General features: G+C 47.2%; 3 protein-coding genes across 11 annotated transcripts; 2 read left to right on the forward strand and 1 right to left on the reverse strand.

The window, feature by feature from the left end:
* Positions 1 to 454: 454 nt before the first annotated feature.
* ZNF789 (zinc finger protein 789) lies at positions 455 to 10,347 on the forward strand. 3 transcript variants are annotated; one of them, XM_057695338.1, is made up of 5 exons: positions 455 to 498; positions 3,065 to 3,142; positions 5,662 to 5,788; positions 7,992 to 8,105; positions 9,200 to 10,347. In XM_057695338.1, exons 2-5 carry the CDS (start codon positions 3,074 to 3,076, stop codon positions 10,210 to 10,212), a joined length of 1,323 nt encoding a protein of 440 aa, XP_057551321.1. In that variant the 5' UTR covers positions 455 to 498; positions 3,065 to 3,073; the 3' UTR covers positions 10,213 to 10,347. The 3 variants fall into 3 exon arrangements, with proteins under 3 accessions (XP_057551321.1, XP_057551320.1, XP_057551322.1); XM_057695337.1 differs by having other exon boundaries at positions 465 to 576; XM_057695339.1 differs by lacking the exon at positions 7,992 to 8,105 and having other exon boundaries at positions 465 to 576.
* A 7,833-nt stretch (positions 10,348 to 18,180) lies between these two features.
* Positions 18,181 to 38,086, reverse strand: ZKSCAN5 (zinc finger with KRAB and SCAN domains 5). Of its 6 annotated transcripts, none has more exons than XM_057695321.1 (7): positions 37,985 to 38,086; positions 36,313 to 36,832; positions 32,696 to 32,834; positions 28,576 to 28,658; positions 28,167 to 28,302; positions 23,533 to 24,141; positions 18,181 to 20,513 (listed from the first exon to the last, which is right to left on the reverse strand). In XM_057695321.1, the coding sequence occupies exons 2-7, from the start codon at positions 36,724 to 36,726 to the stop codon at positions 19,387 to 19,389; spliced, it is 2,508 nt and encodes an 835-aa protein (XP_057551304.1). In that variant the 5' UTR covers positions 36,727 to 36,832; positions 37,985 to 38,086; the 3' UTR covers positions 18,181 to 19,386. The 6 variants fall into 6 exon arrangements, with proteins under 6 accessions (XP_057551304.1, XP_057551303.1, XP_057551301.1 ...); XM_057695320.1 differs by lacking the exon at positions 37,985 to 38,086 and adding an exon at positions 37,276 to 37,567; XM_057695318.1 differs by lacking the exon at positions 37,985 to 38,086 and adding an exon at positions 37,095 to 37,567.
* Positions 38,087 to 40,993: 2,907 nt separating this feature from the next.
* Positions 40,994 to 47,298, forward strand: ZNF394 (zinc finger protein 394). 2 transcript variants are annotated; one of them, XM_057695325.1, is made up of 3 exons: positions 40,994 to 41,541; positions 42,276 to 42,402; positions 44,965 to 47,298. In XM_057695325.1, the coding sequence occupies exons 1-3, from the start codon at positions 41,131 to 41,133 to the stop codon at positions 46,359 to 46,361; spliced, it is 1,935 nt and encodes a 644-aa protein (XP_057551308.1). In that variant the 5' UTR covers positions 40,994 to 41,130; the 3' UTR covers positions 46,362 to 47,298. The 2 variants fall into 2 exon arrangements, with proteins under 2 accessions (XP_057551308.1, XP_057551309.1); XM_057695326.1 differs by having other exon boundaries at positions 40,994 to 41,454.
* The last annotated feature ends 4,605 nt before the right edge of the window (positions 47,299 to 51,903 follow it).

Here is a 51,903-nt window from a genome sequence, read left to right on the forward strand (position 1 = left end):
ATGTAACAGAAATTAAACAATTTCGAATAACATAATTTCAGATAAATATCTATTTCTGTTTTTATGTTAGTAAGATAAGTTGTGTTATAATTCATTAGTCAACATATTTTTTTTGCCTGGTAGCGCTGTGTCCAGGGTCGACTCTCTAAAAAGTCATTCTACTTTACACTACAAAGAGGAGCTTTTAAAAATACCAAACTGCACGAGGACTCACACCTAGAGATTCTGCGACATCTCTATGCGAAGGGGAAGTGCGAAGGGGAAGGACTTCGTATTAGCATTCTTAACGCCCCTAGCCTATCCCTAGGAGACATTCCGGACCTCCAGGATAGGCGGGAACGGGCCGGGGCGTGGCCTGGAAGTCACATGGCCTAGTCAACGCCCTCTGCGGCAGTTGATTGGTCCCGGCCAGGAGCGGCGGGTGCGAGAGACAAGAGCGCCCCGCCCCACCCCTCACCCCAGATCAGAGAGTTGCGAAGCCTCCGCGGTTCCTAGAAGGTACTCGAGGACCGTCGGCTCGGCGCGCGCCAGTGATCCGGGCGACAGGCACAGGGACGTTCCGCGTCGCGCCCTCAGGTGGGGGTTAGCTCAGGGGTTCCGACCTGATTCCGGGTCCGGCCGGGTACCTCGAAGGGGAGCCCAGCTCCGTGGCAGCCGCAGGTGCATCCTGAGGACTTACTGGAGGAGGCGGCGCGGCGGGGGTCGGAGGCGCCGAGGTTTGGGGAGCAAGGAGCTAGTGTGATGGGAGGAGTGAGTGCAGTGGGGAAGCCACGGTGGCCCCGCCTCAGACTGTGTGAGGGCGGGAGAGACACCCCCCTCTCCTCCGTACTCCCCAGCCCTCTAGCCCACCCCGAGCTTCAGGGCATTTACCGACGAGCGTCTTCCTGAAGACGCCGGTCTCTGAGTATTGAGTGTATCAGGGCTTCGGCATTAGGGAAGAATACCGTCGACGAATGAAAGAAGGGCTGATTGATACTATTATTCGCTTTGGGTTTGTTTTGGATTAACAGATTGGATTATGGATTCTGACTTCCAAATGCACAGTGCTCATAGCAGATAATCTAGTTTAGATAATGAAAGGGTCCCTTCCCCAACCTTGGAACCCTTGATCAGGACCGTCTGGGGAGTGCCTCCCTGCTTAAGAGGCTCGAGGGCTTAGGAACTGTGTTTTTAGGCAGCGTAAACGGTGTGTGAGGGACTTTCTTAAAGATGTACTTACATAAAGCAGGGTTCGCCGGTGGCCGGAGAAGCACAAGAAAAAAATGAAAATCCTCTGTATCCCGTCATGTGTGTACTCCCTGAGAGAAACAACATTGACTTTATTATGTTAAAGAAGAATCAAAGTGGAGGCCACAGTTTTGGGTATGCCCCTAGGCCGACCAGCCATCGCTGTGGAAACACAACTTTAAAACTGTCCTAATTTCCCCCAAATGCTGGCTCTGTCCTTAAAGAAAACAAGCTTTCGTCATGTCAGGCTGACCTTGCAGCTTCCTAGCCAGTCGACTACAAACAAGTAAACTTGTATGGTGCTACTCTTCTAAAAGGAAAGTCAATTTCTAGTAACCAGTCCCAATAGAAAACAATGTACTTTCTCATTCATATGCATGGGAGGAAAGTAATTTTCTCTCCTTCTGAGTACGTAGCTGAGACCCCTGCAATAAAAGATGAAAACAAGTTTCTTCATGTGTATACCTCATGTGAACATGGAAGATACCCAAGGAAAAATGATTAACTCCTGAGATGGCTGAGAATTCAGACCTAAATAAGATCTTCGTAGGGAAAGGGGAAGGAGGTTCTATTCCTGGAAGAGGCTGAAACAGCAGTTAGGTTAGGAATTAAGTGTTGGTTTGCTGACATGGGGCTTAGCATCAGTGGGTCCACGTAGCTTGTGGGATCTTAGTTCCCTGACCAGGGATGGAACCCCGGCCCTGGCAGTGAAAGCCGGGGGCCCTAACCACTGGATTGCCACGGATTTCCTCCCTTGCCTATTTTTTAAACAGCTGTTTTTTAAGTGCCCGCAGCTTGAAATAATGGAGTATTCCAAAGAGGTATATTTTGGGGTAGTTTATTCTGCCACCCCTTATGCTTTATAAACAGCGGTAACTGCTGAGAGACCGGCTCCTTAAGACTTTGTTTTCAAGTCTCCCTCGTCACAGTTTGGGTTTTGCTCCAAAAAATGTTCAGATCAAGTAAAGTCCTCTGAATTTTCTTTTGACAACAATTAGCTCTTTGTATATCATATGTCGCCTAAAATCTCTGATAACTGCCTTAAAATCATTGTTACGTTCTCTGAGCTGATTCCTGTGATACAGAAATAAATGAAGGCCACCCAAATGAGGACAAGCAAAGGCTCTTCATTCAGAGGCTGCTGTATAAGGGAACTGGCCACTATCACGTGTGTTTGGCAGAGACTCAAAGGCAAGCAAGGGAAGCTTTATGGTGGAAAAGAGGGAAAACTCAAATATGCTGAGCTTGGAGGTGATTAGCTTGGAAAAGCTGGAGGCAGGTTAAATAAAAGAAGCAGGACATCCCAGGTGACTGGGTACGGGAGCATATTTGGCCTTGCCTGTTGGTCCCAGATGGAGGAGGGGGTACATATTAGGCATAAGCTGGCACTTGTCGACCAAGTCCTGATCGGGGCCTGTTGCTGTGTTGCTTGTGGTTTGGGTCTGGTCCCTCGGTGTATTGAGCCTCTCAGTGAGGTGCTGCAGAATATACGAGGGTGCGTCAAAAATTATCCGCCCTCTGGCTAGAGAATTTATAGAAGTTTTAGTATTACCAGAGGGCTGGTAATTTTTGACGTACCCTCGTATTCTAGGGAGGAGGGGAGGGCAGGGCCACAGGTTTCTTTGGATAAAGACTGGAAATTGATTTAGCTTCAGAAATACCTAACAAGAGTATTCTCGCAGTTGCTTTCATTTTATCACATATTCCAACACCAAACACAGTGCGTTGTACTAGCTGAGGTTTGTTGGCCCTGCTGGAATTCCCTGTCCCAGGGCTGCCTGCTGAGAGAGCTTCCAGTTGGGGCTGGCCTTACTTGTTCTCTTTTTCTCTCCTTCAGCTTAGCCTGATGGCCGGGAGCCTGCCCCATCTCAGAGACCAGGCCATGGAAGTCGTGTTCCTGCCAGTCCCGTGGGAGGTAAGCTGGGTTCCTCCTCCCCTTCCTTGGTGTAGTCTCAGCGCCAGGCGATGGCTTTCACTCCTGTTCAGGTCGAGCCGTCTTTATCAGCTGGGGGATGGTTCCCCCTTGGAAGGTATGATGTAAAGAATTTGAACTCGGGGGTCAAACAGGCTCGCATCCAGGCTCTGTTTTAGATGCATTACCTAATCTCTCTGGGCCACGGTTTCCTTATCTGGAAAATGGGATAATGACAGTAGCTGTCACAGTTGTGAGGATGCAATGAAGTGAGGCGTGTGGAGTACTTGCCAGAGTATCTAGTGCTGTTTTGAGCCCTCTGTAAGTTTTAGCTGTTGTCGCCACAATTGCTCCTTGTTTTGTCAGTGAGCATGATTGTGTACCTGCTGTATACCAGAAAGTACTGCCTTTTTATGCTGGGAGAGAAACTCTTACCTGAGGCGCTTACAAGCCATTTGGGGAGGGAGCTATGGAAACATAGCTCATCCCTGCGACATGGGATCAGCTCTGATCTGCTGGCATTAAAGGTACAATGGATGCTTAGTTACTGAATTTGCAACACGATGGAGGGTGATTGTGAGAAGCCGAGTTGAAGAGTGAGGAGACACGGGAGGAAGCCATCGCGACCTTTGGAAAGAACAGTCTTGGATGGGAGGGAGGGAGGAAGAGCGTTCGAGGGGCAGCGGTTTGACCCATTGGCCCAGTGAGTCTGCATTTGCTGAGGGATCTCAGAGCTCTGCCTGCCTTTCTGGCGGCCTCTCCCGCCTTCCCTGACGCCCCTGACTGCCAGAGGACGTGCCCACAGGTGAGGGGTGCGGCCAGTTTGGGAAATGTCTCAGGAGCCAGTGGGGAGGTGGGAGGAGGTGAGGGCCATGTGCCCCAGGGGCTGTCTTCTGGGACATGACTGGCAGTGTCCCCTGAGAGGAGGGGGTGGGCGAGCCCCTGTGGGATGTAGACTCCTGGACTGTCACCATGTAAACTTCTCCCGCTTCCCCACTGGACCCTTCCCTCCCTGAAGCGGGACCAGGGCTCTGTGGGTCACACAGGTGGTGCACATAGCAGCTCTGGGGGCTGTTGTCACAGCTGCCATGTGAGTGGTGTCCCCTAGAGTTGAGCAGTGCGCAGCCTGAGGAGCTGGTCCTGTGGGCCCGGCAGCAGCTGTCCCCTCTGTGCACTCCTATCCCTGGTGTGTAGCCTGGGGGCTGGTGACTTCTTGGTGCGCAGTAAACGTCTCCTGGAGGAACAGGAGTGATAAAGGGGAAGGCGACCACTGGTGAGGACCGTGAGGGCGAGACCTGCCGAGCCACATTGAGGGCCCAGCTAGAAAACCCCGAGACAGAGAGAACTCTGGGGGTTTGAACTGTTTTATCCCAGCACCTGGGAGCCTCCACGCAGGTGCAGAGACGGCAGCGGCCGGGTTGGGGGTGGGGGGTGTCTGCAGGCAGCGCTGGGGAAGGAGGACAGTCGGGATCGGGGGGAGAGGAGACTTGAGACCCAAACCCTGGAGCCAGGTGTGGGTGGGAGGATAGGCCTGTCATTTGGGAGACTCAGGGGTCCATCTGCAGAGGGGAGTGGCGTGAAGCGTCTCGGGTGGGGGTGGTATTCCTATTGCTGAAGCCCTTCCTGCACAAACGCCCCTGAACCACAGAGAGTGTGGGGGGCAGACACCAGGCCTCTGCTTCGCGGGCCGCAGCAGCCTCTTGGCCCCAGAGCTGGACACGCAGATGCAGATGGAAGCTTCTGCCCTGGGCGCTGTGCTCAGCGGTCTCTGTTCGACCCGCGGAGACACTCTTCACTGTTCCGCACTTTGTCTGCGCCCTGGGAGGCTGGCCTTTATGTTCTCCATCCATGGGCTCCCCTACTCTTGCTTCTGGCAGGGCGACAGGAGATGGGAGTGGGGACCAGAGGCCCGGAGGGGATCGATGCTGGGGGTTCTCCCTCAGTCCCTCCCTGCTGGGCTGCCTCCTCTGAGCCCCAGGAGCTCCCCCGCCTGGTTGGTTCCCAGAAGCCTGTGTGTCGCTATGTGAATGGCCTGCACGCTGCCCCGTCCTCAGTGACCTCATGGGAGAGCAGCATCTCTTTCCTAAGAGAACCGGGCAGAAGAAACGCAGGATGTGGAAGGCAGGACCGAACAGAGCAGGGGCGGCCAACTCACCTGGACCCAAATTCCCCTGGACCCGGGAGTAGTTTTATTGGATCACAGCCACACCCGTTCTCTCTCCTGCTGTCTGTGCTGCGTCTGTGCTGCCACAGCAGAGCTGAGTGACTGCAGCAGAGGCCAAATGGCCAGAGAAGCCTCAAATACTGACCATCTGTCCCTCTAGAGAAAACGACTCTAGTGCAGAAGAAAGAACGTGCCTGGCCCGAGGGTGGGAAGACTCGAGTTGAGCCCTGAGTCTGCTAATTAACTGAATGAGCTCCGCCAGTCACTTCCCCTCTTCAGCCCTCGCCTGTAGGATAGTAATAATAGCTCACAAAGTTGTTGTAAGAATTGCAGCTGTGATTAGTCGCTGTGTTTCCAGGGGTTGCTGTCCTTTGAGGACGTGGCTCTGTACTTCACCAGGGAAGAGTGGGACACACTGGCCTGGGCTCAGAAGGACCTCTACAGAGACGTGATGCTGGACAACTACAGAAACGTGCTCTCCTTGGGTAAGGAGTCGGCTTAAGATTTGACTTGGAGTATCTACACGGGTCCTCAGTTTCTTATCTGCAATTCCAAAAGCAGAAAAAGCTCTGAAAGCCAGAAGTTTTTTCATAACTGGTTTGGCTATAAGACCCAACCTGAAGTCATCAGGTAGTTAAACCTGATCTTTATCCTACAGGAAGCTACTCATCATCTGCTGTTTATCATCCTTGTTCTCATTTGGTCTTTGTATCTATATATATCTATACAGCATCAGAAATATCAGTGTGTTTAAGGTTTGAGCTCCCACCCATGTTGGGGTTGGTACATAATAGAAAATACACCTACCAAGGCACTTTTCTGAAATCTGGAAAAATTCTGAGTCCTGAAAGAAATCTGGCCTCAAAGTTTTCCAGTAAGGGATTGTGGACAATGAATATTTTCCTCTGTTTTAGAGTTCAGAGCCGCTTAGCCCGTTCCCCACTCTGACCCGAAGCCTCTACACCTGTAAGACCCCTAGGAGTTGAAAAGACTATGGCCGATGTGGATTCCAAGCCTAGCATCTTACTCTCTTGAAAAGTCTTTTTCTCTCTTCTGTCTGAAAATGGTTTCCTTCCTTCCTTGTTTACAATGTGCCTGGGTGCCCAGGAAGTGATTCCACACCAACTTCACTTCTGAATCTTCACAGCTTCCATCTCCCCAGGAGCCTACCTTTGTCTTACTCCCATGCAGGGTCTCCTACCGTGAGAGGTTCCTGGATGAATTCCTCTTTCTGGGGCATCTTGGACCCCACGCTGACACTCTTGGCACAGAGTCTTGACCACCTCTCATGGGACTGTTCACCCACCACTGGATGTTTTACTGTTTATTTTAAAAACATTACAAGAGCATACTTGAATATAGGAAAGCATGAAGGGAAGGGGAAAACTTTCAGGGGTAACACACTATTTTGGAATATTTCCTTCCTGGTTTTTTTCCTGTGCTTTTTAAAAGAGCTAGCTGAGCATAGTCTATATATAATTCTGTAATCCCTTTAAAACAACATTATAGTATCAGCGTTTTCCCTGTGTTATCAAAATGCTCATGAATGGAGGAGAAAATTACAATCACCTGCACGCCCACTGGCCAGCATTAACCCTGTTAACATTTTGGTTTACTTTTTCCAAGTCTTTTCACCTTCGTATACAGAAGGTCCTGTTTATGATGGTTCAGCTTAAGATTTTTCGACTTTACAATGATGTGAAAGCAATACACATTAAGTGGAAAGTGCACTTTGAAGTTTTTCTTTTCCCCGGGTTGAGACACATGGGACCATCCTCTCCTGTGATGCTGGGCTCAGAGCTGCAGCTCCCAGGCAGCCCTGTGATCACGCTGTCATGAGGGCAGCCACCCGGTACATTTAGAGCCATTCTGTTGTTCACTTTCAGTACAGTATTCAGTAAGTTACAAGAGATTTTCACGACTTTATTATGAAGTAGGCTTTGTGTTAGATGATCTTGCCCAGCTGTGGCCTAATGTCAGTGTTCTTAGTATACTTAAGGTAGGCGAGGCTAAGCTATGACGTTCAGGAGGTTAGGTGTAACAAATACATTTCTGACTTAACGATATTTTCAACTTAGATTGCATTTATCGGGAAGTTACCCTGTCGTAAGTAGAAGATCTGTATATACACACACACAGTTTATAAAAACAAAATTTGGATCATAATTTACATGAGTTTTGAATTATGCTACACATGAGTTTTGTATTCTACTTTAAAGTATCTAGGGAGCATTTTCCTGTTTTAAGAAACATTCTTTGAAAAATGTATCAGATGCACTGGGGGAAAAGAAGTATTCTTTGAACACACAGCTTTTCAGTATCTGCCTAAGACTCTGCCTTGGCTGTATTCAGGTGCTCCATGTGAATCATTCCCCTGCTGACCCTGAGTTTACTTCCGGTTTGCGTTGTTTGTTAGAACTCGGCTGAACATCCCTGGTACACGGACCTTTGTCCAAATTTTCCTGAGGCTACATTTCTAAGTGTGAAATGACCGCATCCAAGAGTGTGAGGACTGTGCAGGCTTTCAATAAAGGTTGTGCCGGTTCCTGTCCTCACCAGCCCTTCCGATTACTGTCTCTCTGCTTGTCACTGTGGCTCCACCACTTAGACCCCAAGGGGTAAACTGAGCTCTGGGACATCTCCTGCCACTCACTAACCACCACATCCCATTTCCTTCCCCACGGGTAGGATTTCAGTTTCCCACACCTGAGGTGATCTGTCAGCTGGAGCAGTGGGAAGAGCCGTGGATCCTGGATCTACCAAGAGCTGGGACTAGGAAGGCTTCCGGTAGTGCCTGCCCAGGTGGGTGAGGAGAAGACCTGGCCCTGTGGGGGCCACACAGAGGAAGGGGCCCCTGCTCACCAGGCCCCTCCCACACCAAGATACTGAGCCGGGGTCTGGCGCCCGTCCTCCTGCTCCTTCATCCCTACTGCCCCCCTGCAGATGGTGGGTGTTCCCAGGTGAAGAAACCTAGGGACTGGGATGTCTGTCATGTGGCTAGTAGGTTGACAGCTGGGATTTGACGTCCAGGTCTGTAAAGCTCATCCTCCTTTCACTGCAGTTGAAGTGCTTCTCTAAAAACCAGCTGGGCTGGTGTTCCGGATGGCTCCTGTGCCATCCTAGATACTCCTTTTTTTCTACCCTCATCGCGTACACTTTCTCTATACTTTTCTCTTGTTCTCTTGCTCTCACTTTGTTTTCCACGTTCCCTCGGTCTTTCTTGACGTTCCTGCTTTTTCCCACTCACCATGTCCTGACTGCTGCTTCTGGCCTGTCTCACATCCCTCTGCCCTTGGTTTCGCAGCCTCGGCACTGTTGACGTTTTGGGCGGTTTCACCCTGGGCTGCGGGGGCCTGTCCTGAGCCGTGTAGGCTCTGTAGCAGCATCCGTGGCCTCCACCCACTGTGTTCCCGCAGCACCATCCCTGGTTGAGAATCACTGCTCTGTTTCATTGGTTTTGTGCCTATTTCTCTCTGGTTCCTCTTCTATTCTATCTTATACACTTTCTCCATTTTTAAGAAGTTTTCTCCCAGAATTATTAAAAACATGCTTATCTAGAAAAATACAAGATGCTGCCTCTCTCTTGCAGTTACGTGACACTGCCGGGTACCTAGAGGAAGCTGTTATCCCACTAATGGTGATGGATTTACTCAATTCTCACGTTCTCTGACACACTCTTGAGCACATTCTAGTTGGTCAGGTGGTGTCAAGAGCTCTCTCTGATATGAAAGCCGAGGGTCCTAAGGAAATCAGAGTATTGGCCTCTGTAGTATGACGATGTAACTAGGTGAGCACTTCTTAGCCTCGTTTGAGTTTCATTTCACAAACCACCTGGATTCTTTTCTTCCTTCTGTGGCTGTCAGGTCATTTATATACTTTCTCTTTTTTTTGGCTAGGTTCTGAAGCCAGATTCAAGATGGAAGAGCTAACTCCAAAGCAGAACATTTCTGAAGATTTAGAGTCATGTAAGATGTTGGTGGTAAAGCAGAAAACAGCCAGGAAACCTTTAGAAAAGTTACTTGAATGTAACAAATTTGTGGACCTTTACGGACTTTCACGCCCTACTATTGGTGATGAATGCTGTAAGGACTTCCTTCAGAACCTTAACCTTATTCAAGATCGGAAAGCTCAGACAAGGACGAAGCAGGGCAAATATGATGAGTATGGAAAACCCTCCCACCGGACATCTCTGCTTTTGAAGCATAAGCGAATTCTTACAAATGCAAAATCTTACGAATGTAGTGAATGTGGACGCGTCTTCCGGCGTCAGGCAAATTTTGTTCGACATCAGAGAATTCACAGTTCAGAGGATCCCTTTGAGTGCGACATATGTGGGCAAGCCTTCAAACACAAGTCCGCCCTGACTGTCCACAAACAGTGTCACTCACAAAAAAAGCCATATAAGTGTCATGAGTGTGGAAAGTGTTTCCGTCAGATGGCGTATCTGGTTGAACATAAGAGGATCCATACCAAAGAAAAGCCCTATAAATGCAGCGCGTGTGAAAGGACGTTTCGTCAGAATTCGACCCTCATTCGACATCAGTTAATCCACAGTGGAGAGAAACCCCATAAATGCACTGAATGTGGAAGAGCCTTTGGCCGGCATTCAACCCTCATGAGCCATCAACAGATTCACAGTAAACAGAACACTCACAAGTGCAGCGAATGTGGAGAATCCTTTGGGCGGAATGTAGATCTCCTTCAGCATCAAAGAATCCACACCAAGGAGGAATTCTTTGAATGTAGAGAATGTGGGAAAACGTTCAGTTTTAAGGCAAATCTGCATCGACATGAGGTCATTCATACCGGAGAGAGACCCTACAGGTGTGACAAGTGTGGGAAGTCTTTCAGTTGGCGCACAAGCTTTATTAAGCATCAGGGTACTCACAGAGAGCAGGTACCTACGTGACAGAAACCGGAAAAGCTACCATTTAAAGACCAGGACTTAACCACTCTTGCAAGTACGTGTTTTTAACTCAACTGTTTTACGAAAATTAATAAACAGGAACTGAAATGATTTTCGTGGGGACCCTCTCTTCATAGCTAACTTTCTTGCTGCAGTCAAGAATTACTTAATAGAGGACTTCCCTGGTGGTCCAGTGGTTAAGACCATGCACTTCCAATGCAGGAGGCATGGGTTCCATCCCTGGTCCGGGAACTGAGATCCCACATGCCGTGCAGCACAACCAAAAACAAACAAACAAAAAACCCAAAAAAACAATAAAACTAGATTTTTTTTTTTAATTACTTAATAGAAGTGCCATGGGCTGTCGTGTCCAGTCTCCCTGGGTCCCCTTTACCTTCATTTCCCCAAGTCAAGTCAAGGCAGATGGAAGGCACAGAAGTTTTACTCTTTGGTCCCCCAGGCTGGAGACCGTTTTCTGGATCATGAATGATTTAAGAATGCCTTTCTTGGTTTCATATAGAAAAATTACCTGAGATTGTATAGACTTTTTAAAAATAAAGTAAGGGCTGGGACTTCCCTGGTCATTCAGTGGTTAAAAATCTGCCTGCCAATGCAGGGGACACAGTTCAGTCCCTGGGCCAGGAAGATCCCACATGCGGTGGAGCAACTAAGCCCGTGTGCCACAACTACTGAGCCTGCGCTCTAGAGCCTGTGAGCCACAACTACTGAAGCCTACATGCCTACAGCCTGTGCTCCGCAACAAGAGAAGTCACGGCACTGAGAAGCCCGTGCTCGGCAACAAAGATACCACCCCCCCCCCCCCCCGCCAAAAAAAAAGTAAGGGCTACTACTAGTACTATTAAGTATTAAGAATTAACAAAACTTATCCAGAAACTAAAGTTAGTGTGCTACCAGGTTCTCCTGAGAGTTTGAAGTCATTGTTCAGAGCAGATGCTGCTGGTGCCCTGCCCCAGGTTACCCTGCCCCAGGTTGCCCCGCCCCAGGTTACCCCGCCGTGTGCTTCTGCCAGCTTGCACTATCTGTATCTCCTGGCCGGAGAGCTTCTAAAACCACAAAAGGCCACTGCTCCGGGGGCAGCCCTCAGCCATGCTTGATGGGATTTTGACAAATACCAGATCTCCCTCTCCCCTAGGGCGGACAATCTGTGAAGTGTGTGTTTCACACTGTTTTCAGAGTTTTTCCGTGGGGTGACGCACATTCACTCTCCATGGTAGCAGCTCTGTTAGCTGTCTGCCCTTCTCTCTGTCCCTTCTAACCCCCCTACCAGTATTTCAACACCTCTTCTCCCCACAAGTAAACTGCTGCTGTTTAGACCCTCTCACATGAATCACATCCCTTGGTTTGATTATTTTCTTGTTCTTACCAGTTCCATGATTTCTTACCAGCATGTAAACACAACCAAGTTCTGTTGGGAATGAGAAGAAAACACGTGGCACCTCCATAAAATAAAGGCACCTTCAGCTTTCCAGGAGGAAAATAGTAAGTGTTAGATTATATATTGGGTTCAACATCAGTATTTTTGTACCGAAAGGCAGGAACTGGCTGGAAGGAAAGGCTGCCAAATTGTATTTCCCTGAGCAATATGAAGACGTCGAGGCCTCTGACAGGAGGAAGTAAGCCAATGATAGATTAAGTCTCACTCACAACCACCTTGGGAGCTGGGGGCCTCTGAAAGCAGATTCAGGCTTGAGTACACAGTCTGGCTCAGGCTATTAAATCCATCTTGTATAGATAACATACATGCTTCTAGCTCTCCAGAGAGAGAGAGGGTACAGCTAAGGATCCAGAGGTGACGTGAGTGCCTACCTTCAGCCACATCTGTCCCAAGAAGAAAACAGCTGCACTCTTCAATATGGCAGCCACTAGCCTCCTGAGCCTGTTTAAACTAAAATTTTAAAAGGTTAAGAAATTATGTTCCTCAATCAAAAGCCATGTCTCCAGATCAGCACTGCTGGAGAGACCCTAAGGACTTCCTATGGAGGAACAAGGGAGCTTGAATTTGGTGCCACTTCCTTCCCTACAGCTGAGTTAAATGGACTTTCTTTCCCTTTATAAATGGCCCCTATGAAATGTTTCATTTGCTGAAAATTTTTTTTCCAGTAGAATTCCTGGGACACAAAGGAGGGGAGGGGTGGGGCTGTTCTGGAAGCCTTGCTGCACTAATTTGCTTTGGGAGAAAGGGGTCCCCAGCTCAAGAGTGCCTGGAGTGCAGGACAGGCTTCCTGCCTTCCCCAGAGGCTGGACGGTCACCAGGCCAGGAGCACAGGTCAGCAATGTCACTGTCAGTATATGGTCATGTTTGTCAATAGTTAGCAGTAGGGCAGGAGCTCCAAACTAGCCCTCCAAGGAAGGTAAAGGAGAAGAAATGCTCAAGTTTTGGCTTTTCTATTTGGCTAATGGGCTGGAGCCACTGCCCTCCATGCCTGGCTGCACTGAGCAACCATCAGCTCAAACAGCAAAGGTCAGGAGAGTCTAGAATACTCCACTGGACTTGAAAAGTTGCACCTTTTTTTGAAAAGGATTTATGACAGTAAATGATAATAAAAAGAATACCCCTGCATCCTCATACTAGGTAAGAAACAGATCATTTTCAGAATCACGAAAGCCTCTTATATGCTGTCCAATCTCTTCTCCCTCCCTCTTCACCAAAGGTTAACAAATACTCGAGTTTTATGTTAATCATTCCCTTATATTATGTAGACGTACCACCTATCTATTTATGTCTGGACGATGTATTACTTAGTTCTCCTTTTTCAGAACTTTACATACATGGAGTCATACTCTTGTTCTTTCACTGCACATGTGTTTTGAGAATCACGCATCTTTCTGTTTAGCTGTGGTTCAATCACATTCACTGATACTGTCTCCCACTGCAGGAATACAGCACAACTTATGAATCTATTCTTTTGTTGATGGGTTTTCATGATGTTTCCAGTTTGGAGCTTTTATAAAACAGCATGTCAACACGCCTCTTGGTTCCCTGTGAAAAGACCTAGAAATGAGATATATACATGTTCAACTTTAAGAAGTTTGGCCAGGGACTTCCCTGGCAGTCCAGGGGTTAAGACTCCACTTCCAATGCAGAGAGTAGGTTCAATCCCTGGTCAGGGAACTACGATCCCACATGCCACATGGCACGGCCAAACTGTTTTCCCTAATAAATGTAATGACTTACCCAACAGCAGGTGAGAGTTCCCACCATTCTATATCTTTGTCAGTACTTGGTACTGACAGATTTTGAAAGATTTGATAATCTTTTGTGAAATTGCATCTAATTGTGGTTTAATCTGCATTTCTCTTATTACTAATGCAGTTGAGTATCTTTTCATCTTCCTGGGCTGTGCTTCCTATTTTTATTTATTTATTTATTTATTTATTGGCTGCGTTGGCTCTTTGTTGCTGCATATGGGCTTTCTTTAGTTGCGGCAAGCAGGGGCTACTCTTACTTGCGGTGCGTGGGCTTCTCATTGTGGTGGCTTCTCTTGTTGCACAGCACAGGCTCTAGGCGCATGGGCTTCAGTAGTTGTGGCATGAGGGCTCAATAGCTGTGGCTCAAGGGCTCTAGAGCTCAGGCTCAGTAGTTTTGGCACACGGGCTTAGGTGCTCCGCAGCATGTGGGATCTTCCCGGACCAAGGATCGAACCACTGTCCCTTGCATTGGCAGGCAGACTGTTAACCACTGCACCACCAGGGAAGTCCCTGTGCTTCCTATTTTGTGTGTCTTTTCCTAATGTAAGGTAGTTGAATTCATCAATCTTCTATAGTTAGTGCTTTATGAGTCCTGTTGCAGATCACTGCCAGCTTATCAAAAATTTGTTTTCCTCCTTCCTGGACACACAGCTAGATCACAAGTTCTAACCAATGGACTGCAGTAGAGATGATGTGTGCCACTTCTTAGCTTGGCCCATAAAGCCGTCTCACACGTCCGTGTTCTCTTCTCCCAGCCGACAAGCTTAGAAAACCCCCAAGGAGGTCTTGGAAGCCACGTTTGAAGATGGCAGGGCTGCCATCAGATTGACTGCTTGGAGGAGAGCCTCCCTGTCAGTCATGTATGTCTGCCTTACACCGTTACAGGAGTGAAGACTCAACTTCTACTGTGTTTGAGCAACTAGACCTTTGTAGGTCTATTTGTTAGAGCCGTTATGATTAAACTAACTTAACACGTGTTTAAGATATTCTTCATTAATCCGAGATTAGAACAATACCTCCTGCATTTTTTTCCCAAAAGAACTGAAGAATTTCAACAAAGAACCGGATGAATTATTGGGCTGTAACCAAAAGCTAAGCCATATAGTCTGACAAGTGGGCCTCAGACAATTAAAAATTATTAAAATGGGGGGGTGGCAATTATGATAAGCCTTTTGCTCACCAGAAAGAATCCAGGGTGGGTTCTGAAGGGGACAGGATGCCAAGACAGATGCTCTAGTCCAATCATTCAAAGTGGCAATGTGATCTCTGCTCAGCAAGATGAATGGCCACGGAGGCCCCCAAGCCATGCCATGCTCATCCAGTGATCCCACATCCACTGTGACACCTGCTGGGGTAATAACGGTTATCACCGCGTGTTCAGAATCCTGCCAGACGGTAAGCTTGTGAGAAGCAAGGGCTCACCCGACCCCGCTCAGCGACTCTACTGCACGTGCGCGGTAGACAGCCCCACCCCAATCCCCTCTAGGAACCCGGGATGCTTGTTACAATGCTGGGGGTAGTGGGAGGGCACAGACCCTGCCCCTGCAGTTTCCACCCGGGAGGCCCCAGGAGCTTCCCTTTTACCTCTGTGCCATTGCCCTGGAGACCTTGAAGTCCCAAGCAGGGCTTAGGATCTTTCAGAACAGAGCTCAGAAATTTTAAAAACAAAGATAAGCTAAAACGATAGATTTAAATGTATAGCTCCGCTCCCAGCTCCCATCAGGCCTTCTATCACTTTGTTAACAAAAATCTAGATTTGCCATTTCGCAGGGCGCTGTGCTAGGTGCTATGGGAAAATACAAAGAGTAACAAGATAGTTCCCAGCTGTCCCGGACTGAACTGTGTGCCCCTCGCAAAATCCATGCATTGAAGCCCTAACCTGCTGTGTGACTGTATTTGGAGACAGAGCCATTAAGGAAGTGATTAAGGTTAAATGAGGTCATGAGGGTGGGATCCCTCGAGGATAGGACTGGTATTCTTAAAACAAGAGGAAAGAGACACCAGGAGTGCACAGGCCCAGAGGAAAGGCCACAGCGACGATTCAGCCGTAGCCAGGCCCAGGTAGAGAGGGTTCAGAGAAACCGACCATGTGGACACCTCAGAAAATGCTAGTGTCTTTTCTCCAATGCCTTTCCTAATCGATCTCATAATTGAGGTTAAGTCAAAGCACAAAGCTGGGCTGTGAGTGGGGGAGGGAAACGTGGGAGAGGGGCTTCTCCCCACATCCTGCCGGGGGTAACGCATCTCGTGTCCCCTAGTCACCCGCGGCCGGGAACTCCAAGTCGCGGGCATGCTGCAGGAACCGAGAAGCTGCGGACGCAACACACCTGAAGGACAAATAGAACGAGTTCCGGAAAGCTTACCGGAAGCGCGTCACGGTTCCGCCCCCCCTCCCGGGAGCTCCACCCCCATCGGTGTGCTCTAGGAATCCAGGAGATATCGTGGTCTCGGTGGTTCCTCTCTAAAGCTATGCAATTTAACCTCCTCCTCAGTTGCGGGAAAAGACCAAGATTTAGAAGGATGTCCTCACTAATGAGAAAGAAGAAAGGAATTGATGGGGAATCTAGCCTCCTGGGTGGAAGATGCAGGTCACAAGTTTTGAGAACTAGCACATGGGTGTCTGTTTCTAATTGTTGCTTCTGCAGGGACGGGACCCCAAGCTGATAACCCGGACCTGTTCGCACTCAGATGGCTGTGATACTCTTGTGAAAGCAACAACAGCAACAACAAATTGATAGAATCAGTCACAGGCTTCCTTCCAGCCCCAATACCGTAGCAAACACTTCTGTAGAATTCAAGCAACATGCTCCGTGCACGCATTTACTGGTGTCATTGGAATGCAGATTCTACTGTCCTGTTACTTTTCTGCTTTTAGTCCTTTACACTTTAGTGTTAAAAAACAATAGCGAGTGGGATGAATTGGGAGATTGGGATTGCCATATATACATTACTAATAAGAAAAAATATCAAATTGTACACTTTAAATATATGTAGTTTGTTAATTGTATCTCAATAAAAGTTCTTAAAGAAAAAAAAGATTACGACACAGCATCTTGAACAAACAGATTTTGCTCTAACTTGTCCCAAAATTGAGGAAACAAAATATATGACCCTAATGTTTTGTTTCCCTTTGCTTTCGGAGGTTTGGAAGGTAAGGTGATGATGGATGTGATGACTGAATGGCAGACAAAAAAACAGTCGAATGTTCAAATCATAAAACTCTTTTTTCTGCAGCTAGACCACAGATCAGCATAGTTTTCAGCTCACTCAGAAGTTTCTAGCAATCAGAGCCGGTTTTAAATGAAAGAGGCTGCCCTGGGAGGCAACGAACTCCCCATCAGTGAAAGGATTTCATGCAGAAACTGGATAATCAGATGCCAGGAAATGTTTTCTCCAGCTCAAGACAGTTACTATGCACTTGTTGCCTGCATGTGCCTACAGTTACATGGGGACCCCTCCATTGGGTGGGAGGAATAATGGCACCATTGAACCCTTCACAATTCTAAGATTCTATTACTGTATGATTTTATATCTTGGATCAAAACTGTCTTTCATACAAACCGACAAGAACAGCGTTTCATCACTTTGTAATCTTTGAGGTTTAATCACCTAAGACATAGTATAATTTGGCGCTTAAGAGCTTAGCTTTTGGAGGCAAAGTGATCTTCGTTCAAATACTCGTTCAGCCATTTATTGGCTGTGTGACTTTGGGCACGTGAATTAACTATTCTGAACTTCAAGTTTTTCCCAACTGTAAAACAAGGGCGCTAGTAAGTGAAACCACCTCATAATGTGAGGATTGAGTGAGGTGATCCACTTAAAGCACTTAGCGTGATGTTTAGAACACTCAATAGATATTAACACCAGCTTTACTGAAGTTGTCAATCTCAATTAAGTCCTATATCACCTTTAAGTCTCAGTCACCTTTAGCTCTGTAATTGTTTGCAGGTGACAAGAGTCTCCTTAAATGCCACGGAGGAGGTCCTCTGACACTCACATGTTGCATTAAGTTGGTGGATATTTGTCCTGAGTGTGTCATTTTCTCTCTTCAAGCAACCAGGAGCTTTCAGCAAGAGCCACTCAATTCCATAATCCTTACATTATTTTCATTTTGTTCCCCAAACCTTACCCAAGTCGGTACATCGCCTTCTACTTGAATTCCATCCCAGTTCACCACAGTGAATGTCTCCCAACTGAACAGCCACCATATGCCAGGGACGACCAGTGCTCCACCTACCATCAGTGACAAGGTCCTTATTGCCACATGGCAAATAGCCAACCCCACAGCCCATTCTTACAGGACACTCATGGTGCCACACATCTTAGATCAGGCTCCCAAAAGCAGAGCCTGAGACAAGGATTCAGAGCCACGTGATTTGTTGAGGGTGTGAAGGGGATGACACACGACAGAGGACAGGAGCGTGGATGGAGCCTGATAAAATCTAGTCCAGTCTCAGCTGGACCCACGATGGGTGGGTCTGGAGCATAAACTGCACCACAGTTTCCCACCCTGAGGCAAGTGAGTCAGCCCCTTGTGACCACATATCAATCAGTCATCAGCTGCGGGGTGGGGAGGGCAGCCACCTCCTGGGTGGGACAACTCCCATCACCTGAGGGCAATTCTCCCCGAGTCTCCAGAGAATGGGGTGAACTGTGAGCATGTGGCAGACAAAACTCAGAGCAGCTGGGGGACGGGTATGGCAGCCTGGTAAAGGGGATCTGGACCAGGTACCAGTGTACAACTCACACAGTCAACAGGTATTGGTATTTATTGGGTGTTTATTGTTACGCCAGGCAGTCAGCAGAAGCAGGACTTCAGTGGCGCCCAGAAGCCTCTCCCCGTCTCTCTAGCAAACAGACTCAAGTTAACCTTCTCTTCCATGTCATCGTCTTTCCCCCACAACCCTTACCCAGACCTTCCTGCAAGGCAGGGTTCACCAGACCAGGACCTCCCTGCTTGTTAGTGTTTACTTTCAAATTCAGCTGCAACTCAAGTTGAAACTCATTCTCCACGCCATTAACCTATGGGGGAGATCCATCGCCAGGGCAACAGGGAGTTGGTACATCTACTCCTTGGACCACAATTCTTAATTCAACTGGATCCAACTCCTATGGATGTAGCTGCCCTCATTCTTGTAGATATTAGAATAAAAACCAGTCCACAGTTTGGCCTGTCTTCTCTATCCCCCTAAGGTCCCACTCCCCTCTCCCCAAGATGTGACTGACCAATGCAGTTTCTCCTGCATTTACAAACTTAGCTTCTCTTTCTACTAGCTACTCTTGATGCCAGGAGAATCAAAACAAAACAAAGAGGTAGAGTGTGTCTCATGGAGAAGTTGTAGGTTGAATAAGGCAGTGAGAACACACACCATCCAGCCTCTGAACCTCAATTTTGCCAAAACAGAAATACCTTAAGTCAATTTCTTTTCAAAGGGTTTGATTCCCAAGATGGGAACGACACCTGGAGCATTCCAGTGGCTGGTATCACCATTTCTAGACAGGGTTCATTGCTGAGGTACCAAAACCAAGATCACACTGAAGGGTTCTCTCTTTCACTGTGCTCTTCCCTGAATAGATAAGCTGTTGAACTAGGCAGAAACTACAAATGAAGCTTCTTTCTACTGCATTCATAAGGCTTTTCCCAGTGTCAATGCTCTGAGACTCACATGAAGAATGAGAGCCAGCTGAAGGCTTCCCTTCGTCCACCGCATTCCTACGTGCTCCCCGTCTAGACCCTCAAGCATGAAGATGCAAACAAAAGCATTTCTCGGCAGGAAAGCAGGTATCTATTTGCTGTGGGTGCTCCAGTGTCCCTAGTTCTAACGGAAGGATCTCAACATATCTGTAGGTTTGATGGCTAAATTGGAAGAGATGTTGAAGCTGTTATTACATTCGTTATAGGAGGAGGGTTTCTCTTCAGGAAGGCTTCTCTAAATTTGTGTAGGAGCTGTTCTACGATAGAAACCTCTAGACACCTAAGGTATTTATGGGATTTGTCCTCTCGTGACTTCTCAGATGTTTAAAGAGGCTACAACTCCAACTGAAACTCATTCCGCATACTTTACACTGAAAGGGTTTCTCACCCGTGTGGATCCTCTGATGTTGATTAAGATGTGATTTCAGAGCAAAGCCTCTGCCACATTCGTTACATTGATGGGCTTTCAGGTTGGAATAGCTTTTTGCATGTTGTTTTGTGTGGGAACACGTGCCAACACTTTCTCTACACATATCACACTGATAGGTTTTCTCTGCGGTATGAGTCCTGTAGTGCTGGATGAGGTCTGAACTGTAACGAAAGGCTGTGCCACACACATCACACTTATAAGGCTGCTCCTGCAAGTCAACCTTCTTATCTTCAATCACCGTTAAGTTCCAGCTGTATGCTTCCTCACAGATGCCGTTTTGTTCGTTTTTCTGGCCCACGTGGAGCACCTGATGCTCAATGAGGCTGACGTACTGAAAAAAGATTTCTCCACATTCATGACACTGATGGGATTTCTCTCTCGAGTGGAGCCTCAGGTGCCCAGCAAGGTGTGAACGTCTCCCAAAGCCTTTCCCGCACTCGTTACACTTAAAGGGCCTCTCCCCGCTGTGCACGCTCTGATGCTGGACAAGGTGGGACCTCACTCTAAACGCTTTCCCACACAAGGGACAGGTGTACGGCTTCTCCCCAGTGTGGACCCGCTGATGCTGAGTTAGGTGCACACGTTGATTGTAGCTTTTCCCGCACTCGTCACACCTAAATGGTTTCTCCCCGGTGTGTATTCGCTGATGCTGGATAAGATGTGCGCTCTGAATAAAGCTTTTCCCACATTCGTTACATTTATGTGGTCTCTCTCCGGTGGAGGGCTTTCTGTGGACATAGGTGGCTTCGTTGAAATTCATCCTCTTTGAAGAGGGTTGGCCTAGTATCTCTTTCATGGGAATTCCCTGCTTTCTGTCCAACTTGCCCTGTTGTTCATGGCCTTCTCCAAAATCTTGAACTTGAGAAACAGTTCTTTGGATTCTTCCTGTTGGTTCCATGCCTGCTTCTGAGAATTCTGAAATTTTCTTCTTAATATTCAATTTTGCATTTTTACTTCTTTTTTCACTGCCTGGAAAGATAAAGAGGAAACGCAAATGTTATCAGCTCTTTTACAGGAGAAAAATAAACTATCAGGAAAAAGAGGATAATTAAATGAAACTATGATGTAATAGGAGTAACGAGGGGGAGGGGTGCACGTGTGCTGGATGCCAACAGAAACGAAAAGAACCTTTCGGTATCTGTCCAGTGAAAAGAATAAGACAAGGAAGAGAGGCTCACTTGGGAGGGTGGTGAGAATGACTGCAGCTAGGCGATCACAGGGAAAAGCCAAACACTCTCATTACACAGCAAGCAGAGACAGGAATTCTGAAATGGGAGAGGAGGTAGGAAACGTGGAAGGGACCGTGACCCCAACGTGAGTCAGGGAGACATAATGAGATAGAACAAATATACACAAGTGGGGAGCTCCCTGGAAGCCAAGCGGTTAGGACTCCGCACTTTCACTGCTGTGGGCCCAGGTTCAATCCCTGGTTGGGGAACTAAGATCCTGCAAGCTGCTGGGCAGTGGCCAAAAAAGAATTTTTTTAATAAAAAAATAAAAAATAAAAAAAATAAAAATACACAAGTGGACAGTGAGACCTGATGAAAACTAGAAGAAAGGAGAATGAAGGGGATATGGCGTTGGAAGAATACCCAACTAGGAGCCAGGAAAAAAGAAAGAAGAGAAATGAGCCAGCAGAACATACCGTCAAGCAGGTGGGGGATACGGCAACCTCTGCTCTCTGCCCTAAGCCTACACCCCGGCTCCGCTGCCCTCCCAGGGCCCCCGACACTTCTCCTTTGGGAATGCTCATCTCCTTGAGTGCTCCTCCCATCAGACCATCAGCTCCGCAAGGGCCCGAACTGTGTCTGCTCTGCTTACTGCTGAATCCCAAGGACGCAGCACGGGAGCTGCCCAGTAAATATCGCTGGATGAGCACACAAAGTATCCCTCCTTCCATCAAAACAACACAGGGAGGCAGGTGAGTGTTAACTAGGAAACTAGGCTGAAGAACAATTACAGGGAAGATGTAAAAGATACTATTTTAAAGCCACTGCTGTCCAGGTCTGGAGTGCTACTGGATGGACTTCCTCCTGAGGCAGTCACCAAGGAGAACGGGACGGAACTGGCTGAGGACACGGCTCAGCTCAGCCCACACCATAAAGACACCATGAGCTTCTATTCCAGGTTGGAAGAGGTGGCAGCAGCTGTTAAGGTGAATGACAAGTAGCTGGGCTTGGGGACATCAAAGGCATAATTTAAAAACAAATACTTTGGCCAGTCTTCAAGTTTTCTGAAGAATAGTAATAAGAGCCTTTAAGTTCACAGCACAGTTTACAGTGATCTAATCCTTACAGAAGTCATGTGAGCAGATAAAAAAATAAGTAAACAAACAGGAAAATTACTCAATCTGATTCATAAACAAATTAATGAAAATGAATACAGCAAGAATTCTCTTCTGTTTACTCAACTGCTAAAAAAAATTTTTTTGATAGCCCTGGAAGAAATTTAGTGCAACTGATACTCTCATATGTGGTATAATCATTTAAAAAAGTAATTTGGCAATATGTACCAAGAGCCATAAAAATGTTTTCAGCCTTTCATCCACTAGTCCCACTTCCAGGCATCTAGTATAAGAAAATATTCCCAAATACAGAACAAGGCATAAGCACAGTTATCAGGACAAAAGAGAAAAAAAAAATTAGAATTTCAACTGGGTTGAGTGGATCATGATGTCTCCATGCAATGCCAGGTTGTCAACAAACAACAAACAGGAGGGTCAAGCACCACTGGAAAATGTGCACATCTAACATTTGATCGTATGCTCTGAGCAGCCCTGTATAAAAACAGGCTTATGAAAAAGATGGAAACACACTAACTATACAATAACAGTTCTACTAGTTAGGATGGTGGGATTATGGGTGACTTTTTTCCCTCCCACTTTCTTTCCCCCAAACTTCTTGTACAGTTGACCCTTGAACAACACGGGTTTGAACTGCAGGGGTCCACTCATATGCACATTTTTCTCAATACATATGTACTACAGTCCTATTCAACCTACAGCTGGTTGAATCCCAGGATGTGGAACTGCGATACGGAGGGCTGACTGTAAGTTACATGTGGATTTTGGACTGTGCGGGACTGGCACCCCTAAGCCCTGCTTTCCTCAAGGGTCAACTGGACTATCATTATTTTATCATGTTAAAGTAAGTGAAATAACTAGGTTGGGAAAAGGGAAGACGGAAAGAAGCATGTAAGAATGCCAAAGTCCTCATTCACTAAACAGAAAGTCAACAGGTAATGTCTAAAATTGGTGAGTCAAGCAACAGCTGTATTATTTTAAAATGTGGGGGACTTCCTAGGTGGCACAGTGGTTGGGAGTCCGCCTGCCAATGCAGGGGACACGGGTTCGAGCCCTGTTCTGGGAGGATCCCACATGCCAAGGAGCAACTAAGCCCCCCCCCCCCAAAAAAAATTGTGGAATCACCAGGAGAAACAGAGGAGATTGCCAAAAGCAGTACCTCTGGGGAAAGAGAAGTTGCGGGGATGGTGGGGAGGGCACAGAATTTTGCTGACTAATCTGACAATTAATTAAAGTGCAAGTGATAGGGACACAGAGAACAGACTGCTGGTTGCCAAGGTCGAGGGGGTTGGGGGATGGATGGTCGGGAGTTTGAGATTAGCAGATGCAAACTATTATACAGAGAATGGATAAACAACAAGGTCTACTGTAGAGCACAGGGAACTATATTCAATATCCTGGGATAAACCATAATGGAAAAGAATATAAAAAAAGAATGTCTATATATGTATAATTGAATCACTCTACTGAACAGCAGTAATTAACACAACACTGTAAATCAACTATACTTCAAAACCATAAAAAAAAAAAAACCCATGAAGTACAAGTGATAATAAAATAGACAATAACTCTTTGTCCCTTCCTGCCACTGCTGCCGCCATCACCTCCCATCTGTCCGATGGGTTCTAAGCTGATAAAGCAATTTCTCCCTCGTTTATGCTCCGAAGACGAACTGCTCACACCTACATCTTTGGGATTTCTCTCTGAAGTGGCGCTTGAGGTGCTCAATCAGGTGGGAGTGGCGCCCGAAGCTCTTCCCGCACTCGGGGCAGCTGTAGGGCCTCTCCCCGCTGTGCACGCTGTGATGCTGGACCAGGTGCGAGCTGACGCGGAAGGCCTTGCCGCACACCTGGCACTTGTAGGGCTTCTCGCCGGTGTGGACGCGCTGGTGCTGGGTGAGGTGCACGCGCTGGTTGTAGCTTTTGCCGCACTCGCCACACTTAAAAGGCTTCTCTCCTGTGTGGATTCGCCGGTGCTGGATGAAGTTGGAGGCCTGAAGGAAAAATTTCCCACAGTCGTTGCATCTGTGCCCTCTCTCGCCGTGGGTGTTTGACTTCCGGTTCACGTCCCTGGTGGCCCCGAGATCTCTTTTCTGGGAAGGGGTCTGCCTTGATTTCCCCACGGGGGGACCGACCGGCCACCTTTCTACCACGCTGTGAAGGTCGCTAACTTCTCCAAACTCTTGACTCGGGGGGACAGTCCTTTCAGGGCTTCCTGAGGTCATCCAGGGTGATTCAGCTTCCTCAGAAATCTGCTTTACTATGAGTTCCACGTTGTCATTCCTGGACTCGTAATCTGATAGAGGGAAAACGGAAACATGAGCTTATTCCCCGAATTCAGAAATAGAGGATAATTACATGAAACCAACATGTGCGAGCAAGGCGTGGCTTTGTAAAGCCATCTGCAGATGACTTCACAATACAGGGATGGGGTGAAGGACACTGAGGCAGGAAACGGAGGCAGGTTAGGGAGGGCAGAGCCGGCAAGAATGGTTCAAGGGGATGAGACGGGGAGAGCAGTCATTCCATTTAATGACGATGACATCCTCTGGGTTCGCACTTCCGTACAGTAGCTGTCTGTGAACACCTGTGCGGTGGCAACTGTTCTCAGTGAAATCTGATACTGGGTGATGCAGTTAAGCAGTCCTCACCATCCTCTTCCTGTTCACTCATAGCCTGGAGAAGAAACAGGATCTTTCTAGCTTTTTCAATCCCCAAAGAATCTCAGTTTGGTGTGAATTAGTCTAAAGGGGAAAAGGCGTTCTTTCTACATTCAGAGAAGCCCTGCGATGGTCGAGAGTTAGCCCACCACTCAGCAGTCTGATGAACAGAGGCGTTTAAGAGACTGCAATCAGTTCCCTGTGTAACGGCCAGCAGCACGTATTTCACTCAAAACACTGACATTTAGTATAGTTTGCAAAGACAAACCTTCAGTAGTTGACAAAAAATAGGGACTACTTTTTAAAGGCTAGGGAGATAGATCATGGCCTACTGAGAACTTTCTAGCAAGGCTGTTTTGTAAAAAGAAAAGCAGTTTTCAAATATTACTTAAAAATGGTATTAAGCACTAATGTTTGCAGAGTGTGGACTGCGGACCAGGCACTACGCCTTCCAGTGCTTTTCAGTTTTATGGCATTTAATCCTTACAGTGACCCTTGGAAGGAGATACTATTATTATCCTTTTTTTTTGATATAGTGAGAAGTTGTAATTCTTGTACTATGAAGGCAACTTTTTTTTAACTATTTTTACTTAATTCTCTTCCCAAAAAGACATTTTCAGAGTAGAAACAAACAAATATATAGACAAAAGAACTCTATCACAAAACCAGACTTTTTAGATGTTTTTTTCCTTCTCCATTTAACTAGGCAGGTAATCTCAGCTATCACAATATTCTTTTCTCTCTTATCCTCACCTACTTACATATCCACGCATTTTATTCTTATTAGAACTCTTTGCCATTCAGCAAGGCAAACAAGCTCATGGCTTTCTTTTTCCAGGGGTGAATTTGAAAAAAATCAGACGAGCTCAGTGTACCTCTTTGGGGCTATTCACATCGCCCTTTTCCAGAGAAGGTGATTATACAGGTTGTTATACCAGTTGGCTTACAGACTTGCGTTTTTCCTCTTTCCCACCCCTTCTCTGAATACACAAGGAGATTTCCATTGAGTCTCCTGATTTATTTGTATGTTTGACAGAGAATTGTGTTCCTTGTTCAAAACTAGTAATGCACTGGGGGGGGGGGGCGGGGGGCGTTTTTTCCAAGAGGCCCAATCAGCAGATTTGGTGCTTTACAAATTCATGCTTTCAGCCTCACTGGTACCCCATCCTATGTTTCTAAGGCTGGCTAGTTTCCCACTCACTCTTCTCAGCAGATACATCAAAACGTCTTCTTCGTGATCTCCAAGCTACATCACTGTATTTAAAAACAGAAGAGGGTTTGTTTTAGCACGAACTTGTCTACGCACAGACTATGTCCAGAGATGTACTCAGGAAGCATAACAGTCTGCCTCTGTGCAGGAAACAGAGATGGAGGGTCCAGAGACTCACTTCTCACTTTAAATCCACTTACACTATTCGGATATTTTTTTTACCTTGTGCATGCAAACCAAAGTTCTCTCTGCACTCAAACCTCTGCTCCACCACCCACTCCGTCACCTGCTCACTCACAACAGGTGACTCTGTCTCCTATTTCAGGGAAAATCTAAACTATCCAGTCAAGACGTCCTTGAACATCCTACAACCACAAGTGTCAACGTGCTGGCAGCCTGATTCTCCCACTCTCCCCGTCTCGAAAAGGGAACGCTGCCCCTCCCCCTCAGCAAGGTCAGTCCTTCCTCCTGGACCCTGGACCTCGCCAAGCCGTTCTGTTTTCCAGGGACCCCCCGCCATACACAATCAATTTTCCTCTCTTCCTTGCTCTAATATTTCAAAGTCACTCTCCACCAGTTCTTGTCCAGTGGCATTTAAGCATGCTTAAAATGTCTCCCATTAAAAAAGAGAACATACAAAAATCACCCATCCATCTACACCATGCACTCTGTCAGCGATCAGCCCTCTTTTGCTTCCCCTTCACAGACAATGGTCCTGAAGGTTTGTCGACAACAGCTTTCTCACACTCTCTCCTGGGCAGTCTTTTAAGAAACTGCCCCTTGCTCCCCAACATCCCAGCCACTCCACAGAAGCAGCTGTCTCCACAATGCATTTATTAATTTTTTAAAATCTCGTTTCTAAACCTGATGGATACTTTAAAAATAGTTACCGTCTCTGATGCTGTTAGGAACCCACAGGCATGAAAATAATCTAATGTGGCCTTCCCAGAGACGTTAAAGAGGCAGAAACCACTGAATACGTTCTTAGTGTAAAACAGTTGACTCGAGCTGTAAAGATACTGTAATGAAGAGATGGATAACGAGAAAAAAAAATCAGAAAGTAAGCATTCAGAACAGCCTGGAGAATGGTACAGGAAAACTGTGACAAGCTCTGCAACTCTGAAGCCCATTAAATACCTATAAAGTAATTAAAAAAGACAATACTAATTGACTCAAATTAGACAAGGAAGGTATTTGAAATTAATTTTAAAAGAGAATGAAGGGCTTCCCAGGTGGCGCAGTGGTTAGGAATCCACCTGCCAATGTAGGGGACATAGGTTTGATCCCTGCTCCAGGAAGATCCCACATGCCACGGAGCAACTAAGCCCATGTGCCACAAACAAACAAACAAACAAACAAAGAATGAAAAAAATTTACATTAAATATGATAATATTTATATTACATAAATAATTCCTTGAAACCACCACTAAGATCCCAATAGATAAATAAGCAGAGGGTATGTGCAAATAAATCAAAGAAAACACGAATGTACATCAATAGTAATAAAGGATATGGACAGTTTAAAAAAGCAGAAGTCAATTTTACTTTTCAAATAAAAGCCTGTGAGTGCACTAAACCCTTAGATGATATAAACTGGGATAATGCTTTTCAAAAGAAATTTCGCATTATAGTATGTGTATTCCATCTAAAGTCTACCAGCATGCTCAACAGTGATTCTTCCAAAAGAATTCATTCATAAGAAGCTAAAAACCATAAGTTTCAAAACGTGTGCCACAGTGCTGAGATTTTTTTATAATTGCTCTGGGCAGCACAATTAAATGATAGTTTTCAAGATATAACTCAGAAATAGGTTCAAAATCTCATCTGTGGGGCAAAATTCAAGAAGGGATAAGGGAACTCCCTGGTTGTCCAATGGTTAGGACTCTGAGCTTCCACGTAAAATGCAGATGCCAAGGCGAACATAATAAAACAGGTACCGGTGAGCTGAGAACGGTGACGAAGTGAGCAAGTAGCCAGCCACGTGTGAGAGGAAAGGAAAAGAATGAATGCTACTGAGACACTGTAACAACTACTTCAATACACGGTTATTCAGCAACGTCTTGAGATATTTTTACAAATGAGAATTATTCAGTTAACAGTGATTCAATTTGTCAAGGACCAGAGTACAATCACTGCTACAAATCTATTAAGATCCAACCCTGCTAGTTTTAAGCCAAACCCAGCACTTGCTGGATTGCAAATACTTTCCCCAAAGCATTATTAGTCCTCAATCACACTCTTATTACGATGCAGATAATCAGAATAAGCTGAATAGAAAAAAAGAGAGAAGGCTGATTTACTCTTTCACACACACACACACACACACACACACACACACACACAAAGGAGTCATAGCAATTAAAACATACATGCTTTTACAGGATGTGCTAGAAATGTTCTTTATAACAAAATGAAGACGTCCTAACCCATGCAGATGAAATCATTCTTACCCATGGAAGTAATACTCCCATAATTCTCCTTCCTGTCATTCCTATACAGAGACTTCTGGGACTGGTCCAAATGTCCCCATTCCTCCAGGATGAAGGATACAGCCACATCAGCCACATCTTCAATTTTCACCAACTTCTGAAACACGAGATCTCCACTAAATTCCCATTCCCTAGGTTCAAATCTGGAGGGAGGGGAGGAACTGGGAGGCTTAAGGAAAGCCAAAGGGGAGGGACTGTGCTTCACAGAGGATGGGGGAGCGGAACGGAAAAAGGCAGAAAAGCACAAACCCAAGATGGGCCCAATCTCTGGCTAAAGAGACAGAACCCTGATAAAGATTCAGGCTTAAGGCAGCTACTTGTCCAAGAACAGACATGGGTCCTCGATGTGGGCACAGGGACGCCGGCTCACCTGGGACCCAGCTGAGAGAAGTGAGGCTGTCAGCTCCTGGCTGTTCTTCAGGGGAAGGGAGGGAACTTGGAGAGCAGGAAGGGCTGAGGGGGGAGAAAAAGAGGTGTCAGTGAGAATCTCTGCCCAGTTCCTACTGCGATCATGTTCTGCTTTTGCTCAAGAATCCACAACGGCGCCCTGTGGCATCAAGACCAAATTCTTCTGCTCAGCCGCAAGACCTCTACATTCTGGTCCCCCCACACCCACCCTATACTCACCCTTCCTTCCAAAAAACTAGACTCCCTGCTTTGGTCGGGATAATCCTGCTGCTGACTGGGGATGGTGCCATTCCCCTAAAAAGGATGCTCTCAGATCTGCCAAGGTCAAACTAGTCACCTCAAAGAGTCTCCAAAGGCCCACATCTTCCAGGAAGCTGAAGCTCTGCCTAGAGCTCAGGGCTTCTCAAGCTTTAATGTGCACACAAATCACCTCGGAGTCTTGGTACAGGGCAGATCCTGCCCCAGTGGTTCCGGGGTGGCCCCCATATTTTGCATTTCTAACAAGCTCGAAGGTGCTGCTGCTGCTGCCACTCTCTGGACCACACTTTGCTCAGCAAGGCCTTAGTCCACATTCCCTCCCCTCAAAAAACAACTGCGGCTGGTTTACAGTCAGCTGACTAGTTTGTATCAAGTCTGTTCTGTGTGTTATAAGAAATGGCAGATAAAACAATTCTTGCCTTCCAAAACCTCACGGTCTAATGGGGAGGGAGACATGGAAGCCTTACTTCCAGCACAGGGCAAAAAGTATTATCCTCAAGGTTCACCCAAGTTCCTGTAGGAACACAGAGGAGGGGCATCTACAGAGGGGAGAGTGGCAGGTGGGAGCAGCAGGAAGCCCTTCTGCAGGAAGTGACTCTGGAAGTAGGAGTGGGGCGGGGCAGGGTGGGGCGGGATGAGGGTGCTTTCTGGGTAGAATGACTTGCATGTGTGATGCCTGGAGGGTCTGGTCTCTAGATGCTGGTGACTGTCTGACCCTCTGCTGTCACCTCTGCTTCTCCTTTGTCCAAGATGCATGGTGCATCCGGATCTACATGCACCCTGACGCGGACAGATCCACCTGGTATCGACCTTTAACCTGGCAGTCCTAGAGATGTATGTGCATATGCAGCCTACTCATGTCCAAGGACTAGGAAGTAAGGAGCAAAGACCCAAAAAACAGGAGGCAATGGTTAGAGATGAAAGTCAAAAAAAGACACAGAATCTGAACCCGGGAGTGTGGCTAGAGTCAAAATAAGATATGAAAGAAAGGGATGAACGTAGTCTATACACAAACAGCAATTATGCGTACAGACTACCTTCCGATTATAATTGGAATAATTAGGATAATTACATTCTAAATAATTCTGCTTTTTTTTTTTAAGTTCTCGTGAAACCCACTGTTTCTAGCTTTTAAGTCGATGACACTGGCCCTCTCAAGTTCAAATGAGCCCCAGGGACAGAAAGCCAGCCCTCAGCACCATCAAAGGCCTGAGGGATGCAGCCTCCCCCAGGGTGTAAAACAAACCACCCAGCCCAGTATTTTCTGTTGGAATAAGGGAACTGCCTGGATCTGGCTCACAGGGCAGGGAAGAGAAGCAGCACCAAGTGAAGAGACGAGGGGCTTGATCTGAGGAGACGCTGCGTGTGGAGGGAAGATGCCTGTGATCAGAGGAGGACGGGGTTCCGTGCTGGAAGAGCCTGGGGGGGAGCAGGCAGCACAGCTCAGCATGGGGTAACCGTGTAGTCAGAGCCCAACTGCTTAGGGTAACATCCCAGCTCCGTGTAATAGCTTTGTGACCTTGAACAAATTATTTAAACTCTGAAGACTTCAGCTTCTTAATTCCTAATATGAGAATAACAATAATAGCTATTCCACGAGGTTAGTGTGGGCATTAACCCTTGGGATGCCAGCTAGGTCTACTAGATACAATTTTGGGTTTGGGGATCTCTTTTTTTAGACAGCTTCAACTATTTTTAAAGACTGGAATGACATGACTTTTATTCTTTTAGAGGTCTTCTGAAGAACAAAAAGAAAATGTTAGTATTATTAAAAAATAAAATAAAACCTACCTTCTAATTCCCATATGGATCCACTGGACCTTTTTACAAATCTAGGATACATTTTGGGATCTGAGTGATTTTATAGTTCCCGTAGCATGAGGCACCCTTCTAGCTCATCATACTAAGAATTATTTCATTTTTACTAATTATTCATTGATTCCCAATATTAGCATGAAAAGACTAAAATTAAAAGAAAACGGGTGAATAAAAGAAATATCCAGGATCACACAGTAATGAAATAAATCATCATTCTTCACTCTTCTCAAAGTATTAAGTACATTCCCCAAGAGTTTTGCATCATCTTCAAGAAGACTGAAGGCTGCTGACACCTGCTTTTAGCTTTCATTGAGTATAGTTGAGAATTCAGTATTTTTCATCTTCCACCCACCCATATCGACAGAAAAGAAAATGTGCCGTGGGAGACGTTTCACTACTAGTACATAAGTGAGAAGATGATGTAGCGACACGGAGAGCAGTGCACTAACGATAGGACGAAACTGAAGGCATAAGAGAAATCAAACAGAGTCTGCCAAGTGACAATATCCTAGACGAACTTTCTCACACTCAAGAATCAATGATAAATACTACATTTCTAATTTCAAAAAGGAACTATGACACCTCATCCGGTCATTCAACACGAAGGACTTCATCACGAGGTATTTTGCAACAAGATTCTGGACCATCTCATCTTGCTAAAAGGATTATATTCATTTTGCTAAAGGGGCAGTATTGACAGTATTCTTTGATTTTCTTATGATTTTTATATCATCAAAATATACTTGACACAAAGAGGTTTAATTCTTACTCAAGTTCCTTTAAAATTTATTTTTCATTATCTTCTGATTCTTCTGTAAATTATTTGTGAAATGATTTTAAAATATTTTTTAAAATAGAAAGGATCCACTGGCCTTGGTATTAAACGAAGAAGACTGTTTTTACCATTACTACACTGAGGGTTACAAGAGTTCATACAGGCAAAGCAGCTTAGAACAGCTCCTGACACACAGTAAACACCATATAAGTGATAGTCATCATTACCCCAGTGAAAGGAAAGCTGGAAAAGCTTAGAGCAGTGGGACATCGGCAAAAGGCCAATCGCTTTGAGGAACCTGAAATAAAGCCTGGGGCCAAGCAGGAAACACGGCTTCACAATTCCTTCTCCACATTCTGAAATCCTAAAGCTCTAAATACAAAAAGTTGGGTTTTTTCCCCAATAAGTTGGCCACCGAACTAATTTGATAGCAATACCTGACCAGAACTGATATGAAGCTATCTGAAGGTTTTATTTAATCCACTTACTATAACTAGGCATACATTTCACTGACAAAATATTAAATTAATGTGTGACTGTGAGGTCACACTTCAAATCCTGACAGTACTGTAATGTATGTTATGCAAATCAGATCGTCTTACTAAATCTGAAAAATTCTAAACTCTAAAATATACTTGATAGCAAGAGTTTCTGATTCTGGATGACAGACTTATGGCCACACATCATCATAAATGAGATCCTCAGTTGCACACTTCTCTTTCTTGACGTGTCTCACACAGGGTAACAACAGTGAGGGCGAGAGGGAGGGACGCGGAGAAGAAAGAGGGCAGCTGCTCTGCAGGTCCTTGTGAAGCACGGTTTAAAATCAGATTTCACGGAATGGCTGAACAGCCAGAAGTGCTGTTAGGAACCGGAGAGCTTTGTCTACGTGAGCCTTAGGGCAACAAAACGAATGAGGTAGAGCTGGAAAACTCTTGTAAAACCATGGGAATACTTTTGTAAAAGACTTCCAGAAGTCTTTTAACAGTACCCGCACTTAGAGCCGTTGTCATCTGCAGTGTAGCTTGCGAATGACACTGGTTATTGCTGTGGTTCCTAGCCAGCCTCCACGCTGACCAGGGGCTTGATGCCGGGTCCCCACCCGTTCCCAACCTCCGATCCTCCGGCTAAGCACGGAGGGGCTGTCCAGCCCCAGGTCTCTCGCTACAGATACCGCTTACCCACATGGCCAGGGCGCCCACCTCCATTCCACCGAAGCCCAGATCCTCACCGTTTGCCTCCAGGAGATGAGGCCTCTGCGGCTCATGTTCAGGCTGCGGGTCTACAGGCAGAAGCTGGTGACTGAAGGACTCAGGCCCGGCTGCAGGTGACCCGACCTTCGGAGGAAGCGCTTCAGGACAGGCCACGATCTGACAACCGCAAGCACACCAATCAGCACATTACAGGAAAGGCTAGGAAGGGGTCCAGCACGTTCGCGTTATTCTTTCATTCATCCCTTGGCCAAGTATTGCACGTACATCTACCACAAGCGAGGACTAACCACACGGTGGCCGAGTAAACACGGTATAGTTGAAGACGACTTCCATCAGACATATCAACACACCAGGAAATATACAATTACAAACTGTGTTACATGTTAGGAAGGAGAAGAATGTGGTGCCCTGAGGCAGGACAGACCAGACCTACTTTAAACAGGGTGGCCAAGGAAGGCTTTTCTGAGGAAGTGTCACTGAAGTCAACACCTAGAGGATGAAAGAAGCCAGCCAGGGGAAAAGTCAGGAAGGTCCCAGGCACACAGAATGACATAAGCAAAGACCCGCAGGCAGAAGGCTGGTGAAGGGGGGAGAGGGTGAGAAATGAGCTTGGAAAGGTCAATACAGGACTCGGGAAGTCACACTCCGAGCCCCAGAAGACCAGATTCAAGTAGGACAGACCAACACCAAGACCCAGAGCTAGTTCGTATCCAGTGTGCCTCTTCCTTTCCGCTCTTTGCTCCTGCACAACCCTAGCATACACAGCCAGTCTCTAGAATCTGCCTCTTCTGGAAGGTATGAGCTCAGTGGCATCCTAGCAGGTAATAAGATCCGGCTTTGAGATAGAATTGCCCTCCCCTCCTCTCACCCTCCCTTATGTTTCAAAGCACTTTCAATTTTAACCCTCCTAGTACTGGCAGCATATGGCACAGGAGTTACATTAAGAAGCGACTGCAACCCAGCTGTGGCAAATATGACTCTGTACGGAAGTGTGTGTGTGTCCTTGGGGACCCGCTCAGGACAAGAGTTAAGATGATGCCAAGTATGTCAAACAGCACCTGAGCACCGAAGCAGCAGTGCAGCCCTTGAGGTCCCCTGGGAGTAGGACAGAGGAAACCAAGCAGGAGGGGAAGAGGATAAAGCCTGGGCAAAGGCTTGCCAGAGACAAGAACTAGCTGGAGATAACGGGTCAGGAACACCGTCGGGGATGCGGAGAAAAGGCAGAGAGAACGGCAAACACAGTGAGCTTCGCAGGCCCTCAGGAAACCCCCTCTGGGTCTTCAATCCCTGATCTACCACCAAGAGATGATTGCTGTGTTCCTTCCACAGCCGGGGTGCATATCCCAATGACAGAGGTCAGTGTGTAACATCTGCTGTGAATCCTCTATTTAAAAATGCTTTGGGTTTTAAACTGTGATTTTGAATATTTATTACTGTAAAAAAGTAGGGAAGAGTCTGTCCGCTAATGTCCCAAATTAGGTTTAAAAAAGGAATAATCAGATGGCAACAGGAATCTTTACTTCCAGTCCTGACAGAAGCAAATGAAAGGTTCAAACACTCCCGTCTGCAGGACAATCATTCGGCTCAGCTGCAGGGTCCAGTGGCGGGTCCGCAGCAACCACCTCTGCTGCCCCCTTGCCTCACAGAGTGAGCTGACCCAGCTGAAGAGCCTGCGGGTGCTCTAGAATACTGAAGCACCCCTGACCCCGTGGAGAAGAATAACCAGACTGGTACCTTACACTGAAGGGCAATGGCTTTGAAGAATGAGGGAAATTCTCTAACTAGCTTCAAACTCTTGTAGATCTAGGATCCCAGGATTTTTGTTTCTTTGCTACTAAAAAAAAAAAAAAATTAAAGTTTCAGAGAATGTGAGCCTAGCAAGAGGAGGGAGGCAGAGAGTCAGGTGTCAAGTAAGAAAGGACAAAAAGATGTAACAATGTAAAGATACAGATCCTCCCTAAATTAACATCTGATTTCATGCAATCCCAACAAAAAATTCCAACAGGATTTTGGGGGTGGTGGAAGCTAGGTAATTCTAAAGCTCATATAGAAAGAAGAAAATACTAAAAAAAATTTGGAATGGGGAAGGGCAGACCTATTGACCAAAACACTTTAGAGCTCAAATAATTAAAATACTGATATGTGAACAGACAGTAAGATCAATAAAATAGAATAAAAAGACAAGAAATGGACCCAAATACATGTAAAAATGTGGTCTGTAATAAAGATGGCATTTTAACCAGAGAAGGAAAAAAAGGGATTGCTATACAAGTTGCTGGAGCAACTGGATAGACATCTGGGAAAAAAATTAAGCTATAACCACACCAAACACCCTACACCAAAATGAATTCCAGACGGATCAATCATTTCAGAGGGTAAAACAAAAACACCACCAACCAACAATAACAAAAACACAACAGAGAAGAAACGATGAGAAAAGTTTCTTATAATACTGTAGTGGAGAGGGCCTTTCTCCCAGAAACCATAAATTAAAAGATTTAAACTGACCACATAAAAATAAAAAAAACCCAGCAAAGCAAAAATCTCCATAAACAAAGACAAACAACAAAGGGGGGAAATAACTCTTGCAACTCACATGGCAGACACAGTGCTTACTTTTTCTAACAGGTTAATATAAACAGTTCACAGAAAAGGGTATACGTACAGCCTTTTAAAATACGCACAGTGATCAAACTCACTCACAATAGAAAAAAACGCATATTAAAATTGCACAGAAATGGAATATTGCATCTTTCAGATTGGCAATAATCCAAAAGTTGCATAACATCGTGTTATCAGGTTGTGAGCAAAAAATTTCCCTCATATATGGCTGTTGGGAATATCAGTTGGTATAACCTCTGCAGAAAGCAATCTGTCAACAGCTGTCCAAACTACAAATGCATATGGGCTCTGAGCCAACAATTTGACTTCTAAGCTTTGATTCTACAACTAATGATGTATGTAAAGGATATTCACTGCAGCAAAGTTTGTTGCAGTAAAGATTCAGAAACAATCTAAAGGAACAACTTAAATGGCCTTCAATAGCAGTTAAGTTATGGTACATCCATACACTGGAACACAATGTAGTTTCAAAGAGTGAGGCAGCTCTCCCTGCACTGACACAGAATAAGCCAGGATATACTATAAGAAAAAAAGCAAGAGGCAGAAGTGCACGGAGCTGTAAAAACATTTGTGTTTTTTTAAAAACAAGTCATACACATATACACTAATATATACAGAATACAGTGTATCTCTGTAAGGATAGACAAGTGTCATGGGACAATGGTTGCCTCTGCTGAGAAGAACTCGGGCAGCTGGGGAATTAGGGGTGGGAGGGACACTTACTTTTCATTACAACCTTATGTACCTTTTAAATTTTGTATCATGTCACTCAAAATATAAACACAGTAATTTAAAATAGAAATAAAATCGCAGACTGTCTTCTCCAGATTAACACACTGGATACTGCTTCTCTTTGCTGGAGTGGCAGGAAATCTCCACAGTGGACCTAATCCCAGGAGAACAAAAGAATATGAATGAAGCACCAGGGTGCTCAGGATCTCACCCCTGCTCAGCAGCTCCTCAACTCTCTTCCTCTCCTTCCTCATCGCCCCAAGTCTCCTCTCTCACTCACCTGCTGTCTGCGTTCCTCTAGTTCTCTCTGTATGTTTTCTACCACGGCCACAGCCTCTTCTCCGCTTTCCGGGTGATGTTCTCTCACCCAAGTCTGGAATTCTTCAGGCAGGATGGTCAGGAACTGCTCCAGCACGAGCAGCTCCAGGATCTGCTCCTTGGTGTGCAGCTCGGGCCGCAGCCACTCACAGCAGAGCACCCGGAGCTGGCTGAGGGCCTCCCGGGGGCCTGACGCCTCATGGTACTGGAAGTGCTTGAAGCGCTGGTAAAAAGTCTCAAACACGGGTGGGTTGTACTCCTGCATCCAGGTGCAATCTTCTTCTTCCACCTTCACTATCAGAAGGTCTTCTTGCTCTGGTGAGGTCTCCGCGGGAGGGTCTAAGTCTATAACTTCCCCAGATCCTGTCATTATCATTCCAACTCGGAGGGATCTCTCCCTGGCTAAGCTGGGTTACACTGATCAAACTTGTTTTCTGTTCTTTGAGATCTTCTCAAGGACACTTTCATTAGCGTGCAACCTACTGATATATTGGAAATCGTTATTAGCAAAGAGATGACAAAGAGGTCATTTATCCCAAAGATGATCACTCAACAAAGTAATTTACTTAAAAATGTGTACAAGACAGCCATCACTCCACCCTCAAAATAATGATCAGTGGAGAATATTTCCAACATTTAAAAAATGTAAAGGAGGGCAATAAAAATCTAATATACGGCCTCATCAAATACACTTTTAGTGGTGAAGAATATTACATTTCATATAAATTACAGAACAAGACTTACTAACTAGTCCAGACGCAGCCACTCCTTCTCTCTACCACAAGCCAAACAAGTCAGAACAGAGATCAAAAACATTACAATGCTCAAAACTGGTCCTGTCCCTCAAGCCACAAGACCTTGACAGCCCAACGGGAGACTTCATGGGTCCCGCAGATAACCAGGGTTTTAAGTACAGATTTTGCACCTGGATTCCCCACCATCGCTCCTGACCCCGATCCACGAAAACCGGCCCGGTCAAGGTTAGGGACAGGACCCTCGTCTGGACACAAAGGCCATCCCCCTTCCTCAAGGCCACAGTCCGGGAAGCTCTCCTGAAAGACCAAGCTCCCGCAGCCAAGGCTGGGAAGACGGGTTTCTTCTTACAAACCCAGAGAAAGCCGAAGCCGACACTTCGCAGCGCTTCCTTGCCGGAAGTAAGCAAGTCCAAGCCTTCCCTGACCAGCCGGGCAGAGCCATGACGCCCACCCCCGAGAGCACTTCCGAGTCCTCTCTAGGAATCCCGGAGGTCCTCGCCTCGCCGCGGGAAGAAGATGCCAGCCTCAGGCCCCGCCCCAAGCCCCGCCCCGGAGGAGCCAGGGGCCAATCGGCGGGGAGAGGAGGCGCCGGCCCGGGATCCCAGTCCCACCCGCAGTAACGCGGAGATTCCCCGCCCCCCGAGCCGCAGGCACAGCAACGCTAGAGCCGGGGAGAAAACCCAGCCACCCTCCTCCCCACCCAACGACAGAGCCCTTTAAACACCCCGAGCCCGCCCCTTTTCTTGGCGTGGGGGCAGGGGGTGGGGCCTTCGGTGTCCAGGGCGCTCGCAAGGCAACAGTTGCCAGTGTCTGACTGGCCGAGGAACTTACGCTCCCTCACCCCCAACGCTCTGCGCCCAGTTCCAAGTAGGTCCGTACCTCTCTGCGAGCCTTCAACCCTCACTTCTCCTTAACAGACCGTTTGGTGTCTTCACCTGAACCCTCGCCACTCCCCTCACCCCGTCTCCAGACACACCCGCCTCTTGACCACCGAAGTCAGCTCGGGCGGCGGAAGCCTCTGACGTCACACCCTTGAGTCCCCAGCGGCTCCTGAACTACATCTCCCAGGAAGCTCCGCGCGGACCGCGCCCCCCAGCCTGTAGGGCAGCCCCTCTCTTCGCAGCCTCAGTCTCCCGGGCCTATCAGAATGCGGGAGAACAGGGAGGCTTTTCCTCGGCGACCCCCGGTGGAAGGCTGAGTATGTCAGGATGGAGTCCCCGCCTGGCTGGGGAGAGTGCGGGCGGAAGCTCCGCATCCTTGCAAAGGGAGAGGAGCCTTCTATTTAGGGCTTCTTTAGCCAAGGGGATCCCATCTTTAATAATCTCATTTTTGCATCCATTTGCAAAGCTGTTCGGTAGGTAGAACAAGAATCACTGTCTTGCAAGTGTCGAAGAGGAATGAGGCTCACTGACTCCACTCAGAATTAGAAGGTATATATCCTTGGATACGCCAGGAGTTATTTTTTTTTAGCGTATGTTGTAAATTTTCACTCAAATTAGGGATGGAGTTTTGAGAATGCCTTGCTCACGCCGTGGTCTACCTTATGGGAATGAGGAAATGCAGAAAATCCCCTACTATCTCCAGAGAGACCTATAGCTGGAGACGCTTAAATTGACACTGCGGTATGTTTGGTGCAATGTAGTATTTGTATTTCACTTTTTACATTTAGAATCGTCGAAAGTTCAGACAAAAAAAAAAAACAAGTAAAACCAATGACTCACTGAAATAGTAATTAGTAAAAGTTTATTGTACACACACCAAAAAGACACTTAGTAAACTGGGAGCACTCAAACCAACGTGGAATGAGGCTCAGAAGTACAGTATATTGTTTTAAAGCATCTTATATAGTGTGGAGGCAGTGACTGTTTATTCTTCACAGCGATTGGTTACAATATTAGAATTTCCTTAAATCAAAGGGAATTGGTTAGTGGTTACTTCATATCCATTTCAGGGATCAATTTAAGTTTTGCTTATGATTTTCAGAGGCATAAGCAAGAAATACCCAGGTGACTTTAACGTGGCTTGTCTTGCAAAATAAGCTAAAATAAGCTTTGCTCTTAAGAGTATAAATTTCTCTTTCTTCTTGGTACCAAGAACATCCAAGTGGATTTTCTCCTAAGCCACCAAAATAATTTGCTTTTACCCAAGATATACTTCAAATCATAAGCATGGGGAGTTCCCTGGTGGTAAGGGCTCTGCGCTTCCACTGCTGGGGGCACAGGTTCGATCCCTGGTCGGGGAACTAAGATCCCACATGCCTGTGGTCAGGTCAAAAATAAATCAAATCAAATCTATGAAAAAAAAAAAATCATAAGCATGGGCTCTGGGCACACAGGCTTCAGTAGTTATGGCTTAAGGGCTCTAGAGTGCAGGCTCAGTAGTTGTGGCTCAAGGGCTCATTAGTTGTGGCCCACGGGCTTAGTTGCTCTGAGGCATGTGGGATCTTCCTGGACCGGGGCTCGAACCTGTGTCCCCTGCATTGGCAGGCAGATTCTTAACCACTGGGCCACCAGGGAAGTCCCCTAAAATGACAAATATGAGCCTTGAGGGTAGTGTATTTTTTTCTCTGTAAGTGGATTTGACATAAAAATTAATCCTGAAAAATCTGCTTTTGCCTGTTTTTTGTCCTGTTAAGTTCTAATCCATACATATCATGACAGACTAGTACAACCATTTAGCTGCTAGAGCCTGAAGTAGGGGTTGACTACCTGTGCTTTTGCACAAAATATGGATAAATTATTAGTTTATAATTTAAACTTTAGTCCATAGGTATGTTATATGGAATCCTGACCCTGCCTGGGACTTTGCATTCATAAATCAAGACATTAATTTTATTCATTTAAATAAATGATTTTTTAAATGAATTTACCCATAACATAACAGGTAATTCTTCATTTGTTAAATAATGCAGGTGATTTAATGTAAGTGTTAAACTAATGTATAGTATCCTGCATTTCAATTGCATGATTTGTTTTTCTGAACACTGGCACAGGAAAGAAGAGATTGGGGTAGCAGTGTCCATGTGGATACTTAAAAGTGAGAAAGAAGGAGTAAATGAAAGAACAGGGGATTAGGGCTTAGAATAGAACAAAATCCTTGGCAACTTGGATACCAAGTGTGAAGCGTTGCAAGGAAGCTGGGCGTTGGAAATCCTAAAGGTGGAGGGGATGATCCGATCTACTATGGATTTTGGATATGTCTTCAGTCCACATGGACTCTTTAAGCTTTACTCTCTTCTGTGAAGTCTTTCACTGCACCGTCCCCACTAGGCACGGTTGATTATTTCCACCTCTGGTTACACATATAGACACTGCAGACACCTCAAAGTATTGCATTTACCACACTGTCCTGTAAGGATTTAAGTGTCTGTCTCCCTTAGGAGACTGTGAGCAACTGAGGACGGGGATTGTGTCTTCCCATTTTTGTATCTATAGTGTCAAGCACGATGCCTTGGCATGTAGAAGATACTCTACACCTTTCTTGCATAAGTGAATACCCAGTGGATGAATGACCGCTTATTGTACAGCCGGAGTTTTAACTTTCCCTAAAACAAAATTTACAAAAGTTTATCCACAGATAATGTATTAAAGAATGACATCCACTTATAAAGGAAGACTATCCTTTAGTTCTGTAACCTTAAGGACTATAAGCTCCACACTGCGAGTTACCCACGGAGAGTACTTCTGGGAGGCGGGAGGACAACAAACCACCGAGATGCACCTCACTCCTCCTGGGAGCCTAGAGAGGCCCCGGAAATGCCCGGGAGGGTGGGCACTGCGGGGAGTCGGTGACGCGCTCCCGACTCGCGTTATTAGTGTTTTTTGTCGCGGGACTTGGAGGTGTCTGGGTCGGGTGGCAGCGTACTGGGGGAGTCTGGGAGGGGGCCGGGCAAGGCGGGGGCTTGTTAGGGACTGGGGGCCCGGCAGCCGGTGCTTTGGCGGGATCCGACGAGGCCCGCGGCTTTTTGCTGGGTTTGCTGTCGTCTCACCTGAAGGCAGAACTCCGGGGAAGTGCGCACTTGCAGGATGAGTTGGAGCTGGACCGCAAGTGAAGGCAGGGTGGCCGCTGCGCCCCTGAGTGATGGCCCTTGGATAGTGAAAGTGGAGGAAGAGTCACCCGGGGGTGGGGAGTCCGACCCTCCAGGGGACTCTCCGGATCCCGAAACTTCCCGACGGCGTTTTAGGCGGTTCTGTTTTCAGGAGGGGACGGGACCCGAAGAAGCGCTAAGGCAGCTCAGGGAACTTTGTCATCGGTGGCTGAGGCCGGAGGTGCACTCGAAAGAGCAGATCCTGGAGCTGCTGGTGCTGGAGCAGTTCCTGACCATCCTGCCCCGGGAGCTCCAGGCCTGGGTGCGGAAGCACCGCCCGGAGAACGGGGAGGAGGCTGCCACCTTGGTTCGGGCTCTTCAGAGAGAGCTTGATGGGACCTCACGCCAAGTGAGGAGTGAAAGTATTCTGGTGGTGGGAATGGAGGTGTGAGAGATGCTGTGGGCTTTAGAAGTTCTTTCCTTACTACATTTTGTGTGAACTTTAGGATGTGCGTGAAACGTGAGCCCTTAACCTAATGGGATGTCACACCATCTCCAGGTAGGTAGGGTCAGAGTTGTTAAACAGGACACCCAGATGGTGCGGAAGAATTGCTTGACTTGTGGAAATGCACACATCTGGTGTTAGACATGGAGTGTTGTAGTATTGAGAGCAGAGGAGACAAACTGGAGTGTGGTTTTCCTTTACAAGGAGAGGAGGGGCTCAGGGAAAAGACAAGTTATTACTGCTGTTGGTGAGGTACCTTCCTCCGAAGATAGATCTCTGTAACCATTTCATACGTGAGGAAACGGTGTCTGAGAGCCAGCACTGAAATCTGGGACTTCGGTTAACCTGGGTGTTTTCGGTCCATATCAGGTTTCTGCTTTGATAAATCATGGCGATATAACTCAAATGAACAGTTGGCTCGTCCCCCAAATTAGTGTAGATAGTCCATAGAAAGGCTTTTCAGGATTGCAGGAGAATGCCAGCTTCTGTCTGGTCAGTTCACAACTCCCACGTTAGTACAAGGCTCACTGATAAAGTCACTGGGCATCACTCGGTTTCTCAGCACTCGCAGACTCCTCTCTGGAGTCTGGCCTCATCCTGGCCCTGCTAGTGCTGAGGGAAGTCTCTTGTTCTTTCAGGGGTTGGTGACAGTCCAGGATGTGGCTGTGTCTCTAACCTGGGAGGAGTGGGAGCATCTGGGCCCAGCACAGAGGGACCTCTACAGGGAGAGTGCACCGAAGGATTATGGGAACACAGTCTCGCCAAGTAAGTGCGGTGCCTTTGCTAGTTTCCAGCAGTGTGTGATTTGTGGAGGGCCTCTTCAGTAAATCCCTGAGCCGGGCTGCCATTTACAGACACAGGTTGAGAGCCTTTGAGTCCCTTTTGTAACCCAAGCAAGACCTTCTATTCTGTATTGTTAGGTGATAGATTCAGCTTTTTATTTTGATTGGTTGATTTTTTTTTTTAATTTGGCTGCAGCGAGTCTTAGTTGTAACACTCAGGATCTCCGTCGTTGCATTCAGGATCTTTAGTTGCAGCATTTGAACTCTTCGTTGAAGCACATGGGATCTCATTCCCTGACCAGGGATGGAACTTGGGCCCCCTGCACTGGGAGCATGGAGTCTTAGCCACTGGACCACCAGGGAAGTCCCAAATCAGTCTTTTTTGTTAAGAGAATGTATTATGTATTATGTCTATATAAATATTATCTGTATTCACCCACATAATATAAATGGCTGTAAGTCTTTTCCTTTACAGCTTTTAGTTTTTCCCAGAATTAATAATGCTTCATTTTGCACGTGCCTTCTTTTCTAACTACTGAGCACTAGTTCACCCACAAGCTCCCTGTTAGAAATGTAAACCCCTCTCAGTAAAGTTCAGGTTCATTAGATGGGCCCTCGGTTCCACTTTTCCCTTGGAGAGTTCCTCCTTAAGCTTCTTCTTCTCCAGGCCGGTTACACAGCTGTTGTAGAATGTCCCTTCACTCTCACCCTGGGAATTCCTTTTCTCTTTCCCAGATTCCATACCATTTTCTTCCTGGGTTTACCCCCTCAATTTGACGTATAATGTCTTCCAGTATATTCCAGAGAACATATACTTGAAAGCTCAATTTTTTGAAACTTTGCATGTCTGAAAATGCCTTTATTCCTGTCTCACATTTATATCATGCTGTGGCTGGATGTAGCATTCTATGTTAGAAATTACTCTGCCTTTGAATTTTGAAGAGGGTGGATTTTGTAACTAATTTGCCATGTGGCAGTTGAGAAATCTGATGCCACTGTGATATTTTATCCTTGGTGTGTGATCTGTTCTGTGTTTAGGAGACTTTATTCCTGCTGGTATGAAATTTCAGTGGGTGTGGCTGGGTGTGAGGTTTCTTTTTTCATTCACTGTTCTGAGTAGTTGGCAGGCCCTGGCAATATAGACACCAGCATCTTTGAGTTGTGAGAAATTTTTTTGTGTGATACTTTTATTTTATCTATTTATTTTTATTTCATTTTCTTCTGCTTTCTTTCTGGGATTTCTTCCACTTGGATGTTGGAACTCGTGAGCTGATCCTGTAGGGTTGCCCACCTCCTTCCCATTTCCTTATCTTTTCTTTCCCTTTCTAAGAGATCTCCTTAGCTTTATTTTCCAACTCTTAGGCTGAAATATTCTGCTCTCATTAATATTTTCAAGAGCTTTTTCTTGTTCTTTAAATATTCCTTTTCTTATAGCCTCCTTGTTTCCTGGGTACAGTATCGTCTTATATCTATCTGAGAATATTAATTATAGGTTATTCAGTTTTCTCTCGTTTTCATGCATTGAATGTTCCATTGCATTTCTATCAGAGGTTTTCCTGAAATGCGGGTAACTTCTCACTTTCTGTTTGTATTTAATAGTTAAACCTAAGAATTCTGACTGGAAACTATGGGGAAGGACTTGTGAACTGTGATCTTCAGTACAGGGTCAGGCATCAGGTGCTGTTTTACTGGGGAATTCCCACATGTCAGTGTCTCTGGGTCTTTGGCCTGGGCTGCTAAGTTTTCCTATAGAGAGATTCAGTCAACAAATATAATATTGCATGTCTGCAGATAAGCCAGGTGCTGTTCTAGGTGGGGACCCAGTAACCTCATAGGGACTAAAGCCTATGAGATCCCTGCCCTTTCTGCCTGAAGGATGTCAGCTTCGGGACTGATGGCTTGAGCCTGAACAGAGGACAGTGCTTGGAGGTTCTACCAATCAGTGTGTCCATTTTCATTTGACTCTCCTGATGGGAAGGTGGTACCTGTCCCCTGTTCTCAGCTGTGCCTCATGTCCCCAGTCCCGAATTTATCTGGTTCAGCCTTCCTGGAGAGTAAACTGCAAGAACTCTGGGCTGGGGGATGGAGTCTTTCACAGGCTTCCCATAAGTCCTAGATTTACTGCCTACCCAGAGCCTGCCTTCAGACGGAGGCCCCTGGCGTGTCTGGTACTGTAACTCACCCATGAAGAGAATCTCTCTTATTAAAGCATCCTGCGTGCATGCAATAAAGGCTGCACCATCTCTCTTGACACCCCTTCCAAATTTGCCTCTTGTAATACAGTGACTCATACAACAGTGCAGTGGGGCCGTGGGAAGAGAGACGGTCTGGCGGGGGTAGGCACAAGTATAAAAGGAAAGAAATGGGGTTCGTACAGGTAGATGTGAGTGTGTCTGACAAATTAATTAAGATAAACTTCAGGAGTGGTTTCACGGAGAACATTCAAAGGGCTTTGGCAGCTTGTGGGGAGGGGGTTTCTGCCAGCACTTTCTTTTCACTCTTGTCCAGGGATGAAATGTCAGTAATTTGTGTTTTAATGTTTCAGGTTCAGAAACCAGAATTGAGAACAAAGAGTTGATTCCAAAGCAAGAAATTCTAGAAGACGTGGAGCCACGAGCGCAGCTACAAGGGTCCCAGGAGAAGGCGCCCCTGTCTTCCAAGTGTGGTAATGCCCATGAGGACAGGGTAGAAAAGCCCTCAGGAGGCCCCCCATCACTGAAGCTTGAAAGGTCTCCTGAAGAGCAGGGAGTCACCAGCATCTCAGATCTCAAGAGTGGTCCCAGAGAAGAGGGAGACTCCAAAAACAATGAATTTGGGACTAGTGCCAAAAACTCATGCCCCATTCCCGGTCATCACGTCCAGACAGCAGGGAGGCCTGTGACCAGTGATGAACGTGGAGACAATTGCAAACACAGGTTAGATACGGTGAAACCTCACGGATCTCTTCATGGTGAGGAAAATTACCATCATTCAGGCCTATTTGAGACCCAGAGGCGCTTCCGTGAGGAAAGACCTTACACATGTGACACCTGTGAGAAGAGGTTCAAACAGCGTTCCGATCTCTTTACACACCAGAGAGTCCACACCGGGGAGAAGCCCTATGGGTGTTCTGTCTGTGGCAGGTGCTTCAGTCAGAGCGCTACCCTCATTAAACACCAGCGGACACACACAGGTGAGAAGCCGTACACCTGTCCCAAATGTGGGGACAGCTTCAGACAGAGCTCAAATCTCAGTCGGCATCAGAAGATCCACATGGGGGAGAAGTACTACACGTGTCATGAGTGTGGGGAAACCTGCCACATCTCCAACCATTTCAGACATCAGAGGGCACACAAGGGGGAGAGACCCTACACGTGTGAAGAGTGTGAGAAGAGCTTTAAACGGTGCTCTGACCTCTCCAAACACCAGAGGATCCACACCGGGGAGAAGCCCTATGAATGCCGAGAATGTGGGAGGCGCTTCAGTCAGAGCGCAACCCTCATTAAACACCAGCGGACACACACAGGTGAGAAGCCGTACACCTGTCCCAAATGTGGGGACAGCTTCAGACAGAGCTCACACCTTAACCGGCATCAGAGGATCCACACGGCGGAGAAGCACTACACGTGTCATGAGTGTGGGGAAACCTGCCGTATTGCCAGTCGTTTCAGACATCAGAGGACACACCAAGGGGAGAGACCCTACACGTGTGAAGAGTGTGAGAAGAGCTTTAAACGGTGCTCCGACCTCTCCAAACACCAGAGAGTCCACACCGGGGAGAAGCCCTACGGGTGTCCTGTCTGTGGGAGGCGCTTCAGTCAGAGCGCTACCCTCATTAAACACCAGAGGACACACACCGGAGAGAAACCTTACAGATGTCTCGAATGTGGGGACAGCTTTAGGCAGAGCTCACACCTCATCCGACACCAAAGAATCCATAGAAATAAAGTCCCATCATTTTGACACGCTTCTGCATGAGCTGTTCCCTCCCTCTCTCTCTCTGGCTTTTGGAGCACTTCAGTAATCGTGGATCCTATTGCCTTGGGCATCACACCCAGGACAGACTGAGTCCCACTGGAGGCTTAGGACGCCCTCTGTAGCGTCTGGCCCTGAGGCAGGAGTGTGTGAGCTGGGAGCCCTACCAGCACACACTCCCAGCAAGAGCAAGGGCTGACCTGTGAGAGTTCTGTCTTTGTCACTCTTCTGGGACCTCTGCTTTTGGACCAAACCTTGCCCCTCCAGTTACTTCCCTGAGAACATATTGCAGTCACTTAGAATTGTCTTTCTACGTAGATGGGAGCTATTTTATAATCCAGAACACCTTGTACAGTTCAGTGCCTACAAAGAGGCACTCTATATTTTTGACTTTTTTAAACATTAACCTTGCAGAGTCCCTCTTTCTTTCCCATTTTTTCCTTGTTGGTTTAAACACAGCGTAGAACTTGGATTAGAGCCTAAATCTATCTGATTATGTTTCTAGTGCTACACATGCATTGCATCTAAATTCTTTCTGAACCTTTTTTTTTAATTAAGGGAATATAAGTACATTATTGGGTATTTGGAAAAACAATAGGGGAAAAAAATTACCCATAATCCCAGCACTATGATCCACTTGTTACTGGTATTTTGGTGTATTTCCTTCTGATGTTTTCCTGTACGTATTTTTTTATATAACAAAAACCACAGTGTTTATCTTTTATATCTTGAGTATTATGTCATAAGGCTTTTACATGGTTTTCCTAAACTTTATGCTTAATAGCTGCTCATTTTCCGTCAAGTGGATGTAACAATTCCTTTTGTTGGATGTTTCAGGCGTGTCTCATTTTTCACTGTTGCCAAAAATGCTGTAGTGAATGTCAACGTACGTTTAGGATAATTTGGATTGATCTTTAGAATCTAAGGCTATGTTTCCAGAAGTAGAATTTCTTTACCAGTGTGTGAGCTATTTTATGGCTTTCAGTACACCCTCCCAATTTCTTTCCCCCAAAGCAAGTGCCAGCTTACATTCTGAGCGTGTGCCCAGAAAGAAGAAAAATTTGATAAACTGCTAGCAATCTGTAACAAGGCTCAAAAAGCACTAGCTATAAAAAGATTGATTAACTCAACTACGTTAGAAAAAGGCAGAATAGGAATTAGAGCCCACAAAGATGAAAACATCCTCAATTACATTAGTAATAAGAAAAATGCAAATTAAGCCACAAATAGATACAATTTCACACCTTACAGATTATCAAACCTTTCACAATCTGTCAGCACCAAGGACCACCAAAGATGTAGAGTGATGGGAACTCTCACCTGCTGTTGGTGTGTAAGTTGCTACATTTATTAGGGAAAACAGTTTGGCCGTACTTCTTAAAGTCGAACATGTATATAACTTATTTCTAGGTCTTTTCGCAGGGAACTAAGAGGCATGCTGACATGCTGTTTTGTAAAAGCCCCAAACTGGAAACATCCCCAAAACCCATCAACAAAAGAAATTCATGAATTGTGCTGTATTCCTGCAGTGGGAGACCCAGTGTCAGTGAATATGACGGAACCACAGCTACACAGAAAGATGCATGATTCTCAAAACACGTGTGCAGTGAAAGAAAGAGTGTGATTCCATGTACGTAAAGTTCCAGAAAAAGCAAAACTAGGTAATGTCCAGATGTAAATAGATAGGTGGTATCAATCCGTCTACAAGAGAATGATTAACTTTCAGTGAAGAGGGATGCAGATGAGGTTGGAGAGAATATGAGGGGCTTTTGTGACTCTGCAGGTGATCTATTCCTTAAGTGGGATGAAGATACATGGGTGTTATTGGTTACTGTCATATATTCATATACTTTTCTTTTTCTGGCCATGCTGCGTGGCTTGCGGGATCCCCGACCAGGGATTGAACCCTCGGCCTCGGCACTGAAAACACAGAGTCCTAATCACTGGACGCCAGGGAATTCCCTCATATGCTTTGAACTGTGATGTTTCACAAAAAAACCATGGAGAAGTTTATTGTGAAATATTGCTAACATACAGACAAGTGTAGGATAGAAAGATTTTTTTTTCTGGGCATAAATGTATATTTTAAGTTTTACAGTAAACAAACATACTTCTAAGTGAAGATTTCCCCATATTTCCAAATATAGAACTATTTTAAAGAAGTCACATATGCACCACGCAGATTAATCAGTTCTTCATATATCATATTTGTTTCATGTCATTTTTAAGGAAATTAAACAATATATACTGTAGGGGACATTCATGTGCCCTCCCTAATCCACTCCCCTCACTTTGAAGCCGACTCCTTACCCAAGGAGAGCACGTTTCTGTAGTTGTCCAGCATCACGTCTCTGTAGAGGTCCTTCTGAGCCCAGGCCAGTGTGTCCCACTCTTCCCTGGTGAAGTACAGAGCCACGTCCTCAAAGGACAGCAACCCCTGGAAACACAGCGACTAATCACAGCTGCAATTCTTACAACAACTTTGTGAGCTATTATTACTATCCTACAGGCGAGGGCTGAAGAGGGGAAGTGACTGGCGGAGCTCATTCAGTTAATTAGCAGACTCAGGGCTCAACTCGAGTCTTCCCACCCTCGGGCCAGGCACGTTCTTTCTTCTGCACTAGAGTCGTTTTCTCTAGAGGGACAGATGGTCAGTATTTGAGGCTTCTCTGGCCATTTGGCCTCTGCTGCAGTCACTCAGCTCTGCTGTGGCAGCACAGACGCAGCACAGACAGCAGGAGAGAGAACGGGTGTGGCTGTGATCCAATAAAACTACTCCCGGGTCCAGGGGAATTTGGGTCCAGGTGAGTTGGCCGCCCCTGCTCTGTTCGGTCCTGCCTTCCACATCCTGCGTTTCTTCTGCCCGGTTCTCTTAGGAAAGAGATGCTTCCCTCCCATGAGGTCACTGAGGACGGGGCAGCGTGCGGACCATTCACATGGCGACACACAGGCTTCTGGGAACCAACCAGGCGGGGGAGCTCCTGGGGCTCAGAGGAGGCAGCCCAGCAGGGAGGGACTGAGGGATAACCCCCAGCATCCATCCCCTCCGGGCCTCTGGTCCCCACCCCCATCCCCCGTCGCCCTGCCAGAAGCAAGAGCAGGGGAGCCCGTGGATGGAGAACATAAAGGCCAGCCTCCCAGGGCGCAGACAAAGTGCGGAACAGTGGAGAGTGTCTCCGCGGGTCGAACAGAGACCGCTGAGCACAGCGCCCAGGGCAGAAGCTTCCATCTGCATCTGCGTGTCCAGCTCCAGGGCCAAGAGGCTGCTGCGGCCCGCGAAGCAGAGGCCTGGTGTCTGCCCCCCACACTCTGTGGTTCAGGGGGCGTTTGTGCAGGAAGGGCTTCAGCAATAGGAATACCACCCCCACCCGAGACGCTTCACGCCACTCCCCTCTGCAGATGGACCCCTGAGTCTCCCAAATGACAGGCCCCTCCTCCCGCCCACACCTGGCTCCAGGGTTCCGGTCTCAAGACCCCTTTCCCCGCTGATCCCTAATGTCCTCCTTCCCCAGAGCTGCCTGCAGATCCCCCCACCCCCACCCCCACCCCCAACCCGGCCGCTGCCGTCTCTGCACCTGCGTGGAGGGTCCCAGGTGCTGGGATAAAACAGTTCAAACCCCCAGAGTTCTCTCTGTCTCGGGGTTTTCTAGCTGGGCCCTCAATGTGGCTCGGCAGGTCTCGCCCTCACGGTCCTCACCAGTGGTCGCCTTCCCCTTTATCACTCCTGTTCCTCCAGGAAACGTTTACTGCGCACCAAGAAGTCACCAGCCTCCGGGCTACACACCAGGGATAGGATTGCACAGAGGCGACAGCTGCTGCCGGGCCCACAGGACCAGCTCCTCAGGCTGCGCACTGCTCAGCTCTAGGGGACACCACTCACATGGCAGCTGTGACAACAGCCCCCAGAGCTGCTACGTGCACAGCCTGTGTGACCCACGGAGCCCTGGTCCCGCTTCAGGGAGGGAAGGGTCCAGTGGGGAAGCGGGAGAAGTTTACACGGTGACAGTCCAGGAGTCCACACCCCACAGGGGCTCGCCCACCCCCTCCTCTCAGGGGACACTGCCAGTCATGTCCCAGAAGACAGCCCCCGGGGCACATGGCCCTCACCTCCTCCCACCTCCCCACTGGCTCCTGGACATTCCCGGCATTGGCCTCCCCGCCCCTGTCTCCTCCCTCCTGGTATCCCCTCTTCCTCGCCCTGTTCCCTTCTCCCATCTCCTCTGGGGTCTTAATCCACTGACCGCGACTCTTCCTTTTCTGTCTTAGCCCTTTTCCCCCTTGTGATGTTGTGATTTAAATAAGAAACACACATTTGCTCTTCCTGCCTGTTTCTGGCACAGAGTTCCTAACGTGCTTGTTTTCCTGAGAGAAGAGCAGAGGAACGTCTGTTACTCCTTGGGCTTTTGTCCTCCCTCGGTGTCTGAAATAGCACCGCAGCCACACAGGGGAGAGGACGTCCTGAGGACGTCCTCAGCCACAGCGGAGCTGATGGAGGGAGGCGAACGACGGATGGGGCTGGAGGCCAGCGGACGAGCGTGTGATGCGCGGGTTAGAACGTTCACCACCCCCGCCCCGCCCCCGCGCCTGAGGGGAGCTAAGAGGCTGCGGTTCAGTCAGTCACCAAAGCCCAACGACTCGATCGATCCCCCATAAAAACCCAGAAAGGGTGGTGCTCGGGGGCGCCGTGCCTGCAGAGGGAAGCCCTGCACCCCCACCCCCCACCCCGCCGCTGCCCTGTGCGTCTCTTCCAGCTGGAGGATCCAGAGCTGTAGCCTCCTACAGTGAACCAGTGACCTGCTAAGCGAACCGTTTTCCGCGCTCCGTGAGCCGCACTCTGAGGTCGGTGGGACCCACGGAGCGGCTGATGGGAACCCCCAGTTACAGCTGGTGGGTCAGACGCACAGGTGGCAGCCCGCACTCGCGACTGGCGTCTGAGGTCGGGGAGGGGGCGAGCTTGTGGGGAGGGAGCCCTTAACCTGTGGGGTCTGAGGCTCCCTCCAGGGGGACGGTGTCAGGATGTGTTAAATTACGGGCGCCCAGCTGGTGTCCCAACTGCTCGATGTGTAGAGACACCCACGTGCCTGAGGTCAGAAGTGAAGCGTCTGATAAAGCAGAGCGACACAGCCTTGGTCCTTCCCAGGCCCTCACTCTTCTCCTGCATCCCTCCTGGCAGCCCGCAGGCATGCTGCTGCCTCTCCTGTCTTTACGAAGATGCTCCGGGTGCCCTCTTCCCTCTCCCTTCCCGTCTCTCTCCTTCCTAACTGCACCAGCTTTTGTAAAGAAAACCCTACGCCCTCACCTCCAGTCACCCCCCACCCCCACCCCGCACCCCCGGCTTCAGCCCTCAGGGCTCCTCTTGAGCTGCCCTCCTGAGCCCCAGCCCTCCGCCCAGTGGGAGCACAGGGGAGAGTAGTGGAGTTAACGCGGGACCTCGGAGAGATTTCACAGAGAGGACGAGTTTCCAGCTGAGTGTTAACACATGCGGAGGTGAGTCTACCTGTGGACAGAGAGGACACGATACACACGGGCC

This window comes from Hippopotamus amphibius, chromosome 9, assembly GCF_030028045.1.
Source record: "Hippopotamus amphibius kiboko isolate mHipAmp2 chromosome 9, mHipAmp2.hap2, whole genome shotgun sequence".
NCBI lineage: Eukaryota > Metazoa > Chordata > Mammalia > Artiodactyla > Hippopotamidae > Hippopotamus > Hippopotamus amphibius.

What these genes read in the sequence shown, in the direction of transcription:
- ZNF789 (XM_057695338.1), top strand. Translation starts at nt 3,074, where the DNA reads ATGGCCGGGAGCCTGCCCCATCTCAGAGACCAGGCCATGGAAGTCGTG. An exon ending in TCCTGCCAGTCCCGTGGGAG is followed by an intron (nt 3,143 to 5,661) that starts GTAAGCTGGGTT and finishes CTGTGTTTCCAG; the next exon opens with GGGTTGCTGTCCTTTGAGGA. An exon ending in CAGAAACGTGCTCTCCTTGG is followed by an intron (nt 5,789 to 7,991) that starts GTAAGGAGTCGG and finishes CCCCACGGGTAG; the next exon opens with GATTTCAGTTTCCCACACCT.
- ZKSCAN5 (XM_057695321.1), bottom strand. Translation starts at nt 36,726, where the DNA reads ATGATAATGACAGGATCTGGGGAAGTTATAGACTTAGACCCTCCCGCG. An exon ending in TTCTCTCAGCTGGGTCCCAG is followed by an intron (nt 28,303 to 28,575) that starts GTGAGCCGGCGT and finishes CTCGTGTTTCAG; the next exon opens with AAGTTGGTGAAAATTGAAGA. An exon ending in TGGGAGTATTACTTCCATGG is followed by an intron (nt 24,142 to 28,166) that starts GTAAGAATGATT and finishes TCCCTCTATCAG; the next exon opens with ATTACGAGTCCAGGAATGAC.
- ZNF394 (XM_057695325.1), top strand. Translation starts at nt 41,131, where the DNA reads ATGAGTTGGAGCTGGACCGCAAGTGAAGGCAGGGTGGCCGCTGCGCCC. An exon ending in TTGATGGGACCTCACGCCAA is followed by an intron (nt 41,542 to 42,275) that starts GTGAGGAGTGAA and finishes TTGTTCTTTCAG; the next exon opens with GGGTTGGTGACAGTCCAGGA. An exon ending in TGGGAACACAGTCTCGCCAA is followed by an intron (nt 42,403 to 44,964) that starts GTAAGTGCGGTG and finishes TTAATGTTTCAG; the next exon opens with GTTCAGAAACCAGAATTGAG.